A 64,963-nucleotide genomic window follows, 5' to 3' on the forward strand; every position below is an offset into this window, starting at 1 on the left:
AATTAAGAGAAAGAGTTTGCAAAGAGAAGAATGTATTCAAGTGGTAAGTGAGAAAGCAGCAAAAACGTATTAATCTCTCTATTCGTGAAGATCAAGGTAATAGTTCGAACGATGACGATTCGAGGGCGAATTCTCTCCATATAGGGGAGAATGATGCGGCAGAAAAAGAGCAATTTTATATTATTTGAGCGTTTTTATAATTTTTAGGGAATAATTTATTTTAGGGAATAATTTATTTCCTTCATTATAGTTTCGATTCCTTCATTATAATTTCGTTTAAGCGTATTTAAGCGTTGTAAGCCTTAGGGCTAAAGACAATAGTTTTTGGATGAATAAAATTTTGAGAGAATATTTTCTCTATTTTCCCAAATTCGGCATTGATTGAATCAATGAATTTGATGCATATTCCCTAGTATTCGTATAATTAACATGTTATAAAAGATTGTTTTATGGCATTCGTACGCGAATCAACAAATTACAATTGTTCTTTAGTTTTGATGCGTCATAGAGCTTGGAGATGCCGTTGGCATCTCCTAATGATTAATACCTAAACCGATGGAAACGAATCAATAATTTGGAATATCAAGATTTTGATATTAATTCCAAGTTATGGAAGAGTGCCAATGTAGTAAACGTCCTGTCCTATTACTCTTGATTTTGTTTTTTTAACTGTAGAAACTCCTACTGGAGCCTAACATATACTATATGGAACTCTTGGATGATCGTATTCTATAACAATTTCGGTGCAAATATATCGAAGTCATGTTATATGTCGTTAATATGAATGACCGCAAACAAAAACACAGATAATGATAGTTAACTCTAAATTTAGATTCTATATATAGGTGGCACATTTGTCTGTCCACTCGCACATTTATCATATCCTTACTAATATATTTGTCCTTAATATGGTAGACAAGAGTTAAAGACCAAGCTAGGGTTTCGAACATGTCTTTTAACTGTAAAAACAAGATTAACAACCGCCAACAGGAGCATAAATTAACGCTATCTATAATCCAACAAAGGGCTTCATGGTCTAAAAAAATAAAAAAATAAAAAGAGGGCATTCAAGCAAAAAGAAAAAGTAAATAAAAATAATAATATAACCAGCAAGCAAACAACATTAAAGAAAAAAGAAAAAGAAGAGGCAATTAGGCTATCAAGAACAATGGGCATAGTACACTGTACTATGTGTATATCTTTACGTATCTTCTTATTACTTCAATTATACCAGCATGTCTCTGAAAACATTTTGCACCAACTAAAATCATGCGCATATATATGCACAGTAAATCTTTTGAGTTTCTATTTTCTTTAAATAAATACAGTAAATCATTTGTGTTCAAAGTTCACCTTCTAATCATTTGGTACATTACTTAATATTATGCAGCGAAAAACAAAAATATGGGAAGTGGTGTAATAAGGGTGATAACAAATATATAAATGCACTTCTTTTTAATCATTAACTACCTCCTCGTCCAATTTTTTACAATTAGTCATTTTATTGTTCAAAGGGCATTTTAAAAATAGAAAGTTAGACCAATTGAACTCTCCTCTCATTTGTAATAGAATAGATATAGATGCATAGCTGTAGACACTGCTATTAGTTGAAGCATCTCTAGATGGCAATATTAGCATGATTAATTAGACCAACATTTTTACATCTATAAGGTAATTAATTAAGCTAATCATTATTAGATAACATGTTTTGACCAACCAAGTTTAAATTTCTGCAGGGCGATAGGACAATTGGCCCATACACTTTATAATGTGTATTTAATTATTATTATCAGTTCTAAAACTTTTAAATGCTCCCCTTATCTCACTTTAATTCTTCTCAGGGCAATAATTAATATATTAATATATACCAGGTAGCCCTCTTCAAGAATCTTATCATCTCACAAACATTATTCTATACCTGCTATTCATCATTGCTACTTGCTCAAACTAAAGGCATCATTCACCAAAACTATACATATATACAGTAACAACACACATATATGCATATTATATACTAGTGGACGGTTCACGATAATTGAAAATTTGCTTTATTTAGATGAGTTCTGATCATGAGAAAGAAGTGTGGCCAGGGTTGCCTTTTTCATACACACATAACATAAAAAGTGAACTGAAAAATAAATAAATAAATATTATTGACTCTAATAACGAGATATGATATAATTGTTAAACTACGCTAATAGTGGGCAACCTTTAATTGTAGTACATAAATTAAGGGGCTGTTTGGATTCAGAGTTAAAGTTATTTTGATTTTGATTTTGGAAAAGGACAAATGAGATGTGATTATAAATTTGACTTGGGAAATATGTGTTTTTGTTGTGTAGTGTGTTGAGTTAAAGTTAAAATTAAAATTTTTGAATTGAGAAATGTGTATTTTTGTTGTATAATGTGTTGAGTTAAAGTTAAAGTTAAAGTTAAAATCAATGCACTGTGAATCCAAACGGGGAAAAATTTACTGAAAGTATCTTATGACTAAGAATCAAACCAACACTTGATAGAGAATTAATCTTAATTAATAGATTGGAACACCTTGTTATTTTAACTTAAAAAAGATAAAAGTCACTGACTCCATGCATAATTTAGCCTGGGCATTCACATGAAAATATAATAATAATGGATGAGTGTTGTTCTTTGGCTTGTAAACGTTAGAGTCGATCAATGAAATTTTAACCACTTTTCCAAAAGAAATAATAGTAATAATGGGAAAGCGTGTTTCCCATCATTTTTCAATTAGCTGATTGCTCTCCTTCCGGCATGCGTCCAGGATTCCATACATACTAAGCTTTATAGATTTACAAATGGCTCCTGAGGGAAAAAGAAAATTGTTATTGACAGAAATGTAATTAAAGGGAAAAAAAAAAGTTGCATGGTGTCGATGAAGGAATGTCTCAAATTTTTGGGTATCCTGTGGTCCTGGTGATGACTAAATTAAAAGTCCATAATTGCTTCATGTACTGGATATAATTATATATAACAGACATGCAATAATGTATATCTAATCCCAATAGATAATCACCACTTTACAATAATAAAATAGCATTCAACTTAATTGGTTGTTTTTTAAATTTTTTGTATATTAATTAGGGTAGCCACGTTTTCCATGTACATTATGATTTTGCGTTCTTGCTAAATAAGAGTTTCAGCTTACTGTGATCTTTCCATTAACTTCAAATTCTCTTTTTGGGATAATTAATTAGTGCAGACAAATGAGCATAACTAGCTAGGACACAAATAATCTCTCTTATTGTGCCGGATGCGCCTAGCATGTTATAGGAAAATCAATGAATTATATGCATGTGAATATTCTTTCATCGATTGGGATTATTGATCCCATCAACCACTTAAAAAAGGTGGACTCACCCCCGGGAACGTTCTTCGTTGTATCGACTATTTGCGGAAGACATTGAACCAACATAGGCAATATATATTTTCGACGAGGATAGCTAGATTTGCAAGAATTCAAGGTTTTATGCTGGGCCCATATATTGATAGGCCCAAGCTCCAAATCCTTGTAAATTTCGGGCCTTTTTGTACAAATAATCATTTTCAAGCAGCCCACTAAGCCAGAGACCCAGCTTTTGGGTGTTCTATGTGTGCTAGAATTCACGTCTGGGCTTCGCGCGGTGATGAATGAACTTATCAAATGTTTTGTTACTTTGCATTCTTAAATTAACAACATAACTATTGTAGTGAAAAATAATGATATAATAAAAAAAGATCATGATTTAATTAAATTAGAGAGCGCGGGGTTAGTCTCAAATTAGATGTTACTATATATATTTCAGTAATTAGACGCAAATTTGTGGAAAACAGATTAATAAGTTGAACTTGCATATTTAGCATGAACTAATGAATTTACACATGCATTGCATGTAAAACTTTTTTTTTTTTGATAAGGTTAAAATATATAACAAAGGCAAGTTTCTTTGCCCTTTTCCATTTCTTCATTAATTACATAGCTTGTCTTTCTTTACAAGGGTTTGCTCTGCCATCATCTATATTTTCGCAGGTTGAGTCCATACAAAGAATTGGGGACTGAGATTTAACGAAATCGGCGGTCCTTGCCTTGGCTGCACACAACTACTAGTAGAGCCCACTGGGCCAGTAGGCCAGTTAGCAAAGAAATCTAAAGCCTTGTTTAGGATTAGAGTTGCGTTAAGCTCAACTCTGTTCTAACTTTATATATATATATAAATAAAAGGAATTAAATGGAATAAAGTTAAAAATAAACTCTAAAACCAAACAAAGCATAAGCCATTCTCAAGAAGAGTATTTGGAGAGTGCGAATCATTGAGTACCACGCATTGAGTGCAGAGCAAGGGCATCGCCTAAAAGAAAGAGGTGATCGGAAGGTTGGTCGAGAGGACAGTAATCTTCATGCAGGAAACAAGACGGGTCGACTTGGTCGAGAAGCTCCGCATGGAGAACAGGTATAAAGGTAAAATAGGTGTGATGCCAAGATGCCGAGGATTTTGAGGCCGGGACTTCGAGGATTAAGCAGATAAAGGTCCCCTTGTATGAAGTTACATACAACTTGAACAAGACACTGGATAAATGTAGCAACGGTATGACAGCAGAGCAAGATACGTGGATCAACTCGACCAAGTCGATCTTTGCTTTTCTTTGTTCCTCATACTGCTATCTGATCGCAGACTGCAGAGGTACGCTAGATTATCCCGACGAGCGTGTGCTAGCGCTTCATTTGCTACAGTTTGCTGAGGTATAACCATATCCATGCTTTCATTTTTCTGTTGCATTGACCAGAAGGGGTGGCATGTAACTAAACAACAATTAAATTCCATCTTCCTGCAGGTCAAAGGAAATCCGAGTAGGTTGCTGCTGTGTGAAACGGCCGTAACTGTTATGAGGCAATGCTTCCCATCTCCTCGGAATAGTGCCCGTCTACGAGCTGGATGTATTAATGATAATATCTCTAGCAGTTGCTTGCCGCCAAACTGAAACGCGAGTGACATTACGACGACCTGTAAGTCCTCGAGATAGATGTGCTTGAAGTTTGTCTGCAGCATTTACAAGGCCCAGTCGCACGACATCTAGGGCTTTTGTTCTTTAAAATCCAAATGGTAAATTTTCTAAAACAATATCAACATTTCATAATGTTGGGAGTCAAAAGATTAAACATCCCACGTCGAAAGGTTGGTAAAACAAAAAACGTTCACTTTATGAGATAGTCGGGTATCACATGTCAATTTAAACTTATGAATTGGCTATGAGCCCATCACTTATAGGTTCGATGAAATTTCGACACACAACTAGGTGTTTTAATTTTCGTAGTGCAACGATGGTCAATCACGAGGTTATGGTCATGTCTATCGTATGTACTAGTCTACATCTATCTATTTATCTATCTATCTATCTATCTATCTATCTATCTATATAAGTAAAATTAACTTGAATAGTAATAAATACTATCAAATTAACGTAATTAAATATTTAGAAAAAGATAATTTAATTTTCAGAACTAAAAAATACTTATAGATATAGCAAATGTTTTATAAATACATATATTTATATGTATAGCCAAACTCACTCGAACAACATAAACATGTTTCGATTTATGCAATTAAAAATTAAGAATAATTAATTTTAACTTTCGTACTTTTCCAAAAAAATTTAATTTTTGGAAATAAAAAAATACTTAAAATATAGCAATTTTAAAGTGTGTGATTTTTGTAAATTTGTGTTTATTGAAAATTCTATAGACGACCACTTTATGTAGTATTCAAAAGAACATATGTGTAATACTATTAATTTTAAAAAATAGTAAAATTTACTAATTTAATAAACTTATGGTCTACGGGAAGAAATTTTTTTGACAAGTCACGTATGATCATATCATATTTTTTTTTTGCCTAAAAAATCTGTAATAATCCTTAAACAACAAATTAACTCAATAAAAATAGATATTAAAATATTTTCCGCTAAAAAAATAATTAATTATGCATATGCATAAATTATCAAAATTTGCTTATCATAAGAATATATTATATATTAACAATGCCTCATATATTAAGATTGTTATTTGAAATTCTTAATTATTCTAATTATAAGAAATAAATTTATTGTTAATAATTGTGGAAATTAATTCTTAAAAATAATATATAAGTTTTGATGATTATGTTAAAAAATCGAGTGAGTAATATATATATATAGATATATGTAATATAATATTTAAACATTCTTTACAAATTTTAAATACAAATATTAAATAAATAAATAAATAAAATAAACTTGTGCAATGCACAAGTAGTAGAGTAGTTCTTAATGATTCCATCCCCTACTCATCAATTCTTCATCAATTCCATTCTTCGATACCATACGTGATGTAAATTAAATCAGGTTTAACAGCCCAAAAACACCAGCACCCCGATTAAGAAAAAAAAGGTATATTGCACCGTATAACCTAACGTTGACAGATACTTTTAGATCTATCATAACGTCGATTTTTTGCCTGAAGTATTCCAACGTTGCTAGTTTGATGTCACCATCTATCCCCAAATGATAGATGGTAAAATAAAAATGGCAATATTGAGATATCTCAGGCAAAAAATCGATGTTTGTTAGATTATATGGTGCAATAAATTTTTTTTAAAAAAAAGCCCAAATCCTAATTTGTCAAGGCCCAGCCCATATTTTTTGCCCGCTTCCTTCTAATCTTTCATGCTTATCAGCGTCAGACGGTCCAGTGCCGGGATTGCTTGCTCTTCCAAACAGGCCCCCGACGTTGTCTCCGTCAACGGTCACTTGTATGTATGGAGTTCCCATAGGTTGTCGCGGACACGAATGAATCACTTCCGTAGGTTTCTCAGCTTGTGTCACATTGTTCTCCGATTTGCTTCTTGACCAGATAATCTAGAGCAGAACACTTGAGGCTTCATTCATCCGGTTAATTATGGATGAACTCGCGAAGCTACAGAAGAGGATCACGCCGCTGTTCGTCGCCGAGAAGGGCTCGTCGTCGGGGACAAGCTTGGACCCCAGTGATTCCTGCGTGGTAAAAACATGAAACGCTGTATCTCGTTTCGGGTAATTCCCTTTCCTGGACTCTTCTTAATGGCGGATTGGTTCTTTCTTCTGCAGATGTCTGAAGGTGGGACACTGAATTTGCTGAGCAGGTCCTATGGGGTATATAATATTAATGAGCTCGGGCTACAGAAGTGCTCTTCTTGGCCTGTCGATGACTCCGATCGATCCGAGAAGACTTATAGGTGTGCATCAAATGAGATGCGGATATTTGGGGCCATTGGGAATGGGGCGAGCAGTGTGGTGCGGAGAGCCATACATATACCGAGCCACAGAATTATTGCTCTGAAGAAGATTAATATCTTTGAAAAGGTTTTGGCATGACCTCTGCTTTCAACTTTTGTTAGTTTTGTATGCTAGATAGCTTGTACAAGCTTTTGATGTTTATCGTTGTCTGGTGTGGAGATATATTTAGTTCGAAATAGTTGCAATTAGTATCTTCACGGGCGGTGGATTGGATGATTCTTTTCTGTGGGAAACATCTATGAGGATCACTCGTAACATGCTTTTACCTTGTTTCCTGACTTCCTGATATTTTCTAACAAAAATGGAAGGTTGGAGTTTTGTCACTGCCTCAAGGAAACGAACAGCTCCCAGTATCTGAATTACGCGCGCCTAGAAGTATGCAGAGTAGGACGTTTGTTACGTTTACTTTGGGGAATGGCTAAAATATCGACATTCATCTTGTGTATACGTGATATGAAATATCAGCTTTTTGGAGCAGGAGAAAAGACAGCAACTTCTTACCGAGATCCGAACATTATGCGAGGCGCCGTGTGATCGAAGTCTAGTAGAATTCCATGGAGCTTTCTATACTCCGGATTCGGGGCAGATAAGCATAGCCCTGGAGTACATGGATGGAGGGTCACTGGCCGATGTCTTGCGAGTTCGGAAACGCATACCGGAACCAATTTTGTCTTCTATGTTCCGAAAACTTCTGCAGGCAAGAGACCCTTTTGCATGTCGTTCTCTTCAGAAGGAGCTCACTGTTCTATCAGATGCTAGCAATATGGTTTATTTTACTTTTCTCTCTTGGTAAATCTTCTCCCTCCAGGGATTGAACTACTTGCATGGAACCCGACACTTAGTTCACAGAGACATCAAACCTGCGAACTTGCTCGTTAACCTCAAAGGAGAGGCAAAGATAACCGACTTTGGCATTAGTGCTGGCCTAGAGAATTCCATGGCAATGGTAAGTCGTAAATCTCTGTTTCTCTGGACTACTTACCCCCTTATCTGCTATCTTGATTCTAAAAGTTGACAGAGTTGCCATATAAAACGGCCCTGTCATTTCATATTGCTTCAAATATGACTCTGGCCTTACCAAACAGCCATATATCTCTTTGATGTGATCTACTAGTGTGCGACTTTCGTTGGGACAGTAACCTACATGTCACCGGAGCGGATCCGAAATGAGAGCTATTCTTATCCTGCTGATATGTGGAGCCTTGGTCTTACTCTCTTTGAGTGTGGGACCGGAGAATTCCCTTACACAGATAATAAGGGACACGTTAACCTGATGCTGCAGGTATCGTCTGATCTCTTTTGACTCTGTTTGAAGCTCAGTTTCTTATTAGACCCAGTAGGGTCCTTTTAATGCATAATCATCATTCTTTGTTCCTATCGTAGATCGTGGACGAACCATCACCTTCACCTTCAGAACAAAAATTTTCACCAGAATTCTGTTCGTTTGTCAATGCGTGCTTGCAAAAGGATGCAGATACCAGGCCTACTGCAGAGCAGGTGAGCAAAGGGCTGATTTTAGTGGGCAAAATGAAAACTTTTGCTTTGCTTTAGATTATCGTGCAACTTGGTACTGCAGCTTCTATCACACCCATTCATAAGGAAGTATGAGGACGCAGGAGTCGACTTAGCGACATTCGTTCAAAGCATATTTGATCCTACTCAGAGGATGAAGGATTTAGCAGACGTAAGTCACTTTCTAGTTCTTTCATGTTTATTTATGCAATATCTGCATAAGAATCTGCAAGATAATTATTTCGATGTGGTGTTTGATTTGCATCTCTTATTCCTTTGACTAGATGTTGACGATCCACTACTATACATTATTCAGTGGACCAGATGATTTGTGGCAGCATACAAGGACGTTGTATAAGGAAAGATCGACTTTTAGGTAAGTCATTTGTTTGGATAAACTTATTGGAGAGAATATTGTCAAGTCCAACGGTGCAGCAGAATGACATTAAAACGAGAATGGAGTCTTACAAATAACAATGCTATGGGATTGCATTCCCTTGTTCTTCCAGTGTGCTGAATATGCCATTAATTTCTATGATAAAATTCTTCTTGTTAAACTACCCCTCAGCATGAGCCTTTACCTGAGAGGCTATCATCACTTCGCCATTTTCAGATTCTCACGTGAGCAATTTCTCGGCCAAGACGATATCTTTGCGAGCTTATCGAACATAAGGAGAACATTGTCGGGCGATTGGCCTGCTGAGAAGCTTGTTCACGTTGTGGAGAAGCTCCAGTGCCGCGGACAAGGGGAAGATGGGATTGCGATCCGTGTCTCAGGTTCGTTCATCTTAGGGGACAGGTTCCTTATATGCGGCAAGGGAGTACAAGTCGAAGGGATGCCAAACTTCGACGATTTGGGAATCGATCTCTCTACCAAGAGAATGGGGAGGTTTCAGGAGCAGTTCGTGGTAGAACCAAGTGGTCTGATCGGTCAATACTTCATTGCCGAGCAGGAGCTTTACATTGCTCAATAGAAGTAATTGGAGATTACTTGGGCAGTGTAAACTTTCGTTCTTTCAATAGAATTATGCTGTTCATGTTTGTGCATGTTCCCTTCCCTTCTTTCGGTACCTTACTTAGGCTCAGATATATCATGGAAAATCCTATTTTCAATTTGCAGAAAAAAAAAAGTGATTCTTTTTTTTTTTAATAATGATTTAAATAGTAATTTAAAATCAATAACGGTATATATATATATATATATATTATTAGATTAATGGTAAGGTGAAAAATATCAAAAAATCAAATATGCAAATCAGTACCCTACTACATAAGTTATAAAAGAGGGAAAAAGTTGAAATTTCATACTTGAAAAATTGAAAAATTCACGACCACCTTGAAATAAAAATCTCATGTCCATCATTTAAAAAGATATTATGCATATAAAATTTTAAAAAAATTCCAATCATGGCATGATATATTTTTGCCTTCAATATTATCAAATTTCATAGGTTTTACATCTGTCTTATGTTAACTACATATATAAAATTGGAGAATCTTAAAATTCTATAAAAGTTAATATGCGAGAAAAAAATAGAAGAATTCACCTTCACGGTTAATAATCATAATAGATTAGACCCTAATACCCGACCCGACCTATGATCCAACCGAGCCGGCCCACTGCGTGATTACACGTTAATCTGTGTGTACAGACCGACCGGATCCAACTCAATAAATAGATCCTTCCGAGTTCTGAGGTCGGCGACAGCAACTAACCGGTGCATGCACCGGGTCAGTGTTCCAGTAACCCCAAACATACTTAAACCCTAGCTAGCCCCCTGCTCCCTCTCTTCTCAAATTCAGCCGCTGCTCAGTTACCTGCTCTTCTCCCCTCCGAAGCTCTCCTCTAGCCCTCTCCGCCTTTGGTCGCAGCCATGCCGAAGCACTACCGGCCGCCGGTGAGATTGCCTTCCTATCTGGATGGACTAGGCCATGTGCGTCTCGGTATGCTGAATGTGGAATATTCGTGCTTTTGTGTGTACAGGGGAAGAAGAAGGAAGGCAACGCTGCGAGGTACATCACCAGGTCCCAAGCTGTCAAGCAGCTCCAAGTAAATCTCCCAACTTTCAGGTACTCCTCTACCCTTTTAAAGCTTATGCCTTTCCATCGATTGTATGGCTACAACGCTATTGAAGTTGCTTAAAGTGATGCGCCTGCAAAGTTTCGTATGCAATAGCTCTTCTGTCAAATGAAAGGTTAAGGGCGGTCTTGTTACCTATATGAAGCCTGGCAAAGGAATGGAATTTGAACATGAGCTTGGGCTTTCTGGTAGGGAAATTGACCATACTCAACGCCTGAGCAATTAGCGGTTTGCTGTGGTTTATCTAACAAGTCCATCGCGGGGCAGGAAAATTTGATGCATTTGCAGTATATCGTTTTGATAGTATTTCACATTAACATAAGAAGAAGAAGAAAAAAGCATATAAGAGCCCATTCTCTGGCGTGTATCTGACTAGAGTGATATTGACAGTCTTCATATGCTATAATATATCTTTCCTCCATCACTCCAATGCTACCCAGATGATTTTCTCGTTCCCTCCCGATGATTTGATGCCTTTGTGTGGTCTTTGGAAATTTCAGGAGATTATGCATTCTCAAAGGAGTGTTCCCCCGTGAACCTAAGAAGAAGGTGAAGGGAAATCACCACACTTATTATCACTTGAAGGATATTGCATTCCTTCAACATGATCCTCTTCTTGAGAAGTTCAGAGAAATAAGAGCTTATGAAAGGAAAATTAAGAAAGCTGAGGCTAAGAAGAACAAGGATCTTGCCCATCGGCTCCTTACTCGAAAGCCTAATTATACGCTTGACAGGCTCATTCGTGAGAGGTATGTTGGGAGCCTTCTCTTTTTCCTGACTGTGTTTCATGTGCCCATCTGATTTATTTCGCTTTACTTGAAGGTATCCTAAGTTTGTTGATGCACTGAGAGACTTGGATGATTGTCTCACCATGGTTCACCTTTTTGCGGCATTACCTGCCTTGGAGAGGGAAAAGATTGAAGTGAAGCGTGTTCATGACTGCCGAAGGTTGGACACTTACTTCTATGGAAAACAAAATGTTAAAGTGGACAAGTTTCTCACAGAGATTAAGCATTGAAAAGATCTTTTAAACTCTTTGATTTTCACTCGAATCCTGACAATTACGTATCTTTCATTTTGTCAGGTTGAGCCACGAGTGGCAGGCCTATATATCTCGAACTCACAAGTTGCGTAAAGTCTTTGTTTCTGTGAAAGGCATATACTATCAGGTACGTATACCAACTTTTCTGGCACATAATGCATCAATGAATCATTTGGCTGGGTAATTATGGAGAACTCTTCTTCTAGGCTGAAGTGGAGGGTCAGAAAATTACGTGGTTAACTCCCCATGCACTCCAGCAAGTTCTGTCGGAAGATATTGACTTCCCAGTCATGTTAACGTTCTTGGAGTTTTATGAGGTACTGGACTCTTTCCTGAAATCCATTTTCATTCATTTCTGTTGGATTTCTGCTGTTGCGGTCATACACAGGTGGAATTTTGCCAACTCAGAGTTTAATGTTGTCAGGTGAAGTTTTTGCAATAATAGTTCGAGTGTTATAGTACAGTCACTGTATAGTTAAGTGATGAAATATTTATTTTTATTTTTCTAAATATAATTTTGCAAGGAGATGAAATGAATGCCTGCTATGGCTGAATGGAGACCATAGTGGGCAACTATAATTTTCAGTATCCTAGTTCACTTGTACCGAAGGAATGGGAGTCACAGGACAGATCTCCGTGCCGTACTGCCTTTATATGACATAAAGGTCATTGATATATAGATTATAGTCAAGACTAGGTTTTGAGTAATAGAAAATGCTTCTCCTTTTTATGTTATCATTAAAGTATTGATTGTTCCAAATCTCTTGTTTTACGCTTATGTTTTGCTGTTATATCTGAAAAAGTTCAGCATTATCCAACTCTCTTGGCCATTTTTCCTCTCTTATATTCTTGTGCTTCCATTCGTACTGGATGCAGACTCTCCTTGCCTTTGTCAATTTTAAGCTTTATAACTCCATCAATGTGAAGTATCCACCCCTTCTTGATCCTAAGTTGGAAGCTTTAGCAGCAGGTATCTGTTCCCTATTGCATTTTCTTTGCATTAAAATTTCCTTTCAAAATCAAACAGTGATATAATTGTGGCTCTGCTTGAGTTCTTCAGATCTTTATGCATTGTCGAGATACGTTCAGATGAGTTCCCGAGCCCCAACTGTTGAATCTGATGCTGTTGGTCCGTCTGGGTCTGAACAACCTGAGGTTAAGCAAAATGGGAAGGAGACCAAGGAATCTGATCTAAGGCTTGCGCAACTTCAACACCAGCTTCCTTACAATGAACCTGGTGCTCTAATGCACCTTGTTGAAGAGGCTGTTGATGAAGATGAGGAGGATGAAGACACGAAAGAATGCAAAAAGATTTTTGCGAATATGAAATTCTTCTTAAGTCGTGAGGTGAGAACACTTGCATTAAACCATTAATGCCTCTTACAACATTAAATATAGCTTCTCTTTCCTTGGTGTTTCTGCGTATGAATACTTGAACCTCTTAAGCCAATAAGTACGGGGTTTTTCTTTTGTACAAAAATACACTGCATAACAGTATCAAGAATCTTCCTTTCTCATCAGCCAATGGACATTGGCTGTTGATATTCTTAGACTCCACATGAGTTTTTACCACTTTAGAATCTGCTCTACAACAGACGTCGCCTTCTGATTACATAAATTTATTGCTATTTTCGGGCTTACAGTTTCTTCAATATTGTTTCCCCCGGTTGTTCTTTACAATATTCAGGTTCCCAGAGAATCGCTACTTTTTGTCATTCCTGCTTTTGGAGGTATTGTTTCTTGGGAGGGAGAAGGGGCTCCCTTTGACGAATCTGACCAGAGCATCACTCATCAGGTATCCTATCTGCAAACTTATAGAGATTCTGTTGACAAATGTTTGTTATTTGTATTTGAATGCATGATCATGAATCTAATGCTCTTTGCTTACATTTGATTCTGCAGATTGTTGATAGGCCAACACAGGGCCACATATTTCTTTCTAGAGAGTATGTTCAGCCTCAATGGATTTTTGATTGTGTCAATGCCCGAATAAAATTACCGACAAATGGTTATCTAGTAGGAAGGTAATTGCTACTAAAAATCCTACAGCATGTGTTTTCATTTACCTATTGCTGTCTGGTCCCTGTTATTGCAATTGACTCTTGCATCTCTGATATTTGGCAAGTTACAAAGCCGAAACTATCTTAATGACTGATAGGAAATGTATTATTTATTGAAACCTGGGGATTTTTTTCAAATTGAGACTTGACTTGACAACTTTTATCGTACTTGAAGGGGGAAAAAGAACCTGTCATCTTCTTCTAATATGTTTGTATGCAAGCAGGGTTCCTCCACCACACTTGTCTCCTTTTGTGGACAATGAGGCTGAAGGTTATGTTCCAGATTATGCAGAGACCATCAAAAGGCTGCAGGCTGCTGCTAGAAATGAGCTTCTTCCTATGCCTGGGGTTGGCAAAGAAGACTTGGAAGATCCTCAGCATCTCGTCGCTGAAGGCATCATCGACCGCACGGAGGCTAACGAAGCTGCTCAGAAGAAGCGAAAGGTACGCATTCTTTTAATAGTTCTGATTCAATTTGGTATCTTCTCCAGGAGGATGTTGCCCATTTGATCGGACTTAGAGAAGTTTTCAATATGCTCTTCTTTCCTTTCAAATGACAAAATAAATTAAAATGTTGAATTAGACTTCAGAAGATGTATTGCACTATAAAATATCTTCTGTGATGTCACTTAACAGATAATTTGCTTAGTTATTTCAACTTTTGAAGATGAGCAAAAGGAGAGATTGCAAAAGCCGAGCCAACCATACTATGAGATGTAAAAAGAAAGTAAAGTATCTGCTGAGTTCTGATTGAGAAAATTGGGTTTATATAGATGTTGACTCTCGAGAAGCAGTATCATGATGAACTGAAGATGGAACTTGTGGGAGCCCAGTATTCTGGAGCTGCTGCACATCAAGAAAAGGAAACCGTTGCGGAGGATGCAGAAGCAAGGGATCAATTATCTGCACCTGATGTCAAGCAGGTTGTAGAGGATATCGACACCTTATCGAAGGTTGTCATGTCACGTAAGAAGAGACGGCTATACGAGGCCATGAAGGTAAAAATCTTTTTCGTCTTAGCACAACATTTCTTCATCAAAAGCACGCTGCTAGGCAATTTATCAGGTCTTGTGATTCCAAAATTAATAATTATCATCATTCGACGATTTATCAAGTAATTGAGGGTCGGATGTTCACTGTTGGGTCTGGGACAAATTAATTGATGATCTCCTCTCGTAAGAGCCACAGTATTGCTTACTGGGAAATATCTCACTCTTATGCAGATGGGGAAAGAGCGGAAGAAGGCTGGTGTCGACCTTCTCAAGGAAAGGAAGACGAAAATTGAAGCAGGCGAGAAATCCGGTAAAAAATGAGGGCGCTTGAAGGAATCTCTTGCACGAACTGCATTGTTGACTTGTTGATTCTTATTGGTGGGAGCCTAATGGGGTCACTGCCGTTAAGGCTGCTCTAGTTTCTGTAACAGAGGTCGAACAGAACTTCGCCAATGGAAGTGTTATTGGCTCAAATTTTGTTCAAGTATCGATCTTAATGACCATCATAATTATGTAATGTTTGCAACTGCTGCTTCCTTTTTGGTTTGTTTTCCAATTTTGTGGACCGTGCCTCATGGAAGCTTGGAGTCATATGTGCGCCTGAGGTTCCTGTGACCCGCCAACGGGCTAATTGTGGTCATTTTTTTTTATAGTTCATCATTGTTCCAAAGTCACTAGGTGTGAAAGCGATACAACTTGTGGCATTGTTCTGTGTTCTGTAGTTATTTGGTGCCGTATACACTAGGTTTATGCATTTCTATGCAGCTCGAAGGTGAGTTTCTTATCATAACTCTTCGCACGCCAAATCGGTCAATATCAGAGGATCGATGGGTTTCAGTCAGGATTGGTCTGTTAATGGGTCCATTTACTTGGGCCTCGTTTTCTCTATTTCCATGTGTTCCATTTTCCACGAAGGGTACAGCAATTGATCATTCGAATAAAGCATTCTATAACATTCCTTAGCTGTTCAAGTGATTTTATACACAAGACAGAAGACATTCAAGCCGCACAACAGTCACGCAAAATTCAAGCTGCACAAATACGCATCATCTAAAACAACTAATTACATCGAAATATTGCATTCCAAATACTCGGGTCTGGGGAGTGTGATGGCTCGTATTTCTTCCTTCTGACCATGAGCAATCACGAACTTTGCTTTGGAGACTGCAACTTCGAATGAGAAGACTTGCCGGTAATGGCTTTCTTCACCTTCGATATAGAATGCTTGACCCTGGACCCGACACCCGACAGTATGTTGTGAGACTTCTTGTGGTGCCCCTTAACTTCGATGTCTTTGGAGGACTCCACCATGACAGGAGTGTCCTGCTCGGGGCTTGGCCTTCTGTGCTTGTCTTCGTTGGCTTCATCCTTCTCCTCGTCTTTCTTTGCTCCCTCAGATGGCATTTCTAATGAGCTGTCCATGGCGTCTCTCGTCTCCACAAAGTGCATTGGCATAGCCACCTGCAAATTCTCAGTTGCTGATGGATCCTTTAGGGGGTCGGACGGTGAAACAGCAGCCATATCGGTTGATGCAGGCTCCTCACATGCCTTTCTACCCAAAGTGCGAGTAACTTCCTCTCCTCCATGTTGGTCCAGAGGATTCTCATGTACCAGGATGCTCTCTTCGGGTTTCTCCAATGTTTTGGCAACTGTTTCATCCGCTTTTTGTAAAGCGTCAACTTTCCCAGTTTGAACCACCGTGGCCATCATCTCACATGGACTGCTTTCACTTGGATTTGCACCTTCCTGCGTAACAGCGGAAATCCTGTCTTCTTCCTGCTTGCTCTCTTCGTGAATGTCTCCGAACTCCTTATGAGCCAATGCACCTTCTTGAAATACATTCTTCTCCTGTAGTCATTGGAACATAAGAGTTCATATGGTTCTTACCAAAAGAGAGTCGGCTATGGATAAACAAATCATAATATTTTATATGGTTACCTCTTTCTTCAATGTCGTGGCTTTTGTCGAGCTATTTTTGGAGTTCGTAACATTCAGTTCAGCTACCTCTTCATGAACAGGGTTTCCTTCTTCATCATGTGCAGAACTTTTCTTTGACTCATGTTCTTCAACAAAGACCAGGTCTGTTGCGTCTCGTGCTCTACCTTCAACAAGCACATGGTCCTTTACGTCCTGCGGAAACCGTAATAGGGATTAGGGCTATACAAGTTTACGTGTAAAGAAAAAGCCAGAATCCTAGAAAGTCATGATAAAATGAATTCTCATTATTCCGGTCTTTCTTCCTGACCTCCTGGTACTGAAGTTCATGGACTATGGTCTTCAATGCTTTCATCTCTTCATCTTTTACTTCTTCTTCCTTCAGTATATTGTCACGATGGATCTCATCAGTTATTCCTTGAGCCACTGGATGAGGCTCATCGGATTCTTGTTCCTGGACAAATGGATAAACCGGCTGCTTGAATGTATACTTTTCTGATAACTGGATCAGCATTGATGATGAATTTTTAAGCAAGAGAATATTTCTTTGGTTGTATTAACTAGCCTCAGCTTTGACATACCTCTTCTCCAAAAGCGATATCCGGTGAGATGTCATTGGCTTTAATTACTTTCTCGGTTTGCTCTTCGACAGCTGAATTCCCGGTTTCCACCTCAAAATGCTTTTCATTGATCGCGGTATCCTCTAGTTGAGCGAAGACCTCATGAACTTCAAGAGTTGAAACAGATTGAGTGGCCCTTGCACTTACTTCCTCGGCCTTTTGAAAGTCGACTTCTTCCATGACCTCGGTGACAGAAGTTAATTCTAGATTCTCATTGTGTCGTAGCTCCACTCTTTTGGTATCGGAAGACTCTGGTACACTCACTTCTTCAGGAATTCCTCTGCTTTCGAGTTTACTTCCAGCCACATTCATGTTCTCTGCAGTTGTTCCTTTTATGGTGGTGACAGGTGCTTCAACAGAATCTGTGGATCCATTGACCGATTCAGAAGGCATTTCAATCCCTCTGAATTCCTCTGCACTGGCAATTTGTTTGCTAAGAGCCTCTTCAATCTCTTCATCCCCAAGTCTAGCCTTCGTTTCAGCAGTTTCTTGGGACTCCTGCTCGAGATCATTATAGGATTGTTCCACAGGCTTCTCATCCCATTGAGCTTCTAGCGAGCCGATCTCTGGTACTGCAGGACCAATGTTCTTACAATGAGGATCTGCTTCTTCTGGGATTTCCTTCTCAACATCCTTCACTTCCTCCGTCTCTTCCATGGGGATACTTATTTGTTCTTTTCGGCTCTCATCATTCTCGACTACTTGTGTCGTGGAGGATTCACTTTTGCTCACTGGATTGGCCTCAGCTTCTGGATTTCCTGCTTTTGTCTGTTCATTAAGGTATTTTGCTGCAATAACCTCAGCTGGTACTGAGCTAGTCTCTCTCTCCTGTGCAACATTATGGTTCTTTCTATTTATTGAATTATAGGAAAACTGGCAAACCATGGGTGCAGGAAGCACGATCTCCGAACAAAACTGACCTGGCATGATGCATGGATTTCCTCCGCGATGACACTTTTGTTAATCACCTCTTCTTCAATGCTCGGGTTTTCATCAGCTTTTCCTTGTGCAGCAAGCTCCTGATCCAAAAATATGGCATCAATATAACATTTCATACAGCATTTTGGGTACATTATTGTTTCAAGAAAAGAGTTGGGAGCCTTACAACCTTTACGCTCATAGTGTTTCTCAACTATTTCGTAATAAATATTTTGCAGTAGAAGTTATGACTCTTTACCTCTTCCTTCGAAGATGTGGATTCTGTTGGTAAGCACTTTCCAAAGTTTATCTCGCTCTTCTCGTTCTTAGTATTCAGTTCAGCTACTTCTTCATGAGCAGTATTTCCCTCCTCTTCTTTTGGAAAGCTTTTCTTTACTTCCTGGATTTCAACAAAAAGCCGGTCAGCTTCATTTTGTGCTCTGGCTTCATCAAGCGCACGGTCCTTCACATCCTGCAGAAACCGTAACACAGATCAAGGCTACAAGTTCACGTGTAAAGAGCAAAAATCCTAGAAACACGTAACGAAATGAATTTCCATTATGTCAGTCTTTCTGCCTCACCTGGTTCTGCAGTTCATGGACTGTGCTCTTCAGTGTCTCTGTCTCTTCTTCTTTTACTTCTTCGTCCTTCAGTTCATTCTCTTGACGGGTCTCTTCAGTTATCTCTTCTGCCACGGGACAGGGCTCGACTGGTTCTTGTTTCTGCACAGATGAATAAGCCGGCTTCAGTTAAAATGATCTATATACTATTCCTATAATTAAGTCAGCATTGATCATCGATTTGTAAGCAAGAGATTATCTCTGTTATCGTATTAAGTACTCTCAGCTCTGCATACCTCTTCTGTTGAAGCCATATCCAGCGAGATTTCATCGACCTTCATGATCTTCTTGCTCTCCTCTACATCCACTGAATTCCCAGTTGTCACCTCAAAATGCCTTTCTTTGACTTCTGCATCCTCTGGTTTGGCGGAGACCTCATGAATTTTAACATCCAACGCGGATTCAGCAGAAGTTAATTCAAGATTCTTGTTGTGTTTTTGCTCCACTTCTTTCATGGTCTCTTCTATTTCCTCGGTTATAGTTGTCGTATCCATGTCCGCTGCTTCCAATGGCAATGCTGAGACAGGAGCACGAACTTCTCTGCGGTCGGAAGAGTCCAATAGGCTTACTTCTCCCGGAATTCCTTCCGTTACGAATTTACTTACAGCCACATCTGTGTCCTCTACAGTTGTTTCTTCTATGACATATGTTGCTTCAACAGGATTGATAGAAGTTTTGGCTCGCCCGGAGGCCATTTGTGTTCCTTCTATTTCCTCTGCACTTTGATATTGTGTGATCTCGGGTTTAGCAGTTTCTTGGGACCCCTGCTCGAGGTCAATATTGGATTGTTCGACGGGCTTCTCGTCTTCTTGAGCTTCAGGCAAGCTGATCTCTGGTGCTGCTGGATCAATCTTCTCCCAACGAGAATCTGCTTCTTCCAAGATTTCCTTCTTGACATCCTCCGGTACCTTTGTGTCTTCTCGATTCTTATCACTGTCGACTACCCCTTTAACAGATGATTCACTGTTGCTTTCTGGATTTGCCGCAGTTTCGATATTTCCATCTTCTGTCTGTTCAGGGAGGTCTTCTGCTGCAATATCCTCAGCTGGTACTGAGCTAGAGTCTCTCTCCTATTCAAAATGTAACGTTGATTGTTCTGTTAGTAAATTAAGAAAAACTAGGACTGTTTCGATTTTCTCGAGAAGCTCAAGTTCCCAACAAAACTGACCTTGCGTGCTGCATTACTTTCCTCCATTGTGCAACCCTTTTCCATCACCTCTTCTTTGATGCTTGCACTTTCGTCAGCTCTCCTGAATGCACCATTCTCCTGTTCCATAATTACGGCATCAATAGAATGAATTCTGTAAGTTAATATATTCTCATGGGAAAATTAAATTCCGAGACACTACATTGACATGAATTCTTTTGCTGCCATACCTCTTCATAAAGAATGTTATCCCTTTTAGATTCCAATGCATTGTCGGAGTGGTTGTTAGGGTCAGCATCACTTCTTGCTGCATCTGAAATCATACTCTTTACTTCAATATCTTGTGCTACTGCTAGAATCTCGTGTGCGGATTCCTTTACAGTCTGATCATGCTCAGCTTCCCCTGAGTTGACGTCCGTTGCTTCCATAGCCATATTTGCAGCATTGCTGTCATCGTACGATGTCTCGATTTTTTCAGGGACCACCTCTTCCACACACTCTTCAGCATCGTTAGCTAGAACATCAGACGCAATGTTGTTTTCGTCATCTATTTTTTTTTCTGCTAATATTGGAGAAGATTCAGTCACTGAGTAGTTTTGTGCTGGAACTATGCCAAAGTCTCCCTCCTATACGAAATAAAGCTTTAGCTGTTAAAGAACACAAGAGACAATAATAGCACCAGAGGAAAGGAAGACTATGCTCCAAGGCTGACCTCGCTGGTATTTAATTTTCCTCGTGAAATTTCATTAGTCGCCTTTGTATCCTCTCCGCCTTCACTGTCGTGATTTCTTCCGTGATCGCCGTCATCCTGTTTAAGATGAGTTGGCAGTAATAAGAGAAACTGAGCATTAGAATAGCACAAATACAAAACTGCAATGAGAAAACTGACAGATTATCTGATTTTCTTTATCACCTTTTCGTCAGAGATTTTATCTTGGATGACACCCTCTGCTTCAATGGCATTCTCATCCTGTTTGCCAACCTCAACAGTCTCTTCCTCGGAGATCGAACTCCTAATTTCAGAATCCTTTGGTCCTAAAGTGTTTTCTTCAGTTTGGTTTTCTGCCTCGACATTTTCTGTCACTTCACTTCTCTGGGAGATTAAATCGGAAGTCGTCTCAGTTTCAACAATTAACTCCAATCTTTTCTCAATTGTGGAATCAGCATTCTCTGTCTCGCTTTCCTTTTCTATAGTATCCAGCTTTAGAGCTTCAACCGAAGCACTTCGATCCTCATCTTCTTCATGTCGAGGGTCCTCTGTAGCTTCAGTGGCTGCTGAGACTATGTCTTCCACTTGCTTGTCCTTCTCAATGCAATCTTCTTTTGTCACCTCTGCTGAAGAAGATAATTGTAGACTCTCATTCTCTTGCAGGATCGAATCTGTTACATCTTCTTCTTCGATATCCTCAGCTGTAGTTCCAGATTGCTCCATGGAGACAACTTTTTCTTCGCCGTGTTCTTTTGAAATATCCCGCTCTTCCTTTATGGATAACTCACTAGTGCTTTCTGAAACTCCTTTATTCTCCAAAATTTCTTCTTTTGTCGGTTCATCGTGGACTGCTGCTTCATCATACTCGGCCGAAACCGAGCTGCAGTCTTTTGTCTGCACAAGAAACAGTACTAGCATGAAGTTTGACAGGGAATAAATCAATGATTGTTGTGTTTGCCGCTGATAAAAGACAAGTTACCTCAAGAACACTATCTTCCTCGATCACCTGTTTTATGCTTTCTCTTCCATCGACTTCTCCATCACCATGATGCTTCTGTTTTTAAAGGATTCGATGGAAACACCAAACAAACTTTAGAATGACATGATTAAAGAAAATAAAGAACAAAGCAGGATGTCGACATCTGCATATGATTTCCCCACCTTGTCAATGATGTTTTCGTGCTGTTTGTCAGCTTCAATAGTCGCTTGCTCAACATTCAAGTTCCGGCTCTCAGAGTCTACTGATCCTGAAAACTCTTCTTCCATTTGAATTTCTGAAGTTGCTGCTTGTGTCATTTCAGCCCTCTCCGGAGAGAGATCAGCAGCACCGCTGGTTTCTGTGCTTTCTCCAATTGTTGCTGGAGATTCAGCATATTTTTTCCCACTTTCGGTTTCTAAAGGCTCCACCTTCAGAGCTTCAACTGGAGCACTCCGATTGTCACGTTCTTCGTGTGGAGTATCCTCTGCAGCTTCATTGGCTGTTGCAGCATCTACGGTTTGGTCGTCCTTGTCAATGCATTCTTCATTTTTCACATCCGTCTCAGGAACGCTGTCTTCCTCAATCACCTGCTTCATGCTTTCACTTACACTGACTTCTTCATCAAAACGATGCTTCTGTTTTTAAAGGATTTGACGGAAACACCAAACATACTTTAGAATGACATGATTAAAGAAATAAACAATAAAGCAAGATGTTGACATCTGCATATGATTACCCCACCTTTTCAATGATGATCTCGTGCTGTTTGTCAGCTTCAATAGTCACTTCCTCAATGTTCAAGTTCCGGCTCTCAGAGTCGACTGATCCCGGGAACTTTTCTTCCATTTGAATTTCTGAAGTTGCTTCTTGTGTCATTTTATCATTCTCTTCAGAGAGATCTGTAGCATTGCTGGTTTCTGCACTTTTCTCAGTTGTTGCTGGAGATTCAGCATATCCTGTGCCACTTTCCGTTTCTGAAGGCTCCACCTTTAGATCCTCAACTGGAGCACTCCAATCCTCACCTTCTTCGTGTGGTGTGTCCTCTGGAGCTTCTCTGGCTGCTGCAGAATCTGCGTTTTGGTTGTCCTTAACAATGCATTCTTCTTTTTTCAAATCCACTGCAGAAGATAATTCTAGACTCTTATTTTCTTGCACGACCAACTCTGTTACAGCTTTTTCTTTGACCTCAACTATATCTGCGGCTTGCTCCTCGGATACAACTTTTTGGTCATCATGCTCTTCTTGAATATCCTGCTCTTCTTTTGTGGATAATTCACCCGTGCTTGTCGAAAATCCCTTATTCTCCAATACTTCTGTTTGTTCACCATGAGCTGTTGCTTCGTCAATCTCAGTTGACATTGTGCTGCAGTGTCTCTTCTGCACAAAAAATAGTACTAGCATGAGCTTTGTGGAGATGAAGAAAAGAAGTTGTTCCCACAGCTCAATGATTGCCATGTTTGCGGGTGAAATATGAAAAGTTACCTCGGAAATACTGTCTTCCTGGATCATCTGTTTCGTGCTTTCACTTACATCGACATCTCCATCAACTTCTCCATCACCCAGACGCTTCTGTTTTTGGAGGATTGGACAAAAAGCACCAAACGAACTTTAGAATGACATAATTAAAGAGAATAAATAACAAAGCAATATGCTGAGATCTGCATATGATTTTTCCACCTCGTGGATGATGTTCTCATGCAGTTTGTCGGCCTGTCCTGAATCTTCACCTTTAGGGACCCCTTCCCCGTCAGTTTCATCTGGAGTGTGTTGTCTACCTTCATTGGCTTCAGTATCCCCGTGAATGGCTCGCTCTTCCTTTTCGAGCCATGCTTCTTTTGTCACCTCTGCTGCAGAAGATAACTCCAGGCTCGTATTCTGTTGCATCTCCTCACCTGTTTCATTCTCTTCATTGGTATCCTCAACCACTGCAGCAGTTTCAATCTCTGGAACTATAATCGGGCCTGGTGTCAAAATTTGAGCCTCCAACTCGCGTGATCGACCAGAAGTTGTTTCTTCTCCAGAAACTGATTCTGGGAATTGAGAATCAGACACATCCATTTCCCAGGAAGTTCCTTCGATTTCTCCGGTACTTGCAGTTGTCTTTGACTTCTCCTCCTCAATGGTTTCCTCGACTGCGTCCACTGCTTCAGTTTCCAGATGTTTGGAGCTACAGACTTCTTCAGGACCCGCTTTAGCTTCCTCATACTCATTATTTGAAACATCAGTGGCTGCTTCCTCTTTCTCCAGCTTTTCCTGCTCTGGAACAGATAGCTGACACACTTCTCCCGTATCCTCAGTCACCGAGTAATCTTGTGCTGGAACTATGCCAAAGTCTCCCTCCTATACGAAATAAAGCTTTAGCTGTTAAAGGACACAAGAAACAACAATAGCACCAGATGAAAGGGAGATTATGCTCCGAGGCTGACCTCGCTGGTCTTTAAGTTTCCTGAAGAAATTTCACGAGTTGCCTTTGTATCCTCCCCGCCTTCACTGTCATGATTTTTTCCGTGCTCACCGTCATCCTGTTTAAGATGAGTTGGCAGTAATAAGAGAAACTGAGCATTAGAATGGCACAAAAGCAAAACTGCAATGAGAAAACTGACCCATTATATGATTTTCTTTATCACCTTTTCGTCAGAGATTTTATCTTGGATGACACCATCTGCTTCAATGGCATTCTCATCCTGTTTTCCAACCTCAACAGTCTCGTCCTCGGAGATCGAACTCCTAATTTCAGAATCCTTTGGTCCTAATGTGTTTTCTTCAGTTTGATTTTCTGCCTTGACGTTTTCTGTCACTTCACTTCTCTGAGATATTAAATCAGAAATCGTCTCAGTTTCAACAATTAACTCCAATCTTTTCTCAATTGTTGAATCAGCATTCTCTGTCTCGCTTACCTTTTCTAGAGTGTCCAGCTTTAGAGCTTCAACTGGACCACTTCGATCCTCATCTTCTTCATGTTGAGTGTCCTCTGTAGCTTCAGTGGCTGCTGAGACTATGTCTTCCACTTGCTTGTCCTTCTCAATGCAATCTTCTTTTGTCACCTCTGTTGAAGAAGATAATTGTAGACTCTCATTCTCTTGCAGGATCGAATCTGTTACATCTTCTTCTTTGATATCCTCAACTATAGTTCCAGATTGCTCCACGGAGACAACTTTTTCTTCGTCATGTTCTTTTGAAATATCCTGCTCTTCCTTAATGGATAACTCACTTGTGCTTGCTGAAACTCCTTTACTCTCCAAAATTTCTTCTTTTGTCGGTTCATTGTGGACTGCTGCTTCATCATACTCGGCTGAAACCGAGCTGCAGTCTTTTGTCTGCACAAGAAACAGTACTAGCATGAAGTTTGACAGGGAATAAATCAATGATTGTTGTGTTTGTCGCTGATAAAAGACAAGTTACCTCAGGAACACTATCTTCCTCGATCACCTGTTTTATGCTTTCTCTTCCATCGATTTCTCCATCACCATGATGCTTCTGTTTTTAAAGGATTCGATGGAAACACCAAACAAACTTTAGAATGACATGACTAAAGAAAGTAAAGAACAAAGCAGGATGTTGACATCTGCCTATGTTTTCCCCACCTCGTCAATGATGTTTTCGTGCTGTTTGTCAGCTTCAATAGTCGCTTGCTCAACATTCAAGTCCCGGCTCTCAGAGTCTACTGATCCCGAAAACTCTTCTTCCATTTGAATTTCTGAAGTTGCTGCTTGTGTCATTTCAGCCCTCTCCGGAGAGAGATCAGCAGCACTGCTGGTTTCTGTGCTTTCTCCAATTGTTGCTGGAGATTCAGCATATTTTTTCTCACTTTCCGTTTCTAAAGGCTCCACCTTCAGAGCTTCAACTGGAGCACTCCGATTGTCACGTTCTTCGTGTGGAGTATCCTCTGCAGCTTCATTGGCAGTCGCAGCATCTACGGTTTGGTCATCCTTATCAATGCATTCTTCATTTTTCACATCCGCTGCAGAAGATAACACTAGACTTTCACTTTCTTGCACGACTGACTCTGTTAAATCTTTTTCTTTGATATCCTCAACTATATTCCAGGCTTGCTCCTCGGAGATGACTCTTTGTTCATCATGTTCTTCTGGGATATCCTGCTCTGTTGGAATTCCCTTATTCTCCAAGACTTCTTTTGCTTGTTCACCGTGAACTGCTGCTTCATCATTCTCCGTTGACGTCGTGCTGCAGGCTCTCTTCTACACAAGAAATAGTACTAGCATGAGGTTTAAGGGGACAAAGAAAAGATATTGTTTCCGCTGGAGCTGACCTCAATGACTGTTACATTTACAGATGAAATGCGAGTAGTTACCTCAGGATCGATGCTTCTGTTTTTAAAGGATTTGACGGAAACATCAAGTAAACTTTAGAATGACATGACTAAAGAAAGTAAAGAACAAAGCAGGATGTTGACATCTGCCTATGATTTCCCCACCTCGTCAATGATGTTTTTGTGCTGTTTGTCAGCTTCAATAGTCACTTGCTCAACGTTCAAGTCCCGGCTCTCAGAGTCTACTGATCCCAAAAACTCTTCTTCCATTTGAATTTCTGCAGTTGCTGCTTGTGTCATTTCAGCCCTCTCAGGAGAGAGATCAGTGGCATCGCTGGTTTCTGCACTTTCCCCGATTGTTGCTGGAGATTCAGCATGTTCTTTCCCACTTTTCGTTTCTGAAGGCTCCACCTTCAGAGCTTCAACTGGAGCACTCCGATCGTCACGTTCTTCGTGTCGAGTACCCTCTGCAGCTTCATTGGCTGTCACAGCATCTACGGATTGGTCGTCCTTATCAATGCATTCTTCTTTTTTCACATCCGCTGCAGAAGATAACACTAGACTTTCACTTTCTTGCACGACTGACTCTGTTAAATCTTTTTCTTTGATATCCTCAACTGTATTCCAGGCTTGCTCCTCGGAGATGACTCTTTGTTCATCATGTTCTTCTGGGATATCCTGCTCTGTTGGAATTCCCTTATTCTCCAAGACTTCTTTTGCTTGTTCACCATGAACAGCTGCTTCATCATTCTCCGTTGACGTCGTGCTGCATTGTCTCTTCTACACAAGAAATAGTACTATGAGGTTTAAGGGGACAAAGAAAAGATATTGTTTCCGCTTTAGCTGTCCTCAATGACCGTTACGTTTACAGATGAAATGCGAGTAGTTACCTCAGGAACGTTGTCTTCCTCAATCACCTGTTTGATGCTTTCCCTTACATTGACTTCTTCATCAAAACGATGCTTCTGTTTTTCAAGGATTTGACGGAAACACCAAACATTCTTTAGAATGACATGATTGAAGAAATAAACAACAAAGCAAGATGTCGACATCTGCATATGATTGCCCCACCTCATCAATGATGATCTCGTGCTGTTTGTCAGCTTCAATAGTCACTTCCTCAACGTTCAAGTTCCAGCTCCCAGAATTGACCGATCCCAGGAACTTGTCTTCCATTTGAATTTCTGAAGTTGTTTCTTGTGTCATTTTATCATTCTCTTGAGAGAGATCTGTAGCATTGCTGGTTTCTGCAACTTTCTCAGCTGTTGCTGGAGATTCAGTATATTCTGTGCTGCTTTCTGTTTCTTGGGACCCCTGCTCGAGGTCAATATTGGATCCTTTCTCGGGCTTCTCATCTTCTTGAGCTTCAAGCGGGCTGATCTCTGGTGCTGCTGAATCAATCTTCTCCCAACGAGAATCTGCTTCTTCCAGGATTTCCTTCTTGACATCCTCCGGTACCTTTGTGTCTTCTCGATTCTTACCACTCTCGACTGCCTCTTTAACGGATGATTCGCTTTTGCTTTCTGGATTTGCATCAGTTTCGAGATTTCCATCTTGTGTCTGTTCAGGGAGGTCTTCTGCTGCAATATCCTCAGCTGGTACTGAGCTAGAGTCTCTCTCCTATTCAAAATGTAACGTTTCATGGTTCTGTTAGTGAATTAAGAAAAACTAGGACTGTTTCCATTTTCTCGAGAAGCTCAAGTTCCCAACAAAACTGACCTTGCATGCTGCATTACTTTCCTCCATTGTGCGGCCTTTTTCCATCACCTCTTCTTTGATACTTGCGCTTTCATCAGCTCTCCTGAATGCACCATTTTCCTGTTCCATAAATATTGCATCAATAGAATGAATTCTGTAAGTTAATATATTCTCATGGGAAAATTACATTCCGAGACACTGCATCGACATGAACTCTTTTGTTGCCATACCTCTTCATAAAGAATGTTATCACTTTCCGCTTCCAATGCATTGTCAGAGTGGTTGTTACGGTCAGCATCACTTCTTGCTACATCTGAAATCATACTCTTTACTTCAATATCCTGTGCTACTGCTAGAATCTCGTGTGCGGATTCCTTTTCAGTCTGATCATGCTCAGCTTCCCCTGAGTTGACGTCCGTTGCTTCCATAGCCATATTTGCAGCATTGCTTTCATCGTACGATGTCTCGATTTTCTCAGGGACCACCTGTTCCACACACTCTTCAGCAACATTAGCTAGCACATCAGACGCAATGTTGCGTTCTTCATCTATATTTTTTTCTGCTAATATAGGAAAAGATTCAGTCACCGAGTAGTTTTGTGCTGGAACTATGCCAAAGTCTCCCTCCTATAAGAAATAAAGCTTTAGTTGTTAAAGGACACAAGAAACAATAATAGCACAAGAGGAAAGGAAGACTATGCTCCGAGGCTGACCTCACTGGTCTTTAAGTTTCCTCGTGAAATTTCACGAGTCGCCTTTGTATCCTCTTCGCCTTCACTGTCGTGACTTTTTCCGTGCTTGCCGTCATCCTGTTTAAGATGAGTTGGCAGTAATAAGAGAAACTGAGCATTAGAATGGCACTAATGCAAAACTGCAATGAGAAAACTGACAGATTATCTGATTTTCTTTATCACCTTTTCGTCAGAGATTTTATCTTGGATGACACCATCTGCTTCAATGGCATTCTCATCCTGTTTGCCAACCTCAACAGTCTCTTCCTCGGAGATCGAACTCCTAATTTCAGAATCCTTTGGTCCTAAAGTGTTTTCTTCAGTTTGGTTTTCTGCCTCGACATTTTCTGTTACTTCACTCCTCTGGGACATTAAGTCGGAAATCGTCTCAGTTTCAACAATTAACTCCAAGCTTTTCTCAATTGTTGAATCAGCATTCTCTGTCTCGCTTTCCTTTTCTAGAGTATCCAGCTTTTGAGCTTCAACCGGAGCACTTCGATCCTCATCTTCTTCATGTCGAGTGTCCTCTGTAGCTTCAGTGGCTGCTGAGACTATGTCTTCCACTTGCTTGTCCTTCTCAATACAATCTTCTTTTGTCACCTCTGCTGAAGAAGATAATTTTAGACTCTCATTCTCTTGCAAAATCGAATCTGTTACATCTTCTTCTTTGATAACCTCAACTGTAGTTCCAGATTGCTCCATGGAGACAACTTTTTCTTCGTCATGTTCTTTTGAAATATCCTGCTCTTCCTTTATGGATAACTCACTTGTGCTTGCTGAAACTCTTTTAGTCTCCAAAATTTCTTCTTTTGTCGGTTCATCGTGGACTGCTGCTTCATCATACTCGGCCGAAACCGAGCTGCAGTCTTTTGTCTGTAGAAGAAACAGTACTAGCATGAAGTTTGACAGGGAATAAATCAATGATTGTTGTGTTTGTCGCTGATAAAAGACAAGTTACCTCAGGAACACTATCTTCCTTGATCACATGTTTTATGCTTTCTCTTCCATCAACTTCTCCATCACCATGATGCTTCTGTTTTTAAAGGATTCCACGGAAACACCAAGCAAACTTTAGAATGACATGATTAAAGAAAATAAAGAACAAAGCAGGATGTTGACATCTGCATATGATTTCCCCACCTCATCAATGATGTTTTCGCGCTGTTTGTCAGCTTCGATAGTCGCTTGCTCAACATTCAAGTTCCGGCTCTCAGAGTCTACTGATCCTGAAAATTCATCTTCCATTTGAATTTCTGAAGTTGCTGCTTGTGTCATTTCAGCCCTCTCAGGAGAGAGATCAGCGGCACCGCTGGTTTCTGTGCTTTCTCCAATCGTTGCTGGAGATTCAGCATACTCTTTCCCACTTTCCGTTTCTAAAGGCTCCACCTTCAGAGCTTCAACTGGAGCACTCCGAACGTCATGTTCTTCGTGTGGGATATCCTCTGCAGCTTCTTTTTTCACATCCGCTGCAGAAGATGATACTAGACTTTCACTTTCTTGCACGACTGACTCTGTTGCATATTTTTCTTTGGAGATGACTTTTTGTTCGTCATGTTCTTCTGGGATATCCTGCTCTGTGGGAATTCCCTTATTCTCCAAGACTTCTTTTGCTTGTTCACCGTGAGCTGCTGCTTCATCATTCTCAGTTGATGTCGTGCTGCAGTATCTCTTCTACACAAGAAATAGTGCTAGCATGAGGTTTAAAGGGACAAAATAAAGATATTGTTTCCGCTGGACCTGACCTTAATGACCTCAATGAAATGCGAGTAGTTACCTCAGGAAATCTGTCTTCCTCGATCACCTGTTTCATGCTTTCCCTTACATTGACTTCTTCATCAAAACGATGCTTCTGTTTTTAAAGGATTTGATGGAAACACCAAACGTACTTTTAGAATGACATGATTAAAGAAATAAACAACAAAGCAAGATGTTGACATCTGCATATGATTAACCCACCTCGTCAATGATTATCTCGTGCTGTTTGTCAGCTTCAATAGTCACTTCCTCAGCGTTCAAGCTCCAGCTCCCAGAGTCGACCGATCCCTGGAACTTTTCTTCCATTTGAATTTCTGAAGTTGCTTCTTGTGTCATTTTATCATTCTGTTGAGAGAGATCTGTAGTATTGCTGGTTGCTGCACTTTTCTCAGCTGTTGCTGGGGATTCAGCATATTCTGTGCTGCTTTCCGTTTCTGAAGGCTCCACCTTTAGATCTTCAACTGGAGCACTCTGATGCTCACCTTCTTCATGTGTTGTGTCCTCTGCAGCTTCATTGGCTGCTGCAGAATCTGCGTTTTGGTTGTCCTTAACAATGCATCCTTCTTTTTTCACATCCACTGCAGAAGATAATTCTAGACTCTCATTTTCTTGCACGACCGACTCTGTTACAGCTTTTTCTTTGATATCCTCAACCATATCCGCGGCTTGCTCCTCGGATACAACTTTTTGTTCATCATGCTCTTCTTGAATATCCTGCTCTTCTTTTGTTGATAATTCACTTACGCTGGTCGAAACTCCCTTGTTCTCCAATACTTTTGTTTGTTCACCGTGAGCTGCTGCTTCGTCAATGTCAGTTGACGCCATGCTGCAGTGTCTCTTCTGCACAAGAAATAGTACTAGCATGAACTTTGTGGAGATGAAGAAAAGAAGTTGTTCCCACAACTCAATGATTGCCATGTTTGCAGGTGAAATATGAAAAGTTACCTCGGAAATACTGTCTTCCCGGATCATCCGTTTCGTGCTTTCACTTCCATCGACATCTCCATCAACTTCTCCATCACCCTGACGCTTCTGTTTTTGAAGGATTCGACAAAAGCACCAAACGAACTTTAGAATGACATAATTAAAGAAAATAAATAACAAAGCAATATGCTGAGATCTGCATATGATTTTTCAACCTCGTGAATGATGTTCTCATGCAGTTTGTCAGCCTGTCCTGAATCTTCACCTTTAGGGACCCCTTCCCCGTCAGTTTCATCTGGAGTGTGTTGTCTACCTTCATTGGCTTCAGTATCCCCGTGAATGGCTCGCTCTTCCTTTTCGAGCCATGCTTCTTTTGTCACCTCTGCTGCAGAAGATAACTCCGGGCTCGTATGCTGTTGCATCTCCTCACCGGTTTCATTCTCTTCATTGGTATCCTCAACCACTGCAGCGGTTTCATTCTCTTCGTTCTCTGGAACTATAACCGGGCCTGGTGTCAAAATTTGAGCCTCCAACTCGCATGATCGACCAGAAGTTATTTCTTCTCCAGAAACTGATTCTGGGAATTGAGAATCAGACACATCCACTTCCCTGGAAGTTCCGTCGATTTCTCCGGCACTTGCAGTTGTCTTTGACTTCTCCTCCTCAATGGTTTCCTCGACTGCGTCCACTGCTTCAGTTTCCGGATGTTTGGAGCTACAGACTTCTTCAGGACCCGCTTTAGTTTCCCCATACTCGATATGTGAAACATCAACGGCTGCTTCCTCTTTCTCCAGCTTTTCCCGCTCTGGAACAGATTGCTGACACATCGAGTTAGATGAGACCTCTTCTCCCGCATCCTCAGTTTGTGGAATTAAGAAACTTCCATGTTCCTGAATTTTTTCTGTTTCGAAATCTTCTGAGGTGGATTCACATTCACTTCTTCCTGTTGTGATTTCCTCAGCATGCACATTTTCAACTTTCACTTCAGTACACTCCGATCCAAGGCCGGAGTCTCCCTCCTATATATCAGAATACACTTTTATGGTCATGCTAGTGGGTAAAAGAAACAGTAGCTGCATCAAAACGTTCTCCAAAGTGAGAATTCGTAATTCTTAATGTTAGTGCGGTGCTGACCTCAACGGTTATGCTTTCCACTGGTGACGGTGCAAGGATATCCTCGGAGTTGGCTACTTCATTGATCACTTGCTCTTTAGAACTTTCGCAGCCATGGGATTTTTCCTCGCCATCATCAACCTTTCATGGTATTCAGGTTACAAGCACAGCCTTAGGAAAGTTCAAAAGGAAAGAAATAAATGGAAGTCCGCTGTCTTGAATACGCACCTCTTCGCTCAAAACTTTCTCCACAATAGGATCATTCACTTCAGATGTTTTTTCACACTGCTTCTCAGGCTCGGAGCTTATAGCTAATTCCTCAGAAGTTGGCTGGTTCTTGGCACCCTCGAGCACCGTGGAATGGTCACGAGCTTCAGTTTCTGAGATGACTGCTGACACTGTTTCGCTATCTTTTTCTTGAATCTCAGACTTGGGTGCTCCATCTGTTTGAGCAGCTTCCTCGTCCAGGCATTTTTCTTCTCTTACCTCCGCAACTAAAAACGATTCCAAGTTAACATCACGTTGGATCTTCAATTCCTTGTCGTCTTCAACAGCTTTCTCATTCTCAGTGTCATCATACTGCTCAGCATTTAAGAAGACAAACATTAGTATAACCAACAAAGCCAAGGAAGCATCTGTGAGAAACGCTTTTGGCTATTTATAAATGTCTTCTGACCTCCTTTGTCAATTCAATGGCCTCCGTGGGTTCATCTATATTTCCACACCGCTCAGTCTCCGATGGGGACTCCATTTTCTCTTTTTTCTCTTCGCCACTCATATCATTGGGTATGCATTCCAGATCAATAACTTTATTGGCATCATCTGCAATGCGGCTCTCGTCGGATTTTTGGGACATGTCCTCTTTAGTTCCGGAAAGTGCTTCATAACTCTGATCTTCAGGTGCTGGTCCGGAGGCACGTCTGATCTTTTCTCCTGCATCTACTGGATCAGTTACCTGGTCCAAGCCAATGAATTAGTTTTACATGCTATTATTGTTTCGGACTGTTCAAGCTTCCTGTTTGATGTCTAATTAAATGAATTGTTCGGCTAAACTAAAACTCTCACCTTTTCTATGACATCTCCACCTGATATTGAGTCGAGTGGTGCATATTCAGGCTTGTTGTCTTCCTCTAATTCTTCATTGGGGTTCTTGGAGGCCGAGCTTTCTTCCAAGCTTATCTTATCGGTTTCTGAGCTAACAAAGAGTGATTCAGATTTCTCCGAGGCTTCATCACGGACCTTCTCACATTCGCTATTGTCCATTTGAACATCTTGGTCCAAAGAATTCTGATATGACACTTTTGTTTCATCACTCTTACCTTGATCATTTATATGTGTAGTCGCATTTCTCATCAGAATCTCTGCATTGTCATCCTGTTCATTGTATGAATGTAACAAGAACAACTTTAGGGGAAAAAATGAAAAATAAATTGAGTTTCACCATTTGGAATAGCATACCTCTTCACATGAAACTTTCTCATCTATCGAATCATTTGCTCCGTTTGTCTTCTCAGACTGCTTCTTAGGCTCCGAGGTTATAGTTATTTCCTCAGAAGTCACCTGCTTAGTGGCGTCCCCAAATTCAGCGGGGACTTCACCTGCTTCGGCTTCCGAAATTGCTTCTTGTGATGTTTCGCTGTCATGCTCGTGAATTTCTGGTTTCATTGTTCCTTCATGGCCATGAACATTTGCCTCATCTTCTACTTTTGTAGTTCCCTCTGGACTTTCAGGTGCTTCAACCTCGGACTTGGGTGCTCCATTTGTTTGCATATCTTCCTCTTCCGAGCATTTCTCCTCTCTTTCCACTGCAGCTAAAGATGACTCCAGGTTATCTTCACGTTGCAACTTCATTTCCTTTTCATCCTCAGCAGCTTCCTCTGTGTCATCGCGCTGCTTGGCACATAAGAAGATAAACGTTATTATGTATAACAACATAACTGGCACATCTATAGAAAATGATTTTGCAGATATGCGAAGATGTCTCCAGACCTCTTGTGTTAATTTGATGGCAGTTTCATGTTGCTCATTCTCCGAGGTGGACTCCTTTTGCTCTTTTATTTCTGTGCTACTCATTTCACTCGGTATGCATTCCTGATCTGTACTTGTATTGGCATTATATGCGATGCGGCTCTCGTCGGCACAGCTGATCTCTTTTCCGACATCTGCTGGATCAATGACCTGCACCACACCAATTGGTTAGTTTGACATATGACCCTATCAGGCTACATTGCTTGTTGTTCAAGCTTCCTGTTCGATTTTAAGCAAATGTATTACCGCAAGTACATAAGCTGAAACTCTCACCTCTTCTCCGACACCAGCGTCTAGTTTCAAGTCAATTGTTATATTTTCCAGCTTGTAATCCTCCCTTGATTCTCCGTCAGGAATCTTGGAGTCCAAGCTTTCTTCTAAGACTATCTTCTCAGTTTCCAAACTTGTTGGGAGTGATTCGGTGTTGTCCAAGGCCTCCTCGCAGGCTTTATCATATTCATTTACATCCATTTGAACTTTTTGGTTCGAGGAGTTCTCATCTGATTGTTCGGTTGCATCAGTCTTACAGTGATTAGTCATATCCATAGCCTCATTTTTCATCCAAGTCTCCACATCTTTATGTATGTGCTCTTTGGATTGTATTTGGGTTTCTATGCATACATCTTCACCGAGTTCTGCTTGTTCACTCACTGTGGCACTATTTTCGGCAGCAACTGTGTGTGTTTCATCCATCTGCATCGGGATCTCCTCTGTCATTTCACTTCTATCGACTTCTTGAACCTCCTGAACCTCCACCACTGATTCTGTGTTAATGAGCACTGGTTTTTCTTGAGTCACTGTCAGGGAATCTTGTGATACTTCTGTTGATGGCTTTTCAAGGATCATCTCTGCATGCTTGTCACTTGCTGCAGTGAGAGGTTCATCTGACCCACATTCCTTTGTTTTCTCCTCCACAACATCGTCCATTGTCAGACTCACATTCTCGGCACCCTCGTCTGACTTTGAGGTTTCTTCTTTTCTCGCATCAATCTCTTCGATTGGAGTATCAGTGCTTCGATCTTGACTTTTGGCTTCTGATACCTCATTGATTGTGCCTACTTCATCTTTAGGTGAAGCAACTTCCTCAAAGTTTGCAGGATTGCGCCTGAGCGGTTCTTCTTGTGCTGCTTCCTCATCCAATAGTCTCGAAACATCAACAGGTAATGGCAGGTTAGGTTCTGCAGCAGTTTCCTTGGAGGCATCGGCTTGCACATCTTCTTCTGAGTGAGTTATTTCGTATTGTTCTGCCAATGCCAGACTGTCTTCTTTGGCCTGCTGAAGGGATGATCCTAGAATTAGAACTAGTAAGGATATTACATATCAGGAAATCGTTTGGTTGCATAGTATTCGACATTTTAGGAGTTGGAATTAATCAATGCATAAGCAATTATATCAGACAGAAAAGATTGTCACACAACTCGGACTTCATGGAACCAATGAACGGAGAATCTGGCAATCATTAATAATAAGAACAACAATCTTGAGAATGTTGGATTTGAGTTAACCTGAATACCGGTATGTTCCTCGGGAGCTTCTTTCGAAGAATTTGCCACGTCTGTTCCACTTTGAAGCACCCCCAGTTCCTCAGCCGAACTTGTTTCTTCTATCATCGGCTCTTTGGTGTCTTTATCTCCGGCAACTCCTTGATTCGTCTCCTGCTCCTGTGGCATTCAAATTTACCTTCTATCAAATCGAATAAGGAGAAGCACATATATATGATTCGGATAAAGCTATGAGAAGCATTTTTGCTCTGATAAATACTTCCCTAGTTTTACAGGCTGATATAAGAAGAAAATGTGCATATCTGAAAACCAACCTTTTCTGTGGATGAATGCTCTGAGATCATGCCCTCAGAATCTTTCGGTGTTTTGAATTCTTCTTTAGCTTGTATCTTCTGTGTCTTGGGAGCTTCACTGTATCCATTTTCTTGCTCTTTGGGTTCAGAATCTGAGATTTCATCTAACTTTTCAGCTTCCACATTGATGGCTTCAATCTCTTCTTCAGTATGACTTTGCAGGAGATTCTGCTGAAATGCACCATTTTGAAATACAGTCATCACGGAGATAACCATTTCAGTTATCGTGATTGATACTCAAAAGGCTTTGGAACTCAGATGATCGAGGTTTTATGTAAAGACTCTTTACCTGATCAGTGGATGAATGCCCTGCAAAGGCAATCTCCGTGCTTCCGCTTGCATCAGTTTTGTCTTCTGCCTGTGTTTCCTTCGCTTCATGGACTTCACGCTTTTCCTCAACGAGTTCCTCTGTCTTGAAGCTCGAGATATCAATCATCTTATCAGTTTCCATGCCATCCACTCCACTGTTTAGTTCGCCTGCTTCTTGAATCAATGGTAAGTACTCCTAATCGGCAACACAGAACCAGACTTCAGTCAGTGCAAAATTTATTATCTTAGTTAGTATAAGAAAAATTTGGATACTTGACAAAAGCTAACCTTCTCTGGGACAGGAACCTCCTCGCTTTCATCGGCTCCAATTTGTATTCCCTTAGATACCGCAGCTCCATTCTCTTCACTGATTCGTTCCTTGGACTCGATGCACATGATTTCATCGAGCCTTTTGGCTTCCGTATCATTCTGTCCATTGTTTAATTGGTCTACTTCTTCAATTAGCAGAAGATTCTGTTGCATTGTCAAGAACATAATTAGTAAACTTCAGAACCAAATAATCATCTTACTATTCTAAAAGATATATAGCTAACCTTCTCATCGGATGGTTTCCCTGCAATGACACTGTCTACGTCTTCGCCAGACATGGATTCCTTTTCAGCTCGTGTTTCCTTTTGCACGGTGGCCTCCTTCTCTTCAACTAGCTTTTCGACTGCTGCTTCATCAGCTGCCGGGGGATCCTGTGTATTGGAATAATTCGCAGTCATAAACTTTAGCCAGTAAAAACTAATGCTGTAGAAAACATTAAACAACATGGTAGAGTTTGGACTGCATAAAGGTATTGGAAGCACATAAGTAAACCTTTTCCGCAGATGGATGAGCTGCAGCTGCAATCTCTGTGCTTTTGCTTGCTTCATATTCATCGCCGATCTTTGTTTCCATGGACAAAGGAGATTCAATCTCTTCAGCAACATCTACTTTGCTCAGGGTAGGCGTCTCCTCTTTAATCGGTAGAGTTGCTTCAGCGTCACGTAGCTCCTCAGTAACTGAGTGAATGCAACCCTCAGGCTTCTTGATGTCCAGTTTGCTTTGTTCTGTGAAGCCTTCCTCGTGCTTTTCGACAGCATGGAAGTCAAGCACGACACTCCTGTTGGAATTGGAGTCATTTGCTTCTTCTTGATGGTAATCAACATTGCTTTCATCAACTGGACTGAATCCCGTGGCAATGGTATCGGAATTCTGCAGCTCCAGTGGGGTCTGAACTTCTGGTTCAATCAAACCTGCTGGCTCGCTCTTACAGTCTATCTCATCTTCGACTGGTTTCGCATCTTTCATCTCGTTCGACTCAGATAAACTTTTGGTCTCATTAGGACTGTGAACTAAAGATGCTCCAGTGTTTGCACCTTCAGACTCTCCAGGATTCCTCTCGCCATATTCCTGATCAGGCCTTTCTGGTTCGATATCTTCCGCACTCATCTCCAAGGCACTTACTTCTTTCCCAATAACCATAGCGAATTCTTCCGTTGAAGTCTCCTGATATGCGTTGTCCCCTTCAATCACTTTAACTTTTGCCTCGTCGATCTTTGCTAGGAGTATGGTTTCTGTCGTATCTTTGATGCAACTTTTTCTGCTCACCTCTTCTTCAAACTTCTCTTCTTCTCCTCCAGCTTTTTGAATGGCTTCATCCGGTCCATCATTCTCTAGCTGTTTCTCCGGCGTTAACATTTTATTCTCGGCTTCATTTCCTTCGACATTGACTTTGGCAGATGGATGTGATTCTGAAAAACTCTCACCTTCCAAGGTTCTGCCATGGCCTTCACAGGCATGCCGCACAGTATCCTCAGTCTTACAGCCGATATCCTCACTTCCAAGTTTCACTGCGATTTCTGTTGCCTCAGGTGGCTGGTGCGGCACGGCACGAGACTTCTTCAGTTCTTCCAGGGAAAACTCGTTCATGATTTGCTCCACCTTTCCACTCGAATATTCCTGCATAAAAGAACAGTCAGACTTCAAGAACTATATGGCTAATGCCATGTTCACTCATAAATACGTCTTTATCCAAATAATTATTTTTAATGATTACTGTTCGACAAAAACGATCAAGCTTCTCTGATAAAGGGCCTCTTCACGGTTTTCCATTGAAAACTTCAGTAAAATTGATTTATGTTGACTGATAACATGTCGATTATAGCACAACCAATTGAAATTTTGTTAGGCCAAAGCAACTGTAATATTGATACATCGTACTTCTGAGCGACTGCAGTATTGATACTCGAATGCAAGGAAGGCTGTTAATGGAAGCAAAACAGAGTACTGATACTGCTGAACAGATTCATCTTACAAAAACCTGGATCAAACTTCCAAGCAAATGGATTTTTTGTCGAATTTTCATTTGCAATGAATCCTCACATGGTAACTAGTAATTTTCTGTGTTAATGAACCAAATAGCAAGCAGGTTGAGAAGTTGACGCTTGACAATAAACTTACTCTAAGAGGATGATCATGCTAACATGTAAAATTCTATGCGCATGCCGATCCATATCATCTAAGAAGAGCCCAAACTACAGTTAGAACATTCATGATGAACAGAAACAAAGAAGAGGACTAAGTTTACATGATATAAGAGATCCGATCATCGTGTTCCTTACCATCGTTGACACTGGTTCTACGAACTCAGCTTCCGTCGCCATTGTCTACAGTGTGCTGATGCTCAGAGGTTATGGAATATCATGAAGAACTTTCTGCAACTCTAAAAGCAATTAAGCCGCAACTAAGGGCCTTCATCCTCTTTATATGGAACCTCTACGGCCCGAGTTGATCGAACTGTTTAAACTTTGAATATAGTTGGATGCATTAGATAAGAAGCGTTATTATTGCTCAATGGATACGTTCCGAAAAGTGGCAAAGAAGGGACAAACCACCAACTTGGGTATATCCTAATTATTTTTTGTGAGTTGGCTCACCATGTGATGTGATGGTCCTGCTGATTGAGAGTGCACATGTACACAAGGACAGTAATTCCTATGGAACTTCTGGGTACAAAAATAGAAATAAAAACCGTACATGGACGAGAATGGCTGCTGGACCTTTCAGGGGCCGCTAGGGATCGTCAGATCAGGGTGGAACCCACCCCGAATTGCTGATCTAACGGCCCCGAGAGGCCCCCGCTTCTGGACCGGATATTTTCCAGGTTTCCAGCTAATTTCGGGTTTCCGGATGGGTCTTAGGAAAGATTAACAGAGACTTTCATGGTGTTTTGGCTGACAAAAAGAAACTGCCACTAGCCTCTTTCCTTTTCGTCAGAAGGTTACATGCAGTGTTGGGGTCCCAATCAATGCCATTTTGATTATCACACAGCTGGGAAAGTGCACATTCTTAGTCCGGTTGAAGAATCCATCTTCCAGTATCTTTCGATGAATTCAGATTCTTTATCAGCAACATAAGTGCAGTCGGCCCCCGGCTCTCGATCTTCCTGGTACAGTAAGAACAGGAACGGTTTAATCATGGAGATATGATGTTTGCTGTGCGAGTACCGGCAGTTGTCATAGCATCAGAAGCTAGGGAACCGGAGAAAGGACGGATCGTGAGATCGCATCGGCTTGTACTTTGAGTTTTTGTGCAATTAGACATGTCACGTGTCAGCTGTGACAGTAACATTCGAACCGTTCTATAACTCGGTGGCGTGGCAATAGCAATTATGAGGAGTGTGCGAGGCTATTTTAGATAAGTTGTGACCACTTCAGTCAATTCGGGTCACGATCTTGAATTTCGACGGTGCTCTTGATTGCGTCGCGGGCCTTGTCATGTCCATTTGACATTGCATTTTTAGTGCTCTATTTCACTTCCAAGCTCTGTGCACGAGCGCATCGCATATACTAACAGAGAAGTACCATGCAAAATCAATTCATTTCCATGCATCTCTTATACCTCCCATAAAATCCTTTCATATTATTGTCTATGTTCGTTTTCGATCCCTAATTATACGCATGCGTATATAGTAAAAAAAAAAGTAATTAATGTAATTTAAATTATCTGCGTAGGTAGATATTTAATTAATCATGGGCATATTAATTCTTGATCCATGCATTATTGACTCTTGTTCGATATATTCAGTGAGGGGCCCATCATTGGGTTGTCGGTGTCAAAGGACCAAATGCATGCATGTGAGCTTAGGATAGTGATTAACATAGTATTTGACCGTTTGACACGATAAGTTTTTTGTTAAGTTTCATGGTCCAAAGATGTTTTACATTCCCGGTTTGAGCCAAGCTAATCGCATCTTTTGAAATTAAACTAACTGTTTGTTCAAACCTCGGCATAGCTCGATAAATTTTTGGCCATATGAAGAGGCTCAACGTAAAAACACAAATTCAAATAGATATAAATAAGATTGGGATTTCATCTTTTAAAGTCAAACTGCTGTAAAAAATACTGAATTCAATTTAGTAAATTGAAAATATCTCGTAATCCGTCCCAAAAAAAAAAGTGAGAGTGAGATTCATGAGGAGCTACATGAAGTACGAGATGAACGGCTTCAACCTTCGTGGTAAAATGTCTTTGTCGGTACCTTTTTTCTTCTGGAATATAATTCTCCTTTAAACCCATTTTCTTCAAAGGTTTTCGTCTTTGACTGGCACTTTCTTCACCGTTGGTTTGCGCCTGATGCTTTTGGATGTGTATATTGGGTGCCAAATAATCCATCAAATACAACGTTTAATTCAAGTATTAACATGAACACGACATGGCATGGATACATCTGACTTGAATTTATCTTTATTTCGCGGGACTTCACACCGGCATGGATACATCTGACTCGACATGGCATGGACTCGAATTTTTACCCCTATCGATCAACAGGGCATGGACATTGCAACATGAACTGTCTTTGCAGGTGTAATGGAGCAGTTGACAGATCACCCTGCTGACAATATGGCCCACCCCTTGGAATCGAGCCGAGGAGCTGTAAGCCGGGATCGCTGCACCCGACCTGAAATCAAGAAGGTTTTAGATTCAATTGACTCTTATCTGTTGGCGCTCTCATTCTCTTTATTTTCGTCTTTTTCTATCTCCTACTAGACTATTACGAACCTCGGACGTTAAAAAAAGGAATAAAAAAGGCAAATGTTAGGCATATTATTATTAATTGACTATTTTATGATATGTTCTCATTTTCTCTAGCTGGAAAAATTGAAATATATGTGCGTTTCTGACGTGTAAAGTGGCATGAGATAACAAAGAAAACAATCCCCATCAGGCCGACCAGACTCGAACATTATTTGATATTCTTCGCCGCCCAAAGGCCAAAATGGGGTCGATGGCGATTGCTCACTACAGTTGGCCAATGGCCACTCTTATATGGAAAAGAATTCCAACACTGCCTTAGGAACAACTTACGTGTGTCCAAGAAATCGTCCTAATTGTGATCATGACATCTTCAAAGAATTCCAACTCATTTCAACATTCTATGATCATCGAAAAATAAATATAATTTTACAGCCGTACCATAATGGAAAATTTGATCAAGGCTACAAAATCTACGGCTTACGGTCAATATTGTCATTGATGGTGGCCAGGTATTAATTTTCCGACAAAGTTTCAAATGAAGGAGCATTCTCAAATGGACCTCGGATGATGATGATACGTGCTGGACTCAAACTATTATATTGCCCATGGCATTAGCCGCCCCAAAAAGGTCATGCTAACTTTTTTTTTTTGTAATCATAGAGAGATTAAACTCAGCACATATGAAATTTTCAGACGACCTCCTAACTCCTAAGGCAGTAGACCTATTAAGTTTTCCAAAATTATACTTCATCTTGCATCTATATGTAACTCTTTCCGGATCGATTTTATTTGCTCTCTCCATCTTCATAAAACTGGTCATCATAACTGCAAACTCAACTCTGATAGTTTTACGTAGTCTCTCATATTGCAGTCTTCGATGAATAATCGACCCAAAAAAAAAAAACCTATAAGTCCAACATGGAAGACTTGAATTTTGCCAAAAATAGAGAACAAAGAGAATGGTAGTTGCTTTTCTATCTATTTATATTTAAATCAAATCAAATCCTATCTGGAAATGCATGTGTATATATATATATATATATATATATTATATTTTGGGGTAGAGAGAAATGCATGATTCCATACGTCAACGTGACCGATTCCTGAGATCTGAGGATGAAAGGGCTGCGGTGGGCTGGGCCCACCTTCAGGACCGCCCATACATATGTCAGGCCAGAAAGGACATTACCCATCTGATTTTTTTATTTTTTAATAATTGATGGCAGTCTAATGAACACGTGGCAACATGTCAGCTGCTTGCTTAATCAGCAAATCTTCTAATTGGACGGCTGGGGATGACAAAAGGAGCCGCCCCCCATGGCCCCACCCCATTAGGTCTTCACAGTAAACCCGATGTCATCTCATTCATCCGAAAAATTATCAAATATATCCGACATTTTTACACCTTGAGTAACATTTTTATCTGAGTAAGTTCCATTATCCAAGTTATAGTGCATCCATGCATAGACGGGGCATGGTACCATAATCTCGACAGGACAGGTGCCTCGTTCCCTTGTCGGAATTCTAAGAAGGTCTAATCTTTTTGGGCTGGGCCTGACCGTGTCGTGATGGGCCCATTACGGAAGGCATCTCTGCAGCCCCTCCTCTGTCGGTGATTGGGCCCATGGCAGCATGCACTGCACCGTCACCGAGGAAGCAAATAATGCAGGAATCCGAGGGGCAGAACGGGAAATTCGACGAAATTCTGCGCGGGAAAAAGAGCCGTTGCAAGGCAAACTTCTTCGATTTGGCGCCAAAACCTGCCCCTCCTTCCACTCGGTTTCGGCTGCCCGCAAGTCCTCGGGTAGCTTTTCTTTTTCCTTCCCAACTATTATTCTTCCCTCTCTCATTGGTCGTCTTTCTATAGAATCTTCAATCTATTGACTGATATTAATTCCCGTTCAGACATCAGTATGGCAATCTGACTTGACTATATATCAAGTGCCTTTAATGAATTATAAACCTTTGTCCCGACTATTTACAAAGTACTTTCAATGAATTTCAAAATCTTATATTGTAAATAAAATTCATTCTTCGTATTGTAATTTTTAGTATTTTTTAATATCGCGTCGCCTCTCTTGACCATTAAAACCAATATATAGACTTCTTTTAGCCCATTCTGAATCTCTTTCTTATTTCCTCAGAGAAAATCTCTTTTCCCATTCAAACCAAACTCTCTCTCTCTCTCCCTCTCTCTCTCTCTCTCTCTCTGGAGAACAGCATCAAGAATTTCGAAGCAAAAGACTCTTTCCTCTTATTCCTCTCAGCCGGGGCAGCCTGAATTCCGGCATCTGTTCCGATTCCTCCATCAAAAATCCAATCTTTTGCGCCCTGTCGTGTTCCGGAGATACGATTTTTGTCCTGCCCTATTCTTGCTCTGTTCTGGCCGGTGATGGGATTCCCGAAGAAGCCACAGATGGATGGGTGCCTGGAACCCGAGGGCAAGAGGTGGGTAATCGCCGGGATATCAATACGCGCCCCGCTGAAGCCGGTAAACACAAAGCTGAGGCTGAAAGAAGGCGAAGAAGAGGATGAGGAGCCGTGCTCAACGACCCCGACGTCCAGGGAATCAAGAATACCCGAGAAGCTCCCCTGCCCGCCTGCCCCAAGGAAGCGCCGGCCTCCATCGAAGTGCCACCTGAACGGTGCTAGGGAGTTCTTCGCGCCACCGGACTTGGAGACGGTGTTTAAACTCCGAACGGAGAGGACGAATTGACTGAGTCCAAATTCGTAGTTGTTAGCGAAGGCTGAGGTTTTTAGAGTTTTTTTTTTTCTTTTTCTCTTCTTCTTTTGTTGTGTTTTTATTTTTTAATTTAATCTCTTCTCTGCCAAGGGGTTGCTGAGAAGAGGTGACCATGTACAATCTTCGAACATAAATATGGGAGATGACCATTTGCATCTTCCTAGTCCACAGTTCGGTTTCCTGTTCGGGCCGGTTGTTCCTGTTCGACTGTAAAGTGAGGATCTTTGTTCATCCATCAGTAGCAAGGTTATGAATTTACGAAGCAATCAGCTCTTAGTTACAGTTATGCTGTCTGCTGGGCTTATCACGACCACGAGCAAGTACATCGCTTGCAAGGGTGAAGTGAATGTTAACTTGCCGATTCGTACAGAATTACATCGTGTCTTGCCAGGTAGAGTGTAACTTGAATTACCGAATTAGAGCATAAGCGGGGACCTGAACCGACAAAACTTGAGATAGGACAATGAATGAATCCATCCGAGTTATATTACTCTTTGCCTCTCTTCACTTCACCTACCAAACTTATCTGCTGTATATGTATATATTTATATAGGAAAAGAAAAGCAACACAATTTTGACATTTTGACTGGAATGAGAGCAAAATCAAAAGTGGGGAGGGGAGGAGGATGGGGGGAAAAGCAAATGAAAAATGTGATCTTTTTTCATGGCCGAGAGGACGAGGAGATGCTGCAATGCAATGCACGGATGCTTCATTATTGATTGACTGTCACAAAATGCTGCTGCCACCTTCTCTTCCCCTCCCTTGTCCTCATCATCGTCATCTTCTTCAGCAGGTCCCCACCTCAAAGTACCATTAACATTTTATGCCTTATCACTGTTCTCGAAGAAAAATAAACATTTTTACCACAAGTACGATGCAATTGGTAAATTTCGCTCTATTGTTAACAGACTTTATCTACATTACAGAAACCACTACATATAAATTGCCATTTAGTGATGGTTAGTTTCCATCGGTAAAACCAAAAAAAAAAATGGGTCAGTAAAAACCCTTTGGACCTATAATGATGGAAAAATGAATTTACCTACGATTTAAAAAACTGCCAGTATAGGTATCGTACATCTATGCTGACAGTTGAATCGTCACAATAATCTAGATTTCAACCGATTGAAATTTCTGTCATTGAATTCTCAAAATTCATCGGTATTTTACTTGCTTTTCTAACTGATTTTCCATCACTGTAGGTTAATTTATACAACAAATCCACTTATTTTTGGCAACTTTTTCTGACGATTCCTCCATCACTATAGGATAACTTTACCTATAGACTATCCATAACTAGATGACTTTTTTATTTTAAACATTTAGTGATGGATATTTATACAAAAGTAAAGTACAAGAGCTTTATTGTTTTTGCTAAGACCTGCATAGAAATAGGCTACTGACGTGAGTAAAGCTAAAGCAACGGTAGTATTTATATCATTCGTAGAAATAATATATATCTTGTAACAAAAGAATGATATATAATTTGCTATGGATATATTATAACACTTTAACACGTGAAGTTCACATCAGCTTTTCCCACATCTAAAGAAATTACCAAGATGTGCTATAGACAAAATGATGAGTATCAAAATTACAAGTATGAAAGCAACATGACAAGACTTCTTCAATATTCCAAATTCTTGCTTGTACTACGTGCTAAGAAGTTGGGCCAAGCCACACTCAAAGTTTGCAAGTATCAAAAGGGGATTTGTTTCATGCCATTTGAAGATCCTAGAGTAGCCCCGAAACAACACAAACCAAAGTATTACATAAATTCACATGGTAACAAAGTTTATTGTCTTCTCTTATAAATATTAAAACAATGAGTCCACATACTTACGTAGACCAAAAAGTGAAGTCAAAAGCTAGTTCATTACTTGCTAAAACCATTAGCTTCATCCTGTAATAATACATAAGAGTATTATGTTCAATATGAACAAAGAATAATGCTATTGTGATTATCTTCATAACGAATACAATAAAGACTTATTAACAAAACTAGATAGAATATTGACAACATATGCTCAGAATATATGAATTTTAGTCAAAATATGAAAGGAGTAATCATAGACAAAAGGAAAAAGATGAAGTCGAGGAGTAATCATAGACAACAAGGACATGGACACAAGCTATAAATAGAAGATTTATTTTAGAAAGTAGACAAGTAATCATAATTTTTTAGCTAAGGCAATTATCTAAACTGATGATGGAAGAACTTGCGAAATCTTTATTATCTTTTCTCTAAGGCACTGTCTCTTTTTTATTTCTTGGGAGGCAAATTCTTTTCCAGCAATTTAGCACAAGACAAGAGATTTCAGCAATACACCTAAAGTGAAAATACAACCTCTCCTTTGGTTCATACTTGTACAGCGGATAGGTCATCAGGAAATGGAATCACCCTAAACCACGATTTCTCCTTTATAAGCTCGTACTTAGTCGGAATCCACCATAAGTACCGTATTCATAGAATCAAAGAACACCACAAAACTCTTATGATAAGCCACTAATTTCATCCTTAACAGCACAATCATCAGCAATCCTTAAAGCAACGAATCCTTAAGCACGCATTCAAGCAACACACAAGATTTGAGTTTAAAAAAAAAAAACCACATAGGAGCTGCTAATCCACAAGTGAACCGTGACAATTCATATGTTAGTACATATCGAATGGTGAAAAATAGAAAATCGTTTTCTTGGAGATTGAGTCCCTCTAATGTCTTTTGGAACCTTATATATGTACTTTTCAGTCCAGTCCATATCAAAGTAGCCCCATTAGTGTGATGTTTGGGTAAAGGAGGTTCTTAAAGTTGAGTTTCTTGATATTAAATGTATTTGGATTTAGAGTTGAGTTGAGTTGAGTTTTAGTTTTAATTGGTTTGTAATGATTGTATTGTTGAATTATGAGAAAAAGTGTGAAAAATTAATAAATAATTGAGAGAAAGTAATGATTAAGTAATAATTGTGTTGTTGAATTATGAAAAAGTAATGAATAGTTGAGAGAATTTAATATTAAAAATTGAATTGAATGGTTAAAAAATTTAAAAAATGAAAAAAAGTAATGATTGTGATGTTGAATTGAAAATAAATTGAGTTGAGTTGAAAATCTTTTAAAAAATAAAACACTATTAAAGATGTTGCAGTCAATGATCAAAATAGTTAGCATGCAACCATAACATTCAGATATCATCAAATGCTAAAAACCCAAGAAATCTCTAGCCTCTTCTCCTAATCATAATAGTTACGTAGCTCACCATGTAAGTGTAATGGCACACAGACTTGTAACATTGTAGAACATCAAGGAAAGATAAAGACTGTAGAGCGGAGCCTAGGAGACACGACACAAACCTATAATTGGGGCTCGGTCAACTTAGAGGGTTGAGTGGGAGTGACTTCATGGGGAATTAACAAGACATGGATCGGGAGCTTGTTCTTGAACGCGAGGATTCGGCTCCAATTGATGTTGAACGCCTCCGCGAGTCGCTTCCTGCAAGCTAGAGTTGACGGGAAGCATACCGCGGGGTTCTTCTTCCCCAGCTTCCTCCCTTCAGTTGTGAGCATATAATGCGCATAATCGATTGGTTCAGGATGAAATGAAACTATCCAACTGCAGCGCAATCAATCGATTCAAGCAATAAGATTATAAATTAGCAATAAAATCATCTTAGTGAAGATCATTGTAGAACCAATCGAACATCCGGTCTCCTGGGAGTTTCTTTTGCGGAAAAGTCACCTGATAATGATTCCGCTGCATCCGTGGAAAAAAAAACTACAAAACCACCAAGAACAATATCAACCAAAACTTGGCATGAGCAGATATATCAACCTGCACGAGAACAATTGCCCAATTAATATGGCTTCTACAATCTCAATTAAACATTGCATGGATCAAATCACATGAATTGAGGCAAGGAATGCAACTCCACTCATCGACAAGTGCAAATAAATTTTCTCCACTTTTTAAATTTACATAAGTTAATCTTGTATTTTTAATTTTTAATATATATTTTTACAAAATTCTTAAACTTTTAATTTCGAAAATATTTTTCTAAACTTTAACATAACAAATAATTATATTTTCAATTTTAATTTTAATAGTTAATTTTTTAATATGAAATTTTCTTTACTTATTTATATAATTTAAGTAACAACGATCTCATACATTAAATACAATTCTTTTTTGGCTCATGGTTGATTGTCGTTTTTTAGTCTCTCGTCATTATTAACATGTGTGTGCGCGCGCGTTTGTATACACCATGGTATCGGGGCCTAACAGGCCCCTGATTAATTCAATCAAGTCGGAACAACATATTAAAGAGTAAAACTCTAGCAATATGGATTTTCTCCATTTACGATACTTAAATTCGAAATCTTATTTAAGGGGAACAAACACCGAACTTAAGGGAAACAAACGCCGCACATTTGAACCGACGCACATTGGTTTATACACACACATACATATATGTATTGAGTTTTGTAAATTCCAAACAATGATTATTATAGCTACACTTATCAATATAAGGAAAAAAAAGGTCAATTCATCATTTTCAATACAAAACTAAAGTTGATCTATAGATGTATTTCTCAATTTTATCAAAAACGAAATCTTGAGAAAAAAAGAAAAGAACGATAAAAATTCACATAATTATTTATACTAATGGAGATATTCATCGGTAAATATCAGATAAAATTTTGAAAGTCTCTTGTGCCATAACAATAGGCATTTTAGGTTGACGACAATTTTGTCTATCACTATAAACATATAGCTGCATCTCATCCTGTCACAATAGACTGTTTATAGCGATGGAAACACAGACATTAGTAAAATACCTTCCTATAGTGACGAAATTTTAGTCTGCCACCATAAAAGTAACTTATACTCACGGATTTGCAATTCCATCTGTAGAGATTCGTCCCAGCATACTCTAAGGAAATCTTGTGGTTCTATCGAAGGACAAAAGATAAAATAAAATAAAATATTTGATATGGTTAATGTATGTCCCACACCCGTGACCCACCATCAAGTTGAAACTCTCATGTCCTTTCGAGTCCAGGTTCCTCGTAATGCTTCCCACGCCCCCCCCTGATGATATTATTTAATAATAAAGACAAACCCTCCCGCTGGGTTAATTTCTCAGAATCCTATGCTGTTGTTCCTTTTTTAACTTCTAGGGATGCCCCTCTGCCCTGCCCCATTAATAAACCAAAAACTATCTAATAATCAAGGGTTTACACTTAACACATGTGTTAAGTGTAGCATTCTTGTGTTCCATTCTTTTGCTGCATCTGTTGCTTTAATTGTAAGATCTTGAACATGGCATACAACCTAGAAAGAGAGCGCCACCCGGCCGACGAGTTATAAGCACTGAGATGGTAGTAGTCGGGCATACGGTGAGGTGCAGTGCAATTTTCAATAGTCATTATGAAGTCTGATCTTGGTTTCACGTCAATGACTATTCTGAATCCAACATTTTTCTGTTAGAAATTTTTTGTCAATTGAGGTTTGAATGTTTTCTACATTGAACCTTATACGTAATGGAAGCGGTTAAATCAACTTGGGTTCGAATCGAGAAGTGAACTTGAGTCCGTGCAGTTCCGTACCAATATCGATGGGGAGACGCATCCGCCGGTTTAGCATACAAGGGGTCTTTTTCTGAAATATTATTTTCATACGTACGTGTTTATGATTTTTCTAATGGCAATTTAAGGATGTATTATGCGCGGGGGTGGGTTCGGATAAGGTCAGGATTTGTGCTGATGATATGCCAAACATTGCACAGATTGTCCGTAGTGGAGTAGACAGGATATGGTGTATGACATGATTACGATAAAACACATTTTGTTTAAGTGTGTAATAATGGAGGGTTTAACCTAATCCTAAGGTTCTCTTTGTGCATCAGACAAAAGCAATTTCTAGGGATTACAGCCCTTTTAAGAAAAAAGCATTTTTTAATTTCTCGTGTAGTAAAGTAACAGTTGCAGTTACAATTATAGGGGCCATATATTTGGCCTCGTCTGATCGGAATGTGCCATATATATCTTATAATATACACTAGGGTTTGCCTTAATGACCTGTTTGTCCGGTCCGAAAGCATCTCATTCGATATCGACGGAGATAATCACCGGCGACTGTTATGAAAGATTGAACTTATCATGATATATTAAAGAGTGTGATTTATTACGTATTGCTAGGTATTACTTGAAGATATAATATGCGGCCTGCCCAGTCTGTTTCTAACCGTCTTCGTCCTGACTTCTACCAGGGACTCCCCATCTCTCATTGTGTTGGGGCCAAAATTGATATTATAGAAAGGACAACAATTGTTTCATGGCAGCAGATTTGTGGCTAATAATAAAACTGTTCAGTAATTTCCAATCATTTTCAATTTGATTTTGAGCCCAATTGCTTGGGAATCTTATAGTGTGTTTGTTCTTAGAGTTAAGCAGAGTTGAGTTTTGATTTTAATTGGTTTGTAATGATTGTGTTGTTGAATTATATGAAAAAATGTGAAAATATAATGAATAGTTGAGATAAGGTAATGATTATATTGTTGACTTATGAAAAAAGTAATAAATAGTTAAGATAATTTATTATTAAAAATTGAATTGAATAGTTAAAAAAAATTGAAGAAAAGAGAAAAAGTAATAATTGTGTTGTTGATTTTTGTTATATAATGAATAGAGTTAAAATTATAATTAAAATTTTAAAAATATAACTCACAATTTAAACAGAGTGTTAATGTATTCAAATACTCGTTTAGGCTCTAGAAATGAATTGGGAGCTAGTCAAAATCCAATTACTGAGTGTGAAAATTAACTCTATATTGACTTACTTGTTTTAAGTAGTACATGTCTCATGATAATTGGCTTTTTGCCACCAATTAAGGCACAAATAATTCTTTTTCAGAAAATTTATAAGCTCATTTATTTATTGTTCAATGTCAGCAATAGTCAAGAAAATGCTTGCTGAATATTTCACAATACTGTGACTACATAAAATTTAATCAATAACCAATACATGTGAAGACGACGAGGAAAATTTTATGGACTATAACTATATCTTTTACACGTATAGCTGTTAGTTGAATTTAATACAAGTAGCATAACTGTCTAATATTCATCAAATATTTTTCTGGCAATCTGTCTTGTTCCCCGAAAGGAGGCTTTAGTTGTTGCCTGGCTTTAGACATTATACTCCCACCTCTCATTCTTCAAATATTTGAATTGCTCTTCCAACTAGATAGATAAAAGGAAAAAAGAGAAAACCCGCAGAATTGTATTACCCATGTTTAAAACAATAGCACGAACCGTAAAAGAAAAACATAATTCGTACCATGAATCATGCGAGACAGGATGCAATTTTACCCTTCTATCGTTATCGGCCTGATATTTTCCTCGTCCAGTAAGCAGCACCGCACATCGATCTTGGTCGAAGTGAAACTTTATATGACCAATAATGTGGGCACGTCTTACTACCCAGCTGTGATATGTACTTAATTGAAGTTGATTAATTAAGTACTGATGGTGATGGCATTTAATAAAACAAATAATTAGCAACCGCTAAATAAACTATACATTTCTGAGGAGTACGAAGATTTTGGTGGATAGCAACGTGAGAATGGAAACATATAGATCGGGTTTACCCAATCCACACATTGAGAGAACAATATATATATAAATATATATACACACATGTGGCTTCAACCAAAAGCTATCAAGGAAAATGAACGACACTCTCATTTTTAAAAATTGTTCCATGCGTAAGTTATGTTCATTTTCCAATTGTTCCATGCATAAATTGACCTTTTCCTTTCCGTCCCTTTTCTTTAAGGGCCAAACGTGTATACATTAAAAATGATGGGCTTCAAAATTCAATGTTTTTAACACGTGTAACTGTCTTTTTGGGCAACTTCTGTTTCGTGGCTGGTATGATTATTTATTTATTTTTATTTTTATTTTTACTTTTACTTTTTTGAGGCGATGACGTTGGTGCAATGCTTGTTTTCTTTCATAGGGCCTCTTTTGCTTCGCGAGAGGAGAGGTCCATCTCCCCTTCTATCACCACATGGTCGGGCCATAACGTTTCTGATAAATGTGTCGGTAGTAATCCATGTTAGGCTTCTAAAGGACGATATCTATATTTGTCAACATATTCCCTGGACGTACGAGAGACTCGAGATCATTACCTCAATATTTTCATTTTTCCCAAATAAGCTCTTATGATGGTCACACTTTTGCAACTGTGATGCAGTTGAATGGGATTCGTATCTCTGTTATAGTCACCTTCACTTACTTGATTGTCGGATAAAGAAAAGAAGAAAAAAAAGAAGAAAAAATTGGCCAAAGCGATATGGATAATATCGAGCTAGTCGGATTTGCGGTTCGTACTTGCATATGCTATAAAAAGGAGATTGCTTGGGTCTTGGCCTCCGTGAGCAGTGACTAAGGGCAATGGTCAATTTCGAGCAAAATTCAAAAGGAGGCTTTGGGAGAATCCTATGAATACGTGAAAATTGAAATGAAAAGAGGTCTTTGAACTTTGAAGACATTCAACCACATGGCCCTCAAGCGGAATCCTATGATAGGGAGAAGATTCTGTCTGTCATTATAAATTTTAGAGGATAACTTTTTTTTTTTTTTCGGCGAGTCCATGATACTAATCCTCGTTCAGCTGTTATTTGATTTGGCTTTCGACACGGTAGGTGTCTTCAATGAGCTTGGAACTCATGTATACAGGTGAAGTCCCTTTCGAGTTTTCTAACAGTATCACACTCCGTGGTCGAGGACAATGAGGTTTAGAAAAATAAAATGTTTGTCCCATGGAAAATGAAAAAAGAAATATAAAAAGAAATGAGCTTACCAATCCTCCAATCATCCTAAGCTTTGGGCCCTGCGCTGACCTCCTTTTCTCTATTTACGCGGTTTCAGCCCGGAGCCCACCTCTCCCCACTGGGGCCCACCGTGCCGCTGCCCGTCCTGCCCGGGTCTCATGGCGGGAACCTAAAAACTCAAACCCTTCCGTACAGATTTTTGAATTTTCCCGCCAAATATGATTTTCCATTAAAAAAAAAAATGGTGACGGCGTCACGGCGCCCGGCAAAAGCGGGCCGTGACGGCTGTCCCCCCCTTTTTCTTTTTAAAATCTAATTTTAATATATATTTTTTTATTTCCCTGTTTTGTCTTGTTTCCATTGACGACACAAGCCTTTGTTGCTTTAGGTGAAGTGCCCATTTTACCCTTGCCATGCAAGCCCCATTGGGCGATTCAACGAGGGCAAAACTGGAATCTGAAGCTCGAATGGAGTAAAATCAGATACGGTTCAGATGAGTGATCGGATGAGGCACTCGAAATAAGAAAGATCAGCCTCGTGGACTTTGTCATGTCACATTGGCACGCTCATCCTTGTAAAATCAATCTGAATATTTCTCGTTTCTTGTCGACGCTAGACGATATAGTTGTCAATAGCAATTGCATCTTCTTGAACAACCGCATCAAAGTTACATGGACGAAACTACATCGAAGCTTAAAATGATTTCTTGGGGATGAAGCATGGAGACAAATTCAAATGTGAATCGGGTTAATCTATGCTCAACTAATGAAAATATTTCTTACTAGGCAATGCAATGCGAAACTAGACCAAATTCTGCATATATATCATGACAAATGTCAATGTTAAATATATTGATTTCTTGTTTAGACTAGAGCCTAGAAGTAAAGTGTAGAGAAACATTACCGAATATGGATTCAAATTACCTCGAATGAATTTTTAAGCCGATCTTAAGAAACGTCACGTGAGATTGATCACGTACCGAGCCACCTACACGAATGAACACGAACGGCGCCGACAATAAATTCCCACTACGTAGTCGAGCGGGAACCATCACGATTTACAGCACAATAATCTCCCACGTACGATCTATAATAGGAACGTACACATACTTTTGCATCAAGCCTCGCTCTCTCTCATGCACCTAATCAGTACATTGCTGCAGATTCATTAACGTCCATACGTGCATACTTACATGTATATATCAACCTTATGCTGATATAATGCGTGCAGCAATTGACCTAACTAATGGGTTACATTAGAAATTTAGAATGGATAATTACGGGAGTTACAAGAGATCGATTCTCCTGTAACCGACATTTGATTGTCATTTGTCAATTCCGTATTTAATCCACGAAAGAGAGTTAGGTTCCCGAATTCGTAATTGGTATGGGGTTGGGGCGGTCGGGTTTCTTATGGGCATGACCTATTGAAATACTTCTAGTCTTTCCAAGGAGAGTCTGTCGGACATATCGAGGATTTTCACATCCATGGAGCATTTTCGCCAGCCAGATCCCTCATCTATTGATAGCTTTACGAATAATGAACATCGAAAAATTTTACTTGATATCAGAGCATAAAGTTTGCTGCTGGCTTGAATACAGGCTGTGAGTTTAGTCCCAATATATATGTGGGCTTTGTTTGGGGGACTGAGGGCAAAGGCATCACGAAATGGTCTTCTCTACCCGGGCTAAGGCTTGTCGGGCCCAGTCGTCATATTTGGCCCAAATCCAACCCGACCCGATGATGGATTCGGATGTCAGCGTTGACTCCTTTCGTCTTCACCCGAACGTAACCTGCTTCTTCACCTTCTCTAGTCCGACTCTTCTTCATGCTCTCGTTCCCGGAAACGCCCCACGAATTCGTCGAATTTACACTCCCATGCCACTCGTCAGCTCGGGAAACTTCTCCACTCACGCCGTTCAGCTCCACGCCCTGCAGAGAAGCTCCGGCTGCGGCCTCCCGGTCCCTGAGAAGCGCGGATTCCGCCCTCGGCGTACCCGAGGACCACAATCAGCGGACCAGTTCTCCGTCCTCTGTTGCAGAAATGGCGGAGCTCGAGCTACAAATGAGAGCTGCCTCGGACACTTAAGGAAATTATGGCTTGTCTCAACTAGCTCGGCTTCACGCGGTGGCTGCCAACTGTGGAACTTGCCTAGCTCCGGGGACACAGGAGGACCTGTGGTGACAGTGGGTGTCGCTCTGCGCCGGATTTGGGAACTGGTTGCGGACGATAGATTGGTCGTGTACATCGCATTCGGTTCTCTAACGATTGCTGCGGTGAGTTGAGGCGTCACACTGAATCACCCAACGATTGTTCATTTGCCATTGGCATGCAGTATTCATGATTTTGCCATGTTTCCCTTGCTGGGTATTCCACAGATGCTTCTGACCACTGATTAGTATAGCTGCTTAGCTCAAGGTGGATATATTGCTTAACTCATGAGGAACTTCAATGCATGCGTCTGTTGATGTTCTCCATTTGTGTCTTGTAATTAGCTCCATATGTTGAAAACCCAGTGCCAATGATACGGTGCAGATTTCGGAGATCACGGTGCCGAGCATTTTGGCGGCGTCTGTTTTTGCTGCTCAGAATGGTAATACGGTGGCATTCTATGGATATGTGCGGGTGTTGGTTGTGTTGTCTTGTATCTCTGGAATATGCAGGTAAATCCTTTTCATCATAACACGATTTGCAATGTTACCACTACTTCTCAGTAACATATGAAAATGTAGACTTGCAAAGATTGGTTACTGCATATCATTCGTAAATCTCACTAAACGTATTAGTTCTTTCCACCAAATAAATAAACAAAATCATCTGTCCGACTTAACTGCTTTTACCCCTCTTTCTTATGAACTTTCAGTGGTCTGCGGAGTGGCTGTTTTGCACTAGCAAACGTCACCTTGGTAAGAGTTTCTAACGTTAATAAGGACTCCCACACTTTTTCATTGACATAGTGATTCTCAAATTTGCAACTTTATGAATTGGGCGGATGTCTGAGGTTCTATCTCCTTGCTTAAGAAATCAGGACATGTCCAATCCTCCGTATAGCTACTGGAAAGAACAACTGACCATATAAAGGAATGAAATAGTATTATTAGCAGAACAAAGATATTTTTTTTTAATGTGAATGTATGCCTCTTTTCCCTTTCAAAGTGTTTGGAAGTTTGTTGATTACTCTCTAAAGTTCTCCCTTATTTTATTATTATTTTTTAATGTTCTATCTGGTTTGTAACTGTTTTATCTGGTGCAGGTCAAGCGGCTTAGAGAAACATTATATTCGACTCTTATATTTCAGGTCTGCATTCTATCTTTAAATGTGTTAGCTGGTATATTCAACTCTTATATTTCAGGACAAATTACTGATTTAACTCTTTTTTTTTAGAATTCTTAATTCAATATTAAACTTTTGCAATCCAGGATATATCCTTTTTCGATGCAGAAGCAGTCGGTGATCTAACGAGCAGGCTCGGAGCAGATTGTCAGCGGATGTCTCATGTTCTCAGCAATGATCTTCACTTGATATTCCGAAATATTCTTCAGGTTGTAATCCTCATAGGCAAATGCTTGTATTTCCTTTTCCCTAAGATTATCGGAGAGTTTTAACTTTTCTTTTTAGGGAACAGGGGCATTGATCAATTTACTGAGCTTATCATGGCCTCTGACATTATCAACGCTTGTCATATGCGCTGTTCTGGCTGCAATTTTTCTGGTATATGGCAGGTATGCTTGCGCCAATATCGATTTCCATGAGCATTTGAGATTAAGTTGAGACCCAATTTTCATATCTTCCCACTGCCGTCAGTAATTACATTTTCTCCCCTGTTACTGGCGGAAAACTTTTTATGCGCTGATACTCTAGTATCATCTCCAATAATTAGCCTTTTTGCCCCTATGTAAACATGAAATTAATCTAAACTACTGTCAAGTACAAGTCTTAGATATCCAGCGTTGAAAATGGTCCATTGGCTCATGTTTACCATATTTCATTATTTAGTTAGACTGGTGGTTTACTAGATTTATTTAGTCACGTGGATATTCTTTATTGAATGTCAGTTCTATAAATGTTTTTGCTGGGGTCTTTTACAATAAAAACACCGTTGATTCCTTGCATATTTGATAGGTACCAGAAAAATGCTGCTAAGCTATCTCAGGACTTCACTGCCGGTGCCAATCAAGTAAAAGAAGAAAGCTTGTCTTACTCTTCTTGCATTTCTATTTCTTGAGCATTTGCTTGACCTTGTCTATTTCCTCCCATATACTTGTAGGTTGCAGAGGACACACTTTCACAGATGAGAACTGTCCACGTTTATGGAACAGAGAGGGTGGAAATTAGAAGGCAAAGCTTCTTTAGTAATACACTGTCAAGATATTATGTTTATGCAATCTCTTGTTTATTGTTGTCATGTTGCGCGAAAGTTGGATACGGCCGTGAATAATTCCTGTAATGTGGTGTTAGGTACAAGAAGTGGCTGGAGAGGTTAGCTTCTGTGGGCATTCTTGAAAGCTCAGCTTATGGATTGTGGAATTTGAGTTTTATAGTACTTTACCGGTCAACTCAGGTATGTCATATTTTGTTGTTGGGATCCACCCTCAGAATCTGCACCCTGCTTCTCTGTTTTTCTGCATTTGGTATTTATGATGGTCTCGCTGATTAAGTAATCTGTGGCATGTAATGAAGAGATCACAATGCCAGATGCATGTGTGGCAGTGTACATTAGTGATCGTTGACCTGAGTTTTCCTATGGAATTTCTCTTACAGGTTTTTGCCTTGATGCTAGGAGGAACTTCTGTTATAACTGGTCATGTCTCATCAGAGCAACTTACAAAGTATGTTTTGTATTGTGAGTGGATGATTTATGCCACTTGGAGGTTGGTGGATAGTTTGTCGTCATTAATGCAATCCATAGGAGCAAGTGAAAGAGTTTTCCAGCTAATGAGTATTTCGCCTGGGGATCAGTACTCACTCAAAGGCAAGCGCTTCCATCTTTAGAAATTACCAGCAGGTGTTGTGATCCCTGGTTACTTTATGGTATTTTGGGTTTGTCAGTCCTTCTATTACTTGCTCTAGAATGAACCTAGTGTCTGAATTTGCCAGATAAAATTGATGTTTGGCTATCTTAGGCAAAATGGAGTTTACATGGAACATCTTCCATTAGTTATATTTTAACATTTGCAGATCATGTGCTGTACAGGGCTGAAGTTACAGAGGTTGATGGGACACATAGAGTTCTTAAATGTTTCGTTCTGTTACCCTTCAAGGATAATGGTATGTCACCTATTTGAGCCTTCTCGTATTATCATGCTTTAATAGCTACTTTTGCATGATAAGGATCGCAGCGAATAAACCAAGTATGCATCACGAGATTAAGTTGTAGCAGTAAGCCTGAAAAATAAGACCTTCAAAATAATCTTTAGGCTTAACTTAGAAACTGACACTCAGTTTTCTTAATTTTGAGAGGCAACATTATTCCCAATTCAATTATAATTATTTGACAGTTTCTTCAGAATCTGTATCATTAAAAACAGTCAGATCCATCTTTTGTTTTTGAACTATTGACAATAAATCACAAGGCATGGCATTTACATTCTTCCGGAAGTCTGTTAAAGAAATCTACATCAGTTGTCACCTAGTTGACTGAAAAGTTACAGATTATTTGTGTCCTGACTTTTACTTAGACTGAGAAAGAATTTGGCGACTTATGGTTGCCTCTGATTTCTTTTTAAAGGTACCTGTCCTACAAGATGTGAACTTGTTGATACAACCAAAGGAACTAGTTGCAATTGTAAGATACCCAGGACCTCGTTATCTTTTTGCCTGATCTTTAAAGAAAGAAAATGCGTTGTGTAATCACTTTTCTTGTTCAGGTGGGTCTGAGTGGTTGCGGTAAAAGCTCATTGGTCAATCTCTTGCTTCGCCTGTATAAACCAGCTCATGGTCAGGTAAGCTGCACATTTCCCTTCTCCACCAATAACACGGAACTGTGTGAAAATCAAGAATGTGAATAATATTTTTGCCTCCTAAGTACAAAAATTGCAGCAATCCATGCACATCTCTACTTATAACAACTTGGCTAGAGTCGAACTATTTACAATTTGATCTCACATTTGTCTTTGTTTCTTGTTAAACAAGTGAAATTATGATCTTTTTAATTGATTATGTTTAGTCTTATGCCAATTGTTCATTGGTCATCTTCTGAGTCTCACAAATCAGTTTTTGGTGCTCAATTCGTGATGAGGATCATCTTAATGATTGCTCTTTTGACTGTTGTTAACTCCAAGAAAATTTTCAATATAAATTGCAGCTCTATCTTGACAATTACCCTCTTGATAAGTTGGATGTCAGGTGGCTCAGATCAAAAATCGGATATGTTGGGCAGGTGAGAACTGTTTGTTGCCACAATCAGATCAAAGAAAAACATCAGATCAAGGATGTCTTTTCTCAACCTAATCATTCGTTTCCTCCAGGGACCATATCTCTTTCACATGGATGTCAAGTCAAACATAAGCTATGGTTCCTTAAGATATGTCACCCAGGAAGACATAGAGTGGGCTGCTAAAGAAGCAGGTGCTCACGAATTCATCTCATCTCTTCCTAATGGTTACGAAACAATTGTTCATGAGGGTTTACTCAGCGGTGGTCAGAAGCAGAGAATCGCCATTGCGAGAGCTATACTTAGGGATCCTGACATTCTAATCCTAGATGAAGCTACAAGTGCTTTGGATATGGAAAATGAACACCAAGTCAAGGTAAGACCTCTGTGACTGTTTATTTGCAGAATTTCCAATCTCTTAGCCAAATGGAAAAACGTCTGGAAATAAATAGATTTGAATTCGAGTGCTTGGAAACATTGATTTTTTACTGCAACGTGCTTACTTAGGCCCTCATTGATGGACTGAGAAATGATGCTAGATCGAGGACAATCATCGTTGTAGCTCATAGGTGAGTCTCTCCCTCCACCCATTTGTGTTTACCATAGTTTTGTGGATTTAGAGTGGGTAGAAGTGATGAACATTTACAATCTGTTTATTTTTTTTGCAGGCCGGTTGCCATGGAAAGAGCTGACAGGATCATTGTGATGAATGGCGGCAAAGTCGTTGAGGTAAGCACCTGTTCCTGATGTGTTGTCTGGTAGAGCGGAATGGAAACAAAATGGAATGGAAAAGGAAATGATATGGAATGTGCGCAAAAAACGGTCCAATCTTTTCATGGAGATTGGATGTAGTTCCCGTTCCATTCTTACTCTTTCAAGCATTTCCATGTAGCCGTGGCCTTGATATTTAGATCTGACCTATTTAACCTATTGGATCTGACTGCTATGATCAGATAATCATCTGACAATTTGTATGTCAAAGATTACTGAGACACTACGCTATTTAATGGCTGCTTAGGTGGGGACACACAGTGAGCTGCTCCAGCGCAATGGCATATATGCTCGTTTGTTCAAGCTGCAAACAGATTGGTTGGGTTGATCTTCACGGTTTTGTCCTTTGAAACCGGACCGTCGTACTAAATGCTGCGATATTTAACTTGGCATGTTCTTCAGATGAACTGGAACAGCAATTCTTACACGCTCACTACTTATTACACTCATCTCACCAGCATTGACAATACAAAGCTCGATGAATGCAAAGAGGGAAACCATCAGGAATTTTGTTTGGATTTCGCCAGCCAGTCAGATAGCTGCTGAGTCCCGATATTCCGGACACTAAACTAGAGCCTCTCGAGGGCTTCGCTCGAGAAATCTCCCGGCTGAGGGACTTGCTCGTGGGGGAGGCCCTTCGGCCCCTCCATCTCTTGCCCTGTCCTCCTCTTCAGCTGGTTTTCATAGCTCTTTGCTTCGTACTTGTACGTACAGTCGGGCAGGTCATCGACCACTCCTTTGATCTCCTTCACAGCCTCGCGTCTCGGGGCCACTGCATCCTTGATTTCTTTGTTCCTTCCTTGCTCTTCGGCCATGCCTATTCCTTATCTTCTTTCAGCCCGAAATTCCCTTCGACTGATCAGAACCTGAACTTATTGCTTTATTAACAGCTAAGAGCTACGTGTTCATTGTATGGCTTCTCCATGTAATGTCATCAAGGCAAAATGTTCCACACATCAAGAGACAGCTTGCTCAGCACCCATAGTTACATCATCCTTTTCAGCTATTCTATATATAATAAAGTGGCACAAAAGTTCGACTGACGGGAATGATTCAATGGAGTCTTGCTAGTGAAAATCGAATTTGAATCTCTCGATTCCAAGTTTAGACTCCGTAATTGACTCCTTTTCTAACATTACATCATCTCAAGTTGTCCACCTTTTGTATCGTAGTACAGTGTATATTCTACGGCGGTCGCGCGACAACATATGGCTCGAAGATTCACAGCAATTAACGTCTCGAATTTCTGCCCCAACAGATTTACCTTACTATGTGGTTTACTACTATATTTTTTAGCAGTATCACTCTGTGCTAAATTTGGCAGTTACTCACGTGATTATTATATTCGATTAAGCTGATACTATAGCGATATTAGATTAGTTACTGTTAAATTTTAACTTGTTATGAAATCAGCAATTATTTCCCCGACCGATCTCACGCGGAAAAGCTAAGGGGTCAGCCTTGGGCCCAGAGAAGACCAACCATTTGGGCTTCGTGGTGTTAATTGGGCTGGCACCATACTTCTACCGGCCCACTAGTCCCCAGCCTCATATTTATTTACGGTTGTGCCCTAACCCTCGCCGGGCTTTCTTTTACCATGCCACTCTTTTCTCTGGGATTTAGTTTTAGGGTTAGGGCTTAAGTCTTCTCTCTCTCTCTCTCTCTCTCTCTCTGCGAGCGAGCTAGGGCTGCGTTGCCGGGCTTCTCTTCTCTTCCTCCGACCGAAGGTCTCCTCCGCTGCAGCGGCTTTCTTGACACCTCTCTGGTCCGATACCTAATGGACCCGCAGGAGAATGAGGCGGCGTTCGACGGGGAAGCTCACGAAGTCGAGCCCTCGGACCACTCCCTCCACCATTCCGCTGAAGACGACAGATCTCACCCTCAGTCCGGCGACGGAGCTAGTCCCGGGTAAGTTTCTTCCTCATGAAAGACAAATTACCAATTTTTTTAATTTAATTTATTTTATTTTGAGTTTTCTCCTTGGGTTTTGTGCTGTTGAAATCTCTGTGCAATTCACAAAGATTCAGCTTAAAGAAAGGCTTTCCCGACTGCATCGTTGATCTTTTTAGCTGCTGCACTAGTGCTCCAGGAAGTAAATGGACCTGTAGTTTACACTCTGACCGGCTCTTCTTATCTTCAAGCTTTAGAGCATTGAGTGGAAAGTTGCGTCTTTGCGTAGATTCTGGGATTTGCCTTTGGATATGAGCTTGTTTCGTTGATTACTATAGCACTAGCTAGATGTTATATAAGGTGGAATGATTTGATGGTTAATCTAGTCTACATGTAATTGCAGAAAGATTTTTGTAGGAGGTTTAGCAAGAGAGACGACTAATGGTTAGTTGTTCATATTAGATTATTACCTTTTGAGTACCTTTAAAGTCTTAGACGGCATGTTATTTTTGATTAACCATGTGGTCCCGGTATTTCCTGCAGCGCAATTTGTCAAGCATTTTGGTCAGTATGGTGAAATTACAGATTCTGTCATCATGAAGGACCGGAAGACTGGGCAGCCTCGTGGATTTGGGTTCGTGACCTATGCGGATCCCTCTGTTGTCGATAAAGTCATAGAGGACACCCATGTCATTAATGGGAAGCAAGTAGGGTTTAGGTTCCGCTTGCTAGTTTAGGCTGTCAATTTCATGGCTTAGAACAAATTCAGCCGTCTTCAGTCCTTTGACATGATGTTTCTCTCTACTGGTGGTTCTTGGGAATATCTAGGTTGAGATTAAGCGTACAATCCCAAAGGGTGCTGCTGGCTCCAAGGATTTCAAAACTAAGAAGATCTTCGTTGGTGGGATTCCATCAACTGTAAACGAAGGTGATATCATCTTTGATCCATATAACCTTGTACTGGATTTAGATGGGGTTGCTAGACTAACTTCTGTGAGTGGGCAGATGAGTTCAAGGAATTCTTTACTCAGTTTGGAGAGGTCAAGGAACATCAGATCATGAGAGACCATGCTACAAACCGTTCTCGTGGCTTTGGTTTTATCACTTTTGACAGCGAGGAGGCAGTTGATGATCTACTGTCTAGGGGCAATCGTCTTGAGCTGGCTGGAACTCAGGTAAGCAGATAACCCAAATCATACTTAACTGCAATTCAGACCCCCTTTTTTTGTTTCTTTTGAGAGTTTCAGAAAAAAATTTGTTTTTTCTTTTAAAAACTGTATAGTTGCAATATCCTCTGATACCTGAAATATGTTGGTGAATATGGCATAACATTTTCAGCATTCATTGCATAGTCAATTTTTTTTTTTTCCTGGTAGTATTGCATAGTCAACTTTTAATGCCTAGATATCTAGTTAAATTAGCTTTTTATGGTTGTAGGTGGAGGTTAAGAGGGCAGAACCAAAAAAACCAAATCCACCTCCACCGCCTTCCAAGCGATACAGTGATTCAAGGCACTCATATGGTGGAGGATATGGAGATGTTTATGGTGGATATGGAGGAGGCGGATATGGTGGCTATAACAGATCAGGTGGAGCCTATGGAGGCCGAGCGAGCGCTTATGGTGGATACGGTGGGGGTGACTTTGGTGGGTATGGAGGATATGGCGGCGGTGGAATCGGCTCGTATAGAGGAGACCCTTCCCTTGCATACTCGAGTCGTTATGGGGGAGGCATGAGCAGAGGTTATGATATGGGAGGTCCTTATGGTGGCCCCGGCGGAGGTTATGGAGGGTATGGTGGCGGTGCAGGTGGTTATGGTGGCGCTGGCTATGATCCTGGTCTTGGAGGTGGCTATGGAGGCAGCAGTGGCAGTGGTGGGGGTTTCTATGGAAGCAGGGGAGGATATGGTGGTGCAGGTAGCAATCGATACCATCCTTACGGGAGGTAAGACTTAAGGAGTCTCACTTCTTGAAACGGAGAAAGTTGTGCCTGCTGAGTGATGTTGCGAGGATTCGAAAATTAGGAAGTACATTGCTGAACTTTTATTTCTGTGAACTCATGTAATCTTGAGCTCTCAGTTACATCCCAGTGACGGGGAAAATCTGAGAGGTCCAACCTTATTTATATGTGGTTCTGTATTGACCTGCAGTATATGCCTGATGGTTCCTATAGTTGGCATTGTGATCTGAAGCCCCTTTTCCCATAGTCTTACCAGATTCCTTTTACACGATCATCTTCTTATTGCTGCTTTTCGGTGTGTTTTGTGGCCTTTAAATGTGGATGCTCCCTTGTTTGTGGCTCGGTCACGTATCTTCGGCCTTTTTCATTGCTTCACATTACACCCAAATGCTTTTTCATTCCTTAGTTTCAAGAGATGGTAAATTACATCGATTAATACAGTGGGCAAGGATCACTTTTAGTTACGAGAAACTTTTCTCGTAGTCTTGGTGCATCTTTTTTTTTTTAAAATAAATGTAATGAATTAATGTAACGGGTACTCAAAGTGCCGAGTTTGAGCTCTGGCCAAACAAGCGAGTACCTTACGATCTAGTCTTTTCTTCTTAGAACTTCCACTCGAAGAAGCGGAAAAGGACTGCGATCACTTCAGCATAGAAGTCTTTCCATAAAAATAGAGCATAGAAATCTGCACTTGCTGGAGAACGAGAAATTGGAAGAGAACAAAACTATTGAAATCCACCAAACAGAGCAGTCTGTACAGAAACAGAA

General features: G+C 40.0%; 6 protein-coding genes across 21 annotated transcripts; 5 read left to right on the plus strand and 1 right to left on the minus strand.

The window, feature by feature from the left end:
- Positions 1 to 6,724: 6,724 nt before the first annotated feature.
- On the plus strand, positions 6,725 to 9,864 carry LOC116197212 (mitogen-activated protein kinase kinase 3). 3 transcript variants are annotated; one of them, XM_031527277.1, is made up of 10 exons: positions 6,725 to 6,782; positions 6,884 to 7,030; positions 7,117 to 7,371; positions 7,784 to 8,002; positions 8,114 to 8,251; positions 8,420 to 8,587; positions 8,689 to 8,802; positions 8,882 to 8,989; positions 9,102 to 9,193; positions 9,431 to 9,864. In XM_031527277.1, the coding sequence occupies exons 2-10, from the start codon at positions 6,929 to 6,931 to the stop codon at positions 9,789 to 9,791; spliced, it is 1,557 nt and encodes a 518-aa protein (XP_031383137.1). In that variant the 5' UTR covers positions 6,725 to 6,782; positions 6,884 to 6,928; the 3' UTR covers positions 9,792 to 9,864. The 3 variants fall into 3 exon arrangements, with proteins under 3 accessions (XP_031383137.1, XP_031383136.1, XP_031383138.1); XM_031527276.1 differs by having other exon boundaries at positions 6,730 to 7,030; XM_031527278.1 differs by having other exon boundaries at positions 6,731 to 7,062; positions 7,152 to 7,371.
- A 642-nt stretch (positions 9,865 to 10,506) lies between these two features.
- Positions 10,507 to 15,665, plus strand: LOC116197211 (pescadillo homolog). The gene is made up of 13 exons (XM_031527275.1): positions 10,507 to 10,715; positions 10,802 to 10,887; positions 11,398 to 11,646; positions 11,720 to 11,845; positions 11,982 to 12,066; positions 12,146 to 12,256; positions 12,816 to 12,909; positions 13,000 to 13,286; positions 13,627 to 13,734; positions 13,842 to 13,963; positions 14,224 to 14,443; positions 14,773 to 14,997; positions 15,223 to 15,665. The coding sequence occupies exons 1-13, from the start codon at positions 10,692 to 10,694 to the stop codon at positions 15,310 to 15,312; spliced, it is 1,827 nt and encodes a 608-aa protein (XP_031383135.1). The 5' UTR covers positions 10,507 to 10,691; the 3' UTR covers positions 15,313 to 15,665.
- Positions 15,666 to 15,916: 251 nt separating this feature from the next.
- Positions 15,917 to 39,393, minus strand: LOC116197209. Of its 12 annotated transcripts, none has more exons than XM_031527271.1 (50): positions 39,211 to 39,392; positions 37,424 to 38,548; positions 37,156 to 37,302; positions 36,890 to 37,075; positions 36,582 to 36,797; positions 36,254 to 36,463; positions 35,943 to 36,098; positions 34,711 to 35,712; positions 34,399 to 34,587; positions 33,868 to 34,299; positions 33,729 to 33,783; positions 33,475 to 33,599; positions 33,086 to 33,364; positions 32,638 to 32,988; positions 32,431 to 32,550; positions 31,512 to 32,315; positions 31,318 to 31,404; positions 30,574 to 31,212; positions 30,392 to 30,466; positions 29,758 to 30,288; positions 29,576 to 29,650; positions 28,801 to 29,490; positions 28,600 to 28,695; positions 28,118 to 28,513; positions 27,909 to 28,007; positions 27,261 to 27,809; positions 27,080 to 27,154; positions 26,355 to 26,969; positions 25,504 to 26,118; positions 25,322 to 25,396; positions 24,817 to 25,236; positions 24,547 to 24,726; positions 24,346 to 24,441; positions 23,597 to 24,259; positions 23,402 to 23,488; positions 22,661 to 23,296; positions 22,102 to 22,554; positions 21,920 to 21,994; positions 21,145 to 21,834; positions 20,944 to 21,039; positions 20,462 to 20,857; positions 20,253 to 20,351; positions 19,321 to 20,154; positions 19,046 to 19,186; positions 18,724 to 18,936; positions 18,467 to 18,565; positions 17,508 to 18,374; positions 17,237 to 17,401; positions 16,930 to 17,121; positions 15,917 to 16,839 (listed from the first exon to the last, which is right to left on the minus strand). In XM_031527271.1, exons 1-50 carry the CDS (start codon positions 39,250 to 39,252, stop codon positions 16,135 to 16,137), a joined length of 17,163 nt encoding a protein of 5,720 aa, XP_031383131.1. In that variant the 5' UTR covers positions 39,253 to 39,392; the 3' UTR covers positions 15,917 to 16,134. The 12 variants fall into 12 exon arrangements, with proteins under 12 accessions (XP_031383131.1, XP_031383130.1, XP_031383124.1 ...); XM_031527270.1 differs by having other exon boundaries at positions 28,118 to 28,372; positions 28,475 to 28,513; positions 33,475 to 33,783; XM_031527264.1 differs by having other exon boundaries at positions 33,475 to 33,783; positions 36,254 to 36,460.
- Positions 39,394 to 43,739: 4,346 nt separating this feature from the next.
- LOC116194600 (cyclin-dependent protein kinase inhibitor SMR6) lies at positions 43,740 to 44,651 on the plus strand. Its single transcript, XM_031523449.1, has one exon. It carries the CDS (start codon positions 44,019 to 44,021, stop codon positions 44,340 to 44,342), a length of 324 nt encoding a protein of 107 aa, XP_031379309.1. The 5' UTR covers positions 43,740 to 44,018; the 3' UTR covers positions 44,343 to 44,651.
- Positions 44,652 to 54,997: 10,346 nt separating this feature from the next.
- Positions 54,998 to 62,254, plus strand: LOC116195496 (ABC transporter B family member 26, chloroplastic-like). 2 transcript variants are annotated; one of them, XM_031524729.1, is made up of 18 exons: positions 55,000 to 55,478; positions 55,738 to 55,865; positions 56,066 to 56,108; positions 56,456 to 56,500; positions 56,623 to 56,745; positions 56,822 to 56,925; positions 57,326 to 57,380; positions 57,471 to 57,541; positions 57,662 to 57,764; positions 57,965 to 58,175; positions 58,398 to 58,471; positions 58,932 to 58,988; positions 59,071 to 59,145; positions 59,508 to 59,582; positions 59,671 to 59,952; positions 60,084 to 60,145; positions 60,245 to 60,305; positions 60,595 to 62,254. In XM_031524729.1, the coding sequence occupies exons 1-18, from the start codon at positions 55,080 to 55,082 to the stop codon at positions 60,673 to 60,675; spliced, it is 2,049 nt and encodes a 682-aa protein (XP_031380589.1). In that variant the 5' UTR covers positions 55,000 to 55,079; the 3' UTR covers positions 60,676 to 62,254. The 2 variants fall into 2 exon arrangements, 1 of the variants encoding a protein (XP_031380589.1); XR_004154668.1 differs by lacking the exons at positions 60,245 to 60,305; positions 60,595 to 62,254 and having other exon boundaries at positions 54,998 to 55,478; positions 59,671 to 59,770; positions 59,848 to 59,952; positions 60,084 to 60,150.
- Positions 61,982 to 64,461, plus strand: LOC116195500 (RNA-binding protein squid-like). Of its 2 annotated transcripts, XM_031524731.1 has the most exons (6): positions 61,982 to 62,255; positions 62,641 to 62,681; positions 62,781 to 62,944; positions 63,066 to 63,165; positions 63,243 to 63,412; positions 63,675 to 64,461. In XM_031524731.1, the coding sequence occupies exons 1-6, from the start codon at positions 62,125 to 62,127 to the stop codon at positions 64,182 to 64,184; spliced, it is 1,116 nt and encodes a 371-aa protein (XP_031380591.1). In that variant the 5' UTR covers positions 61,982 to 62,124; the 3' UTR covers positions 64,185 to 64,461. The 2 variants fall into 2 exon arrangements, with proteins under 2 accessions (XP_031380591.1, XP_031380592.1); XM_031524732.1 differs by lacking the exon at positions 62,641 to 62,681 and having other exon boundaries at positions 61,995 to 62,255.
- The last annotated feature ends 502 nt before the right edge of the window (positions 64,462 to 64,963 follow it).

Source organism: Punica granatum, chromosome 2 (genome assembly GCF_007655135.1).
Source record: "Punica granatum isolate Tunisia-2019 chromosome 2, ASM765513v2, whole genome shotgun sequence".
Classification (NCBI taxonomy): domain Eukaryota; kingdom Viridiplantae; phylum Streptophyta; class Magnoliopsida; order Myrtales; family Lythraceae; genus Punica; species Punica granatum.

Bases quoted from the DNA above. Each gene is read 5' to 3' on its own strand.
- LOC116197212 (XM_031527277.1), top strand. From the start codon at position 6,929: ATGGATGAACTCGCGAAGCTACAGAAGAGGATCACGCCGCTGTTCGTC. The intron at 7,031-7,116 runs GTAAAAACATGA...TTTCTTCTGCAG, and splicing joins ACCCCAGTGATTCCTGCGTG to ATGTCTGAAGGTGGGACACT. The intron at 8,803-8,881 runs GTGAGCAAAGGG...TTGGTACTGCAG, and splicing joins CCAGGCCTACTGCAGAGCAG to CTTCTATCACACCCATTCAT.
- LOC116197211 (XM_031527275.1), top strand. From the start codon at position 10,692: ATGCCGAAGCACTACCGGCCGCCG. The intron at 12,257-12,815 runs GTACTGGACTCT...TACTGGATGCAG, and splicing joins CGTTCTTGGAGTTTTATGAG to ACTCTCCTTGCCTTTGTCAA. The intron at 14,444-14,772 runs GTACGCATTCTT...GGGTTTATATAG, and splicing joins CTGCTCAGAAGAAGCGAAAG to ATGTTGACTCTCGAGAAGCA.
- LOC116197209 (XM_031527262.1), bottom strand. From the start codon at position 39,252: ATGGCGACGGAAGCTGAGTTCGTAGAACCAGTGTCAACGATG. The intron at 32,989-33,085 runs GTCAGAAGACAT...AATGCTGAGCAG, and splicing joins CCATTGAATTGACAAAGGAG to TATGATGACACTGAGAATGA. The intron at 20,352-20,461 runs GTATGGCAGCAA...ATTATGGAACAG, and splicing joins ATAACATTCTTTATGAAGAG to GAGAATGGTGCATTCAGGAG.
- LOC116194600 (XM_031523449.1), top strand. From the start codon at position 44,019: ATGGGATTCCCGAAGAAGCCACAGATGGATGGGTGCCTGGAACCCGAG.
- LOC116195496 (XM_031524729.1), top strand. From the start codon at position 55,080: ATGCCACTCGTCAGCTCGGGAAACTTCTCCACTCACGCCGTTCAGCTC. The intron at 56,501-56,622 runs GTCTGCATTCTA...TTTGCAATCCAG, and splicing joins ATTCGACTCTTATATTTCAG to GATATATCCTTTTTCGATGC. The intron at 56,746-56,821 runs GTTGTAATCCTC...TTTTCTTTTTAG, and splicing joins TATTCCGAAATATTCTTCAG to GGAACAGGGGCATTGATCAA.
- LOC116195500 (XM_031524731.1), top strand. From the start codon at position 62,125: ATGGACCCGCAGGAGAATGAGGCGGCGTTCGACGGGGAAGCTCACGAA. The intron at 62,256-62,640 runs GTAAGTTTCTTC...ATGTAATTGCAG, and splicing joins GGCGACGGAGCTAGTCCCGG to AAAGATTTTTGTAGGAGGTT. The intron at 62,945-63,065 runs GTAGGGTTTAGG...GGGAATATCTAG, and splicing joins ATGTCATTAATGGGAAGCAA to GTTGAGATTAAGCGTACAAT.